Source organism: Terrapene carolina, unplaced genomic scaffold, assembly GCF_002925995.2.
Source record: "Terrapene carolina triunguis isolate 2854851 unplaced genomic scaffold, T_m_triunguis-2.0 Scaffold66, whole genome shotgun sequence".
Lineage (NCBI taxonomy): Eukaryota > Metazoa > Chordata > Testudines > Emydidae > Terrapene > Terrapene triunguis.
The window spans coordinates 33942318-33994637 of record NW_020664417.1 but is presented as its reverse complement, the minus strand read 5'-3'; the positions used below and the strand labels follow the sequence as shown (position 1 = coordinate 33994637).

Here is a 52320-nt window from a genome sequence, read left to right as displayed (position 1 = left end):
GTGGCAGCAGCGCGCATCAGGGCCAGGGCAGGCTTCCTGCATGCCTGCCCTGGCCCCACGCCGCACTGCTCCAGGAAGCGCTGCGGCCCCTGGGGGAGGGGGGACGGAGGGCTCCACGTGCTCTTCCCTTGCCATGCCTCCAGGTACCTCCCCCGAAGCTCCCATTGGCTGCAGTTCCCAGTTCCCGGCCAATGGGAGCTGCGGGGGGCAGTGCCTGGACGCAAGGGCAACGCACGGAGCCCTCTGCCCCCACCCCACCCCAGGGCCACAGGGAAGTGGTGCCGGCCGCTTCTGAGAGCGGCGCAGGGCCCGCGGTGCCACGGGGGGTAATCCCGGGGGCTGGATCCAAAGCCCTGAGGGGCCGGATCCAGCCCGCGGGCTGCAGTTTAGCCACCCTTGCTTTAGACTGTAAGCTCTTTGGGGCAGGAGCTGTCATTCACTACATGTTTTAATTGTGCCTACTGCAATGCGGCCCAACCTGGTTGTGCCCTTTAGGTGCTACTACAATATAAATATTTATTATTAATAATAGAGTGAAATGTGAGGTTTTTACTCTATTTCTTTTCTCAACCACATATATTAAGGTGAAAGGCTATTCTTAGAACATTATGAAATGAGTTTTTTGTTAGCTTCCAAAGGGCAAATATTTGAAATCTCAAAGCACACATGAAATTTGGAAAACATAGTATATGGTGGAATGAGATGACATACCTAGTTAATTTAAATAAATGAGTTTTATTTAACAAGGAAATAAACGTCAATGACATTTTAAACTGATTTTTCTGGATGAATTGCTTCCTTTTTTAAACAGAATTAGAGTAAAAATGTTTGACCAAAAGTGCCAAGTATTAGTCAATTTTTTATCAGCAAGATTTTGCAGAGAAGTAAGGCACATATGTATTCATTTTGCAGAATGCAAGCAAAATGCAGTTCCATTTGCTGCCTGCCTGACTATTTTTTTTTAATAATAGTCAATTTAATATGAAGAGAATTTTTGTTTTCTGACTGTGATGAAACATCTAAAATGATGCTAACATCCTGACGAATGCAAAGCTGCTTGAATGAACAATGACAATCAGGTTATCTGTGTGCTTATTGTCTCACTGAGCTTCTCAAAGCATGAGTCCTCATCTTCTGGGATAGAACATTCAAGAGAATTAACGGTTCCTGGATGAAATCAGCTGGAGACGGGGGTAAAATATCAAGCAACAGCTACAGGCAGATGAACTAATAAGGCAAATGGGATTTGGATATGAGTCGGGATATCGTTTCTCAGTATTTAAATAGCTGGGGAGTTTTAAAGAAAAAAATCACTACTCTGCAGCGCTGGATTTCAACAGTTGGAGGAATTTAGCACACCCCAGTTGGTGGGGGAGCTCTGTTTCCCCATCCCCCACCTTGGCCCCACCTTTGCTTGGGATAGCAGTGGCAAGCCCCTCCAGCAGCACCACAATGGGTCCCTCCACAGCAACTGATCTGCACTGGTGGTAGTGTAAGGTCCTCTTGCTGGATGCTAGCCGTAGGCTCAGGCAGATATCATTCCATTGGTTACACTCAGGTTACGATTTCAGTTTCAGGTTAACTTATTTTCTAAAGACAGCTTAGACTCTAGCCTCATATTGTGACACCAGGAGCTCAGGCCCTATGCCCAGGCCTGCATTGTTTGTGCCTTAATCCAGCCCTGCTGCCTTTTCCAGTTATACAGGTTTCATTTGCATGGTATCTCTGCTGACGTATAACTAGTTCTCCAATTGTCTTCAACAGGAAAAAGAATTAAAACTGTACAAAAAACCCCCATGTATTTCTGATGTAAAAGGACCTTTTAAAAATGCTTTAAAACCTTCACTGGATCCACATAAAAACTTTATACTGGAATTGCTATATTTTGTAAGGAATGCGATGCTGCCTCACATTGCAATGGGCCAACACATATAATAACCCTTTCCAAATCCCTGGCACAGAGGCAGTTCAACTCACTAAACAAGTCTTCTCAACAAGAACCAGGACACCCCCCAATGATTTTCTGGCTGCAATAAGAGAAAATTAAAAACTTATTTTTTGCACGCAGCCAATAAATCTTATAGTAGCCTAACTTTTACAGGAAAGATGCTTTGGGCAAGTTGCCTATGACTCAGAAAGGAAAAAATACAAAATTTTCCTCATTCTCTAATCCTATTTGTCTGATGCCTAAATTGCTAGCCTCTCTGAGCCTGAAAGAATCAAAGCCCCATTGGGTCCTTGATTTTGAGTTATCTGTTCTGGCCCTACTGTGTGACCTATGGGATCAACTGCAACAACAAAGGCCAAATAGTGAGTTTTGAATACTCACAGCAAACTATTTAATCAACTATCTTGGGATTTAAAAATAAAAGTTTGTTTTTTTTAAATGAAGTAAATTAGAATACCAAATACATTTAAGGAACTGGTGATCAGCGTTTAGCCATTCTGCAAGCAGATAAAGAGACTAAATTTGCCGAATAAATTATTTACACAACTCTATTAATATCCATTAAGCATAATACATTCCATATAGGCATTGATTTTTTTCACAAATACTCTCCTGTTCCTTGGCTCCACCATTAGCTAGCCGACCATTCCATCCCTCTTAAGTTAATAGCTCCTTGATTTTAAAACCAGAATCCCACCAGCATACAGTTAAGATTAATGCATAAATCATTTATTGTGTAAAAACACTGTGCTGATAAAGTTTGAGACCACAAAGGAGATTAGGGGACAGTGTGTGTGTTTAAAGGTACAGTATGATTGTCCTCTAATAAACTGTGAGGCAAAAGGTGGGTGGGGAAGATTGTGCTGGATAATTATGGTGTGTTAGATAATTCCTGATCATCATCCCAATGAGTTTCTCCTGAAGACTCATTTAGTTTTGTCTTTTTTCCTTGGGTAAATTCTAGTCTGTTTTATTTCAAAACTATTCTAAAAATTAACTTTAATACTCGTTCATCTCATCTATGTGGTTTAAAAGTTTTCATATGTAATTTTCTACATATATAGTAGCTGCAGATATCTTCAGTTACACCTTTAAAATGTGGATACAAATAAACCAGAATACATATTAAGAGCACTGATTTATCTGACTTTGAACTACTTGACTTTGTTTCCTAACTTGTTTTGTTTTCTGTTTCTGATTGAACTGTTTTTGAACAGCCCACTGGAGGAAGTATTTCAGGAGAGGATGGAGTTATTCTTGTGTATGGTTTGGGATGTTTCAGTTCATATCATTCTGGATGAAAAGTGCTCTGTAAATGTTAGTTAATATTGCTACTATTTTGTAGTTATTCTAAAATTACTACTTGGAACGCTAAGACCTCCTGTTTCCCATGATGGCTAGTCCAAAGTTCGTATATTTTCTATATGAAGATGGCTAAAGGTCTTATAGATGCTACTTCTAAAGAGTATTCCTGAACTGCACTGACATGATTAGTGATTAAAGATTTGTTGCTTATTGTGCAATGTTTGGACATTATTTCTTTTTCAAATCTTATACACTTGTACAGAACCAGACCTGCATTAATATTACATATTAACAGGCTCTGTTATGGTCTGGGAAATTTTAACTTTAAACAGCTGTTTAGTATCTTAGCTTATAAACAACTTTGGACTATAAATTTGGGTACATATGGAAAAAAAGAAATGATCTTTGACCTCAGGTTTGGCAAAGGGATTTCTTCCACCTTCCTTGAAAACTTCTGGTACTGGGCACTGACAGAGGTGGGATACTGGACTACATGGAGCATGGTCTGATTCAGTCTAGTAGTTCCTATGTATATTCCGGAAGAGTTTCGTATTCCATAACTTCTGAGTTTACTGGTTAGACCATAGATCCTCCTGGTAATGCCCAGAATGCTTCAGTGGAAGGCAAAAATGTCACAATAACTAAAAATAATACATCTAGGGAAAATTTTTCAAACCACCTAAGTGAGTTAGTTGGCTAACTCCCATTTTCCAAAATGACTTGGGCAGGTAGGGCCATATTTTCAAAGATATTGAGGTACCTAAAGCTGAAAGTAGGCACCTAATGGGATTTTCAAAAGCACATAAATCCCACCAGTTACCTGTCTGCATCCTTTTGTGCCTCATTGTCTTTGAAAATCTGGCCCTAAGTGCTTAAGTCATTTTGGAAAATGGGATTTAGCCACCTAACTCACTTAGGTGGTTTGAAATTATTTCCCTAGTTGTATTATACATTTTTTGTTATTGTCACATTTTTTGCTTTCTGCCGAGACATTCTGGACCCTACAGGCTCTTAGGATCCCATGTCTCATTGAAAGGTCAATGGTGCCTTAGGATCCTAAGTGCCTAAGTTAATTTTGAAAATGGGACTTGGGCTCCTAAGTCACATGGGTGCTTTTAAAAATTGTATCCCTTGTGCATATGGACACTAAGGAAAAAGATGCCCAACTTCTGCAGGAAAGTGAAGTGTTTTCTGTTTCTCTTCTTTAGCCCACTGCATTATTTTAAAGAAAGAATCTGATTACCTATTTGCTGAATCAACATGAATTTCCGCCAGTTGAGCTTTATAAAAAGTACATGAAGAATACCTGGTCCAATCAGGCTTCTTAGTGAGTATGCAATGTCCTCCATTACCTAATATCCTACACATGGTGTCACCTGCTCCTCTGTGTGCGGCAGGTACAACCTAGCTGGATGCTGAAAAAGTTCCTGCAGTGGACCTGGTGGCAGATGCTGAACTTGGCAAAAATGCATGCAGCTAACTCTAAATAGTTTATATTACTTTTATAGAGCAATATTTTTAGACTATAGTGGTATTTTTTGCCTTCATATCTCTAAGTTAGTCCTCATTGCACTGAATGAAAAACAATACAACTGAAAGAAAGCTAACAGAAAAGGAGACTGGGCCAAATTCATCCCTGCTGTAAATCAGTTGAAGTTTATGGAGTTACACCAATGCTGAATTTGTCTTTCCCAGCATAGTTCTACTGACTTATTTCAGGAAAGATTTGTGCAATTACCTCTCGATTTGTGGCTGCCAATGGGATTTTGCTGGTAAAAAGTAAATGTTCTATATGTTCAGAGGTGCTGCTAACACTGAATGATTTAATTCCTTTTTCAGTTAGGTACTCCACATGGTTACAACCCACACAGTCTCCCCACTCCCTGTTACCAGATTTGCCCGTTACTTTGGGGTACACTCATTTATTAGGGTTACTCTTCTGGGGGGAGTCTGTAATTTTATCAATGTACTGCTTGTGCTGAGGGGCTGATGATCATATCCTCCCCTAACTTCACCAGCTCCATCCAAATCATGTTCCTAAGGGTCTCCCAGGGTCGGTGCTGCCCAGGGTTGTGGGAGGTAGGGGGATTATAATTGGGAGGGTGACTGGCAGAGTGAGGACCATTATTCGCAAATGTGATCGCCTGTACTGGCTCTCAGGTAGTCTTTTTGCTGATTTGTCTTTTTAATACACCAGTCTCTTGCAGCAAATCCCCTGCCTGTTAGATTTTTGCCACTAGTTCATTCCAGGTTAGGTGTTCTATATCCACAGCCCCCAGGGTCATTTTTGTCTGAGAATTTAATCCTGCATAAGTGCTCTGTACTAATTCAGGTCCCTGTTAATGGGAAATGATAATCCCATTCTCTTCTGTCTGGGATAATGAATCAGCGAGAGCTGCCAGCATCTTTTTTCAAATTAGGTAAGCTTCGGGGGGCTCTCCTGTTTCTGCTCTTCCATTATATATAGTTGGTTTTCTCGTGTCTCAAGCGAGCAACCAAGGAATTTTTTTCAGCCATCTCTACTTCCCTTATCTCACTAATGATAAAAGCCCTTTCACACAGTGACAGTATTGCTCTAAAATCTTTACTTTTAAGGCACAACTCTAACTCCTTATTGCACAGTCCTACCGTTATTCTAAGCACGATTCTTAACTTAAAAGTTACAGGACATTACCAAATATTCTATGAGAGAGGGACCTCGCAAACGGAGTTTAGTCTGAAAAAGGAAAACAGTTTACTCCGGTCTGTGCCTCAGTTTCCCCTCTCCGCAGCAAGTACTCAACAAGTACCACATGATTAGGGTCACATGTTGCCCATGTTCCTCCATCAATTTGTTGCCAGATTTGCCCATTACTTTGGGGTATGCTCATTTATTAGGGTTACTCTTCTGGGGGGAGGTGTTTCTGTAATTCTATCAATGTACTGCTTGTGTCACTTGTGTTCTCATATGGAGTTCTACTTCTCCCTTCTGCAAGTTCCCTCCCAATGGAGCTATCCTACAGGACCTAGGTTCCCCAGGGCTGGGTTCTTCCAGCCCCAGAATCAGACGACCGGGTTAATCAGCACTCCCAATTTGACCCCTTATGTATCTCTGGACTCAGTAGGGTGGGTTGAACAGCACCGCCAAGCTGTCACCCTCATATGCCCCAGGTTCAGCATGTCCCTATCCCCACTTTCATGTTACAATAGTTCTGGTACTAACCCACTTGATGAACAAACCCCACAGGATTCATCATGTCACCTGATAATGAACTCCAACTTAAATCTGGTACTTTTCCATTTAGAAGGAGAGGTGGGGACCCAGATAGACAAAAGATTCCTGCCTTGTGCCAAAGCTATAAAAGAGGGTGGAGCAGGATAAAGAGGCGGCCAGTCATGAGAAAACCCCTGCTTACCACCTGAGATGTCTGCTGGAACTAACAAGGAGTATGCCAGGGGAAAGGATTGGGCCCAGACTAGGAAGGAGTCTAGTCTGTGAAAGAAGCTTATTGGAACATCTCTGAGGGTGAAATATTACCTGTAATCAGTTTCTTAATGTATTAGGCTTAGACTTGTGTGTTTTTGCTTTATTTTACTTGGTGACTTACTTTGTTCTGGCTGTTATTACTTGAAACCACTTAAATCCTACTTTTTATACTTAATAAAATCACTTTTGTTTATTAACAAACCCAGAGTAAGTGATTAATATCTGGGGGAGCAAATTGCTGTGCATATCTCTCTATCAGTGCTATAGAGGGCGAACAATTTACGAATTAACCCTGTATAAGCTTTATACAGAGTAAAACGGATTTATTTGGAGTTTGGATCCCATTGAGAACTGGGTGTCTGGGTGCTGGAGAGGTAACCTGCTGAGCTGTTTTTGGTTAAAGTCTGCAGCTTTGGGGGCGTGGCCCAGACCCTGGGTCTGTGTTGCAGTAGGCTAGTATGTCTGGCTCAACAAGACAGGGTTCTGGAGTCCCAAGCTGGCAGGGAAAATGGGCTCAGGGGTAATTTCAGCACATCAGGTGACAGTCCCAAGGGGATCTCTGTGACCGAACCGTCACAATGGCCCCTAAATTTGAAATCAATCCAGTGTTACAGCACATGTCTAAATGATCAGGTATGAAAAAATCATTCACTATGTCTGATTGAGTTTTGTATCTTGTATGTTTTCTTTCTTCAGCAGCTAAGACTATTGTGTGGTAATATTGTCAGTGTCCTCTGGGACCTGTGGGGTATTATTCCAGAAGCCCTGAAAAATTTCTTTACAGGTGCAAATCAGGTGGTGTTTCGTTTCTGCTCAATTTGAAATACAAGGGGTAAAAATAAAGTGCTTTGACAAATGAATAATAACTGTGCTAAATACTGACAGTCACGTAGAATCTTTTATCTAAAGATTAGACATTTTAAAAGCTGACTTACTCACAGGATGCAGAGCTATAGAACGTTATACAGCCCATCTATCTCTCTGTAGTGTATTGACATTCATGGTGTATAATGTTAAATTTGCTAATCTATCAAACACCTGATAAACAAATATTATCTGGCTTATTTTTCAGCCACTATCCAATTAAAAATCATTGATAGGGGCTTGTCACTCACTTTCCTTTGTAAGATCTCTTCCAGTGACAGGCTTTTGGCATTCTGTAGAAGTGATCATTGTCATTTAGTATTTGTTGTTTCTTCAGCTGATGAAAGTAGACTAGTGATGTTTTGTTGGTACCAAATTGACACATTGCTAAATTACTCTCTACTTTTTAATCCATTGGCACCAATATTTCTTTCCCTGGATGTTGATGGGCAAGTCCATGTCTAATATTCTCTCCTGGGTAAAGTCAGCTTAAGAATTCTGTATAAGGAACACTGTAGCATGCAAAGCTGTACCTGCTGTGGAGTTCCGTATATTCTCCTCTCCATTGGTGCAAGTAAATCTTATTAGCACTAGGTCAATACACACTTGTGAACAGACACTAAAAAACAGATATCCTGGCAATTAAGAGTCCCTGTTGCGGTGCTTTAACTCTCTGGAAACTAATTCCCAAATGGATGTCAGTTAGGAACTGGCTGATTTCCAAGATTAAGAGGTGGTTACTATGCCAGGGAGATCTTAGGGTTTCTGGTCACTGAGAGATGAGACTGGGCTGGATTCCTGATTGAAGTTTATTGTCTGGTCTGTTTGGGGGGGCTGTGTGCTAAGCAGCCTGCTATGCAAGGCTGAGAGCTTCCTAACAAGGCTCTAGCCTGCCATCCTTTGATCCCTAATCCCTTGACGAGGGGACAGGGCTAACTCAGAGAGGCAGTAGCTGGGTCGACAGAAGAATCCCTCCATTGACTAGCGCTGTCTACACCAAAGGTTAGGATGGCTTAACTATGTCTCTCAGTGGTGTGGATTTTTCACACCCCTGAGAATTGTAGTTATGCCAATGTAACTTTCTTTTATATCAATATACTGTGATACACACAGTCCCTTTAAATCAGGGGTTCTCAAACTTTTTCGCAGGGTGGCTGGCCCATAACAGAAAGATTGTCTCTTTGCCTTCACACCTTCTACACAATTGTTCAGCCTGTCTTCCCTCCCATTTGCTATTACATCAAATCCCTAGAGCAGCTTTATATATTGTTTACATGAAAAAGTAATAGTGCAAAGGTATTTCCTGTATTTCTAGCTGTCTCATATATAATTTAGCAGCTGGAATCAAGGAAGAGAGCCAGCAGCACTATGACTTGACTTAGACCACTGATTTTCAGTGAAATATTTGAAGTGCTTTGCTGGATTGGCCCAGAGTGCTCAGCATCTTCCAAGTTTGAGCCACATACAACCAGAGATTGGTCCACACACCACCAGAAGCCCACAGACCACAGTTGGGAACCTCAGCTTTAGATAACTAAAGATTTGCAGTTAGATAAGAAATAACCTCACTGTCTGCCAAGATATCATGAAGTGTAAAGTAGTACAGGGAAAATTTAAGGTACTAAAATAAGATAATCTATTTATTTTAGATAAAATTGACACCCCTTTACTTTAAAAATTATACATGTAGGAAGCTGGGCAGTGTCCGCTAAGCTTATCAGAAGGTGGTGGTTATGAAAAGTAATGTTTAGGGTATCTTTGGGAGTGGTTGTCAGTGGGGCCTCAAGGAGAGGTTGCTGAGTTTGTCATGTTATATTAGACAAAAAACAGTTTTGTTTTGTTTTGAAAAAGCATCTTCCTGATTTCTATTGGCAGCTCCAGCAGAATTCTGTGGTTAATGTGCTATCACCTTCATGGTCCGTGCGTAGGTATCCCAGAGAAGGATTAAGTGATCAAAGTTATACCTCAAAAGAAACAAAAAAAGTACTAATATTCTGAATTGCCTCTTGTTGGAATTATTATTTATTATGCCGGATATTACCAGGATGATAATTTAACCATAAAGTCCTTTGTTAAATCCAAAGGCCAAATGGTATTTATGCAATTGCTCTAAACATGCCTGAAAAGCCTAAATAATTAAGCAGTTTACTACATCCAAATAGTAACAAAACATTTATAAGCATTTGATCAAGATACTTACAAATGGGCTAAAGCCAAGGGTACTTAGACCCCAGCTCCAACTTGTTCAGACAGGTATAAGCAATGACCCTTTAAGAGATTACTTTTTTATACCCTTTAACAAACAAGTGATGTCATTGCGAATTATTGGACCTTAGCTAAGGCCAGATGATGGAGTTTCTTATGCAGACAATTATTTACTGCACCTGGTACCCAATTAACTGTTTTATTTCTATCACTTTAGGCCAAACCTTTCTCCAGATGTAAAAGATAAACCAAGAGAGCCTTTTAGCCCTTCTTAGCGACAAACTTTCAAAACCTGAGCTCCAAATTGCACGTGCAAAAGATATTCCATTTGAAAAGCATGTATTTGTGTGCACAAATACAGTGTCTGTTTATGAATATTTACCCAATTTGAAAATGTAAATGGTTGTTTCATTAATACAAATTCTAGTCTGCATGTCCACTCACTTTTGAGAGAGAGGCCTGAATTTTTAAAGTTTGGCCCTAAAGATCGAATGTCTCTTAGTCAGCTAGCCCAAAGTTAATGTAGATTCCAGATGAGCTTCCAAAGATGTAGATTCCTTCAGAGTGTCGGTATAATTCAAGATAACCTGCAGTCATTTTTTAAAAAATAATTCTCTCAACTGTGGCAATGTGCATCAACTGGCTCATAGTTAGGTGAAGAGCGGTGTAGGAGCATAGACCCACATTAGATTTGGGTGAACTATGATTTTAAATTGAGTTGGGATATTAGCATGAGCAATAGGCTCAAAACATGGAACCAAAAATAAATAGTGAAATCATGAGAAAGAAGAGTTGTGTTAAACTTGTAGTGACCTTTCAAAATACCAGTATTATCTTTTTTCTAGATGCTGCTGTTCTCTGAGCAAGTATATAACACTAGTAGCTCAGATCCCAGTTTGTGTGTGAGAGCTTCTTTCTCTCCCTTCTCAAGAGCAGACAGATCAGGTGAGTGCAGTTTACCCTGCTTAGCAGCCCCAAGATGAACGGATTAATCTGATTTTGTTGTTCATATGAAGGTGTTCACATTCAGACAGCATTCTGGCTTGCAGCCCTCTTTTTCTCTCATTTTTTTCTGCCAAGGTAAAATTTGCAACTATTTATTGCACAGCATTATGCCTGAGGAATTTTTTCTCATAGGTTTAAAATCTCAATGTTAAACAGGTCCATTGGTGCAATCGTTACAAGTTAGAGTTGATTTTTGGGATGTGCATGTCATTCCCCTTTGTATTAACAGAAGTTACATGCACATGTTGACAGAAACTGCTGCAGAGTTTCGCTTTTACTTGATTGACATAACTTTCCTCCTGATGATTTGTGTCCAACTCTCATCTGGGAAGGTTAATTCACAGTATGTATCTGGTGAATGTACAAATCAGTAGCAATTCTCGCGTTCCCATCTTCAACTCCGGTTAGTCCCTGAGCACAGGCAAGTATCACATTGTAACATCTAGCATAGGGTTACCATATTTCAGCAAGCAAAAAAGGGGATGGGAGGAGCCCCGCCCTAGCCCCGCCCCTGCCACTCCCTCCCACTTCCCACCCCCGTCAGAACCCCCAACCCTCCCCCCGCTCCTTGTCCCCTGACTGCCCCCTCCTGGGATCCCTGCCCCTAACTGCCCCCCAGGACTCCACCCCCTACCTAAGCCTCCCTGCCTCTTGATCATCTGCCGCCTGCCTCTGGGCAGCTCCATCAAGGTGAGGGCTCCCTGTCCCTCCCTCCCCACCCAGCCTGGCAGCCAGCACTTCCCTCCTGCCTACCCCCAGCCCTGCAGCCTGCCCCCAGCACCGTTCAAAAAATATGTAATTTCATTTTAAAGCAGCCCTCACTAGAACGCGGGACTTGGCATGGATTCCAAGTCCTGCGTTCTAGCGAGGGTCCGATGTATTATGCAATAAGTGCCGAATTGTGTAATATAGCTGTTGCAGAAATGTATGGAAAGCCCGCGTTCGCTCACAGCATGCGTCCCCACTACTGCGGCGCCGCGTTACCATTGGTCCTCCCCTCCCCCTCCGACTACTATTCTAGAAATTCTGCGTGCCCAGCGCAGTGTCTACAGTGTTTGTAATCTTTGTCGCGTGTACTCTACTGAAATAGCATAATAAACCCGTAGCTTTACATTTTAATTCAATTGTCTGATATCCCCTTTTAAATTTTAAAATATGGATCGGTTAGTTGTTAAGAAAAGGAGCAGACAAACTGAATTATAATGAATGTGCTGATAGTAGTGCAAACACCTCGGACTCCTTGGTTAAGAACTTACATGAAGATAATGCCGCCACCAGTTCCAGTGCGTGCAATAAACTGAGTAATGACCAACAGAAACAGACTTTGTCTCTTAGTTCAGGTCAGTGTAGTTCCTATTCAAAGCCATTAAACATTCCATCTGATGACCCAGTCTGTGATATTCCAAAAAATAGATTAGAACGCCAGTCTCGATTATCTAGAGGTCCTTATCAGCCTAGATTGAGCATGTTTCCCGGAAGTAAAATAGGGAATAAACAAAGAAGTTTTCAGTCCGATTGATATGAAAAGTATAGATGGTTAGAATATAGCCCATCAAAAAATGCAGCATTTTGCTTTTACTGCCATTTCTTCTTCTCTAATGATGCAGCAAACAAAGGTCACACTGATCCAGCATTTAGTGATAAGGGATTCAGAAACTGGAATAGGGCTAACAAATGTTTTAAAAACCACCAACTGTCAAAATCTCATGTGTTGAGCTGTTCTTCATGGTAAAGTTTTAATGAAGGGAAACCTATTGATGTATTGTTGGATGAGGGCAAGCAGGCTTATCTGTCTAAACGAGAAGAACGGTGCCATAACTAAAGTGTAATGGAGCGACTGATTGACATTGTTCTGTGTTTGGTGAAAGGTGGGAGACCATTCAGGGGTCACAATGAAAAAGCTGACAGTTTTGAGAAAGGTTTATTTCTAAATCTTGTCAACATGCATCAAAAATATGATCCCGTAATGGCAAAGCATGTGCAACAATCTCCTCGAAACGCTACCTGAGTAATTGCATCCAAAATTATTTAATTGTGGCCTTGCACAACATTGTGCAACAAAAGATTGAGTCTTCACTAAATGGAAAAATGGTCTCAATAACTGCCAACGACACTACTGACTATGGACACCATGAACAGATGTCCATTGTGGTGCGGTATTTTGACAATGAAAAACATAGTCCAGTTGAACATTTTGTGTCTGTTCAGAGACTATTAACAGTTGATGCTCAGTCTATTTTTGACCAGTTAACTGACGTCATTGGCATTCTTAAAATTGACTGGTCATCAGTAATGTCTGTCGGTTTTGATGGCGCAGCTACTATGTCTGGATGTACTGCGGGAGTTCAAATGAAATGTAAAGAAAGAAACAGTGAAATACTCTATGTACACTGCTATGCGCATTGTTTGAACCTCATCCTAGTAGATGCATGCACTTCAAGTAAACAAAACAGAACTGTCTTTGATTTTTTTGGTGTTATTCAGACTCTTTATGCCTTCATGGAGGGGAGTCCTGTGCGACATGCAGTAATGGAGAAGATTTCACAAGAAGTAGGATCCCAGTTGAAGACTTTGAAGTCACTGTCAAACACAAGATGGGCATGCAGAGCAGAAGCAGTGGCTGCTGTAAAACAAAACTACTCCATCATTTTACAAGCTTTACAAGAGATTATCGAAACAACTCGCCTTGCTGATCCTAACATAAAAGCCAGGGGCCTTATCCATGAACTAAATTCATTCAAGTTCATCTTTGCTCTTCACATGATGCACCCTATTCTCCAGATGGTGGTAAAAGTGAGTAAGGCTCTTCAAGCTCCAGGTCTCAACTTACTTACTGCAATGACAGGAGTGAAAAGCTTGCGTAACTCTTTGGCTGTGATGAGAAGTGGCCCAGAATATTTTCAATCTATTTTCAATGACAGTGTGAAAGTGTGTGTAGAGAATATATCAATTCCCCCAGTTAAGAGGAGAAAAATGTCCACTCATATTGATGACACATTTGAGTCCCAGCATCACTTTGATACAAAAGAGGAGCAGGAGAGAATAACTTCATTTTACCCACTCCTAGACTCAGTGATTACCGGCATTGACCAGCGATTTGAACAGAAGACTTGTAAAATTGTGACTGCAATGGGAAAACTGCTGAGCTTAGACATTGGCAGGGACGATATGAGAATCATTGCCAACAAATTTAAAGTGTCCTTGGATGAGTTGGAAGCTGAAGTCGGATTGCTTCAGGTTTATGATGGCTCTGTTCCTAAAGGTAGCACTACGAACACCACCAGGGAGTGGCTTGATTGGCTAAAGGAATCGGATCGGACTTCCATGTTCCAGGCCTTTTACAAATCTATTCAATGCTTTGCTGCAGTCTTACCTGTTACAAGCTGTTCATGTGAAAGAGCCTTTTCGAAACTAGCACATGTAAAAAACAAACTAAGAAGTACAATGTCCCAACAGCGCCTCGACTCACTCATGATTTTGTACATTGAACAAGAATTGGCTTTGTCAGTTAATTACAATGATGTGATTGAGGAATTTAAGTCCATAACACCTGGTGAGTGACATCTCATTCTCTAGGACAGGAAGATGAAGAAACGTTAATCTGTTTTGGTCAATTTGGGTTAGCTCAGTATCTGGTTAAAGATAAAGATCATGAAAATTGACTGTATCTTTGTATACACCTGGTTATCACTACAGCAAAAATTTGGTATAGTGTGTCTCATTTTTTAAGTTTGTATTTTTTAATTAAAGTTTAGTTGTTAATTTTAAAAAAATTAAGTTTAGTTAAGTTTTAGTTTCTTTAGTTTGTTTGATGAATAAAAATAATGTCCTTTATGATTGATTCAATAAATGTTCGCCTTTAAAAAAAAATTCCCTGGGTGCACACCCTAATGAAATGCGCTGCGCACGCCTATGAGCTGGGGTGACTCTTCTTTGTGCTATTGATAGCCTTGATCCACTGTAACACCTGCTGTGCAGAATCGGTTTAATAGGAGCCCCAGAAATTTATATCTACAACATAGGAAAAATGCTCATTCTTCTCACTTTTTTTTTTTTCTTAACTGAAGTAATCATACATGCCTGTAGATCTTGGTACAATATAAACTAAGGAATCACTTTGTACTTTATTAATTTTATATTCTCTTTTATATGTTTTAAATCATATATTTACAACACTTCAACATAACTGTATTATGAATACAGAACAACATCCTTTCTCATCCCATTACATTTTCTTTACCTAATCATTTGGTTGTAAACCTATGTTTAAAAATGCTTTTGGTTATATTAGGAGTTTCAAAGTCAGGGCTCCTTTTTCTGAGAAGGGCTTATTTTCGGGACTACTTTCCTTGGAAGATCATTCGACAATAAAGCAAGGACTGGAGGCGTTGGATTCATTGTCAAGAAAGAAAGAGTTCCAAGGATAGTCAGCTGTGACATCATATCACCCTGGATAGCAGTTCTCACGCTTCAGACAAAACAAAGGAAAACTATTAAAATTATTCAGGTGTATGCTCCCATGCAGCAAGTGGAAGATGAAGAAATGGAACATTTCTATGAAGAGCTGGAGGAGGTAATGCAGAAAAGATCCACCTACACAATTATCCAAGGGGACTTCAATGCAATAGTAGGTGGAAAGGAAAGTGAGAAAGAAAAGTATGTAGGAAAATTTGGTAAAGGTGTAAGAAATGATCACAGAGCATGTCTGGTTGCATTCACAGAGGCAAACCACCTCCACACAATGAACACAATATTTCAAAAAGAACAGCATCAGCACTGGACATGGAAAAGCTTGGCTGGAGTCACACTGAATCAGATTGATTATGTAATGATGGATACTAGAAGAACCTTCAATGATGTAGCGACAATAGGAGAACAAATCATTTTCACAGGCTCAGACCATTATATATTGCGCTCAAAACTATGTATTGACAATGTCTACGAAGACTGAGTTAAGAAAAGCCAGAAACCAAAGCAAAAATGGCACTTCAATGAAGAGGTATTTGCACAGGAAGTAAGTGAAATGGACCTTGAGTATAAGGTCCATAAGAACATTGATGAGGACTATGAAGAGTTTCATCTCGCAGATAATCTCATCAGCTAAAAAGGCAAAGGCATTGACAATGCTGAAATGCAAGCAGAGGATCAGCGAGGAAACTGAATCTGATGGCGAGGAGGGCGCGCATTAAATTAGAAGGAAAAATGGGCGAAGAATACAGAACACCATGCAAAGAAATCTGTGTGAAGATGAAAGAAGACTATGAAGACTTTAGAAAGAAGAAATTGAGAGAGGCGGCCAAAAAGAACGAGAGTCTGAAGAAGGTAAAAAGAGATGTTAGGCTGAAACAGATTATCCCAGCAGCGCTGAAAGATGAAAATGGTGAAAGGACATCGGAAAGGAGCAAGATGAACGAAATATGTAAAAAAATTCTACAATGACCTCTACTCCTCGCATGTCAATGTCCAGAGTACACCGTCAAGACAGCAGGTTACAGAAGAAGTTCCTGACGTTATGTGGAAAGAAACTGAATATGCAGTTCGTAACATAACGACAGGGAAGAGTCCGGAAGTGGATGATGTTTGGCCGGAATATCTTAAAGCAGAAGAAGATACTCTCTTCAAAGCATTGGCACAACAGTTCACCATCTACATCAATAGCAAGCATGTTCCAGATGCATGGAAGAAATCAGAAACAATACTATTGATGAAGAAAGGTGATCCAGAAGAACTGAGCCACTACCATACAATCACACTCCTCTCACAAGTGTATAAAGTCTTCACCTGCATCATACTCAAATTGGATTAAGAAAGATCTTGAAATGCACGAAAGCAGAGAACAAGCTGGTTTCTGCTCAGGGAATTCAACAATTGATAACATCCACTCAGTTCGGCAGCTCATCGAAAAATGCAAGGAATATAAAGTACCATTGTGTATTGCATTTGTCGACCACAAAAAAGCATTCGACTCAGTAGAGATTAATGCTGTACTCAACACGCTCAAAGAAATCAGAATCAATCTGAGGTACATCGACCTGCTGGAAGAAATTAACTGCAATTGCTTGACAGAGATATTATTCAATGTCCCCTGCATTATTACTATACGTAGAGGAGTCAGACAAGGCGACACAATCTCAGCAAAGCTGTTTGCAGCAGTATTGGAGTTGCTGTTCAAGAAATTGAACTGGGAATAAGGAATCAGAATTGACGGAGAACAGTTAACGCATCTTCTCTTCACTGATGACTGTGTAATACTGGCAAAGGACACAGCAGAACTGGAGAACAAATTGCAGCAACTGCAAAGGCTTTCACATGATATCGGGTTGGAAGTGAACATGTCGAAGACAAAGTGGATATGGAATGAGCATTGTGCAGAAGGAATCATCACTGTAAATGGGAAAGAAATCGAGGAGGTCGACAAATATATTTACCTGCATCAGCAGCTGAGCAGAGACAACTCATTCTAAGGAGAATGCAGTAGGAGACAAAAGGCAGGGTGGGCAAGTTTCAACAAAATAAATATGTCTCTAACAGATGATGAGCTGCCCATGAAGAAAGGAAAGAACAGTTTAACTTCACTGTTCTGCCAGCAATGATATACGGAGCAGAATGCTGGTCAATGACAAAAGCGGAGGAAGAAAAATTCGCTGTCACCCAGAAAGCAATGGAAAGGTGAATGTGTAAGATATCGCTCTGTGATCGTATACCAAATTAGGAGATCAGAAGACGTACAGAGGTGACCGATGTAATGCAGGCAATGTATGACGCAAAGCGAAGATGGGCACGTCATGTAATCCGCAGGCAAGACAATAGATGGACAACCTGCATCAGTGACTGGATTCCCAGAGATCTTAAGTGACCGCTGGGCAGACGAAAAACACGCTGGGCTGATCCCATGACAAAACTCTTTGGACAGAAATGGAAAGAACGTGCTTGCAACAAAATAGAATGGTGTGGCGTCGACTTTCGTTCGTGGAGGGACAGATGAGGACAAGACGGACAAAAGTGACAAAGGTGACTTTCTTTGGTAAATAATTTACAGTATTTTCAAAATAACTGTTCGGGTAAAGTCTGAAGCACACTGATGATGTGGAAGAGTGTGAGTATGAGGAACTATGAGATTATTGTATATTTTCTTGTCACTGTATTAGGAGTAAATCTCATTGGGTTATTATTATAATTCATTGATTACTACTTCGGGGGAGGGATAGCTCAGTGGTTTAAGCATTGGCCTGCAAAACCCAGGGTTGTGAGTTCAATCCTTGAGGGGGCCACTTGGGGATCTGGGGCAAAATCAGTACTTGGTCCTGCTAGTGAAGGCAGGGGGCTGGACTCAATGACCTTTCAGGGTCCCTTCCAGTTCTAGGAGATGGGATATCTCCATTAATTATTATTATTATTTGAGTTTGGTTGCTGAAGGGATGCCTCTTCTGAAGACCCTACTGTTTCTCTGGTCTTTTTTCCTACTCCACATCCATGTTGGTAAGTTTTATTTCTAAATCATTAAAACTTTGTTTTTAAAATTGTAATTTCTTTCATTTTTGTTACATGTCACATTTTTAAGTGTTGTAGTTACCTAAAATAAGTAGTGCCCAGGTTTGTTTGTTTTTTAAATCAGGACTCTCAACAAATTCCCAAGATAGCCCACTTGAGAAAATTGACCCTATGAGGAAAATTTCCATTAGTAATGTTGTCTTGAAGTTGCGTCTCATTTACCCTCCTTCGTAACAATTTTCTAAAAAACAGCATACTGTGTACTGGCTACAGACTTTACTTTAATTTTCCTCAACTTCTACTAGCAGATCCTCAGATTTCATACATTGAAATTTTCACCAGCTGAGGATGTGTTCCTTAGTGTTTTCTTCATTTCTACCTCTATTTCTCCAGTCTATTTCCAACTTGCTATTTAGGTCTGTCTATCTTGCCACAAACTATTTTCCAATCATTTTTACTACCTTCCTGTCTCAGTGACTGAATTTTTCCAGCACAGCTCTTTAGCGGGTTCTTCTTTTCCATGGAGGTATTATAAGGGAGGTGCTTCAGTGTCTATGTATGGCCTGCAGGAACAAGCCTATAAAGGAAATTCTAGTTTGCACTGTGTGTCTTCTTCACCAGAAGAAGATGACAAAAGTATTGCAAAGCCTCCTAGGGATTATCTTGGATAGAAGGCCTCCCCAGGAACTCTAGGCCAGCTCATGCTGGAGCCCCAACACAACACAGAGGTGTGACTGGGACATTCCAAGGCATGCTGAGGGCATGGCCAGCATCAGGGCCCAATTTTGGGACAAGCGACCCAGGCTTGGGGTGCTGTAAAGTAGGCAAAAGTTTAACAAATGGAGGGGAGGCACCGAAGCACGTTACTATACCTAGTTATTCTGCAGTGACAATAGCTCATAGGGATCGCTGCAGCTGGGGCCCAGGTTAGGGCTGTTCTAATCTGGACTGTGCCCCTTCTCCCTCATTGGGGGTAGCACTAGCGCATAGACCATAACACTTAGCTATGCGACTGCTATTGCAATGTTCATGGTAGTAGTAACAGGTAGAAAACACGTTTTGATTTATAGAACATATAATCCAAGCAAAAGATATTGTTGCTAAATATTGAAATAAGTCCTGTAATGTTTTATAAAAGTAGAAAGTGAAGTGAAAAATAACTATGTTACTTCCTTCTGGGCATAGATATAAAGTTGTTAGGACCTCTCATTTCTCTCCAAAGTGACCATTCAATAAAATAAAATACAAATATTAGACAATAGGAAAGGCTGGGAAGCAGAGAGAGGATCAGGCCTTGGAAGATGGTTCCAATTTTCTTTTGCCATCTAGAACAGAACGAAAATGAGCTCCTTTTGAAGCTCTGGCAGGAAACTGATGGTTGTGGTCCTTGGTAAGACACAGTGGTGAAAGACAAATGCACTTCTAGTCTCCCTTATGAAGTACAAGCTGCCTTAAATGGTACCATTTCAGAAGTGCCTCCACATTTTCCCAGATATGCACACAAACATTAAACACACTCTAATGGGCTAACTGTAACACAACCACAAAGAGTAATCCCAGCTTCTGAACAACAGACTCTCACTAGCCATTCTAAATCCAGCAAGGTCCCTTTATTACCCTGCCCCTAACATTATGGAACCTGAACCTCCTTAGTTGCACTCAAAGAGGCACAAACAGCACACACACACACACCCCGCCACCTCCAGCTGTAGGGAATCAGTCCCAGATATGCGGGACCGAATCCCCCTTTAGGGGAAACCCAAGATCCAGTCTAAAATCTTCCCCAAACCTCTTCATGAAGTAAAAAACCTGCCAAAGAAACAATGTTTATCAAAAGCTGAGTAATGAGGCTAAAGCATCCAGTCATTTCTTTGTTTAACATTTGTGTATAGCCCCTAGAACTAATGACCCCTCTGTAAAAGTATTCTGCAAGGGGCATTTTTTCTTTTGTTTTCAAAGTTAGCATAAATAGTGGAACAACCAAGAAGGCAGAAGCTAAACATTGCATGATAATCAGGGCTGGCTCTAGGTTTTTTGCCACCCCAAGCAAAAAAAAATTTTGGCTGCCCCCCGTCCCAGCCCTGGGCTCCTCGCCGCACCCCCCTGCTGCCCCAGCCCTGGGCTCTCCCTACCCACCCACCCACACCCTCTGCCGCCCCAGCTCTGGGCTCCCTCATTCCCCCCCACCATTGCCCCCCACACACACCTCCTGCCGCCCCAGCCCTGGGCTCTCTCCCCCCCTCCCCCACCTGCACCCTCCTTCCACCGCAGCCCTGGGTCACTGGTAACTCGCTCCCACGGCAGGTCATTCAGCATGAATTTTAGATGTGCACAGAACACAGACCACAGACAGGATTTGTTCCCATATGGTTACAGAACTGCAGTAAAGTGGAACAATTTTCAGCTTGTGTGACTGGAGGATATCTGGATGCATATTATAAGACTGTCCTACATAAATGAGGAAAAGTTGAGGTGCCTTTATTATTCTTTTCTTCCACTCTTTCTTTCTATGGGGAATTTGCCAATGCAATATCACTGTCTTCCTTTTAAACAAAAGGAAAAACAAAAAGGCAATGGCTGTTGAAAATAGCAATTCCACTCCTAGTAACCACTGGGAAGCATTTCTTGCTCAATTTTATCCTACTTTTTCTACAGCAAGCTACAGTGGATCAGTATATTTGATTTGGGAGAAATGAAGTAACAGCTGTCCAAACTGAGCTTGAGCACTCCTGAATTTTGAGGTGTTCAAATCTGGAAGGCAGGTGCTGGGGGTGGGGGGGGAGAAGGGGGCTGTGGCTCCGCGGGGGAGCACGGCAGCAGGTATGCAGCAGTGTGTCTGGCACTGCGTGGAGCCAGACATGCTGGTCTGAGTGCCACGGTAAGGGGGCTGGGGGGTTGGATGGGGTGGAGGTTCAGGGGGGCAGTCAGGGGCAGGGAGAAGGGGGGGTTAGATGGGTCAGGGGTTGGGGGGGCAGTCAGGGGACAGGCAGTGGTTGGATAGGCATGGGAGTCCCTGGGATTTGTCAGGGGACAGGTAGGTGTGGGGTCCTAGGGGGGAAGTTGGGGCGGTCTCAGGAGGGGGCAGTTGGGGACAAGGAGAAGGGAGGCTTAGATGGGGATGGGATCCTGGGGGGCAGTTAGGGGCAGGGGTCCCGGGAGGGGGTGATCAGGGGACAGGGTGCAGGGGGGTTGGATGGGTTGGGGTTTCTGTGGGGGGGCAGTCGGAGGGGGTGCATGGTGGCAGGGTGAGGCTACCCTCCCTCCCTGTGGAGTGTCCTATTTTTTGAATGTTAAAATATGGTATCCCTACCCTTCAGAGTGCAGCTCTCCATTCATAGCAGGCTGCAGCATGAGGTCTCAGCTACCTCACTCCCTCCCCCTCTTTCCTGTTGGTAGTGGCCAAGGGAATGCTGGGAAATGTAGTTCTTTCCCTGCTCTAGGGCTGGCTCTATAGGCAGGGAGCTAACCAAGGAACTACAGCTCCCAGGGCCCCCTGTTGGTTCTCAGCTCCCATGCTGGATCCCTGCCGCCCCTGCAAATGGGCTGCCCCAAGCACGTGCTTGCTTTGCTGGTGCCTAGAGCCGCCCCTGATGATTATTCATTGCATTTAGAAAACAAATCAGACATGTACTGAAGAGTAAAATGCTTTCCCTTTGTTTCCTTTTCTATACCAATTGCCTGATAGACCCAGAGAACTAGGTTGCTTTTTGTATCACCAGCATGGACTACTCCCAATTTCTATCAGTAGTAAGTGCAGCAAGAGAGGAAAATCTTATAAAAGTTACAGGTGAGTACAAAATATTTCCCCTAACCTAACTGATGTCTTCCATGTATTATTGGCTTCTTTTCTGTGATCAACAAGGATAACTCAGCTGAACATTGGAAGTTATATCCAAAAGATTTGAGGGTAGTGACTAGGATGCTACTTGGGGTATTTTTAAAGTCTTTGTAGAGTGCTATTATCAGGCAAGTGAAATTTTCATCTCAACCTTTAAATCAGTTCTCATTCCACCCAATGGAAGTCAGTGTGACTCAAAGCAGAGAAACTGAAACATTCATTCATTCTACAGTTCTAGGACTATATATTAATAGTAAGAGACATCCGCAGTTACCTCTGGAATTGGGTTTTTGTGGGTGAAGAACTCTTTAAATTTAGCAGAATTTGGAGCACCAAATAAACTGAACTAATAGGAAGCTATTTCTTTTTTACTGGAAAAGTACTGAAATGTAATAAAGTTAAATTCTTCTTTTACAGTATACACATAGAAATTCTCATTACTAAAGTGATACTTACTTAACAAAATTGTGGTGGTGTATTAGATCCTTCATTTTCCATGCTTGAAACCTGGAGAGCATCATGAAGCATGTAATCCAAAGAGATGCCTACAGTTTATTTCAAAAAGTTTGTGCTAAACTACCTGGACAAACAGTAGCTCCTGACAGCAGTTAGTAAATGAAAATGTTCCATCCCCAAGTCAGCCTTTACACAGAGTTGTTCTTTGTAACTTTAAAAGAGTAAGATCATCTATCTAGAAATTAGTAGAGAAGGGACTAAACCAAACCCCAGACAGGAGATGCTTCCAGATTTCAGAGAAGTTCAAACCTAGATCCAAATTTAGCAACTCAGTCCATCTCTAATATTTTATAGCTAATATTTCATGTATGTCCAAGTCATAGCTGACAATTTGTAAAAAACTATGATGATATTGGCATTTCTACAACTCTTCACAAAAACATGACATTTTTATTTACTGGCAGCAAGCAAAAACCTTTAGAAGATAAATATTGAGCAAGAGAGAACAAATGAGAAGTATTGTTCTCACAGGAAAACAATGTATGACACTGTGAATCAAGAACACCACATATTTACTTTAACATTTGACTATAATGTACTAAATAGAGTTGAACACCCTGTAAGAGTGCATTCTCTATTCCTTGCAGTGTGCAATCTCCAATAGATGATTTCTTCCTTATGTTCACTACAGGTAGTTTGGCACAGAAGAAACCCTCAGTAATCATGATGTCTGGAGGCATGCCAAATCCTAACTATTTCCCATTTAAAACAGCAAGTTTCACTCTTGAAGATGGAACCACTATTGAAATTGGGGAGGCATTGATGAAGAGAGCCCTCCAGCATTCCTCCACAGAAGGGTAGTTTTCAAAAGCGACGTGACATTTCTTAATCAATTTAGTATCAAGTCCAAGATTAATAAAAAGAGCTGATCTTTTTAATACAATACCCATTTACTTGGAGAGATTGAAGATTAAAATACAATCACTTAAACTCAATGTAAACTGGTTCATTGTTCAAATAACTTTTCAATAATCCATTATTCAATAAGGAAAACTGAATTGTTTCATTGTGTCCATCAACCTGTTTTTTTATTGTAAGGACTGAGCCAATCAAAATATAGAATTTCTGCTCCATCGAGAATTCTGATATTTCAATCTTTTAATTACAAATTGGGCAAAAAATTCAAAATATTTAACCTTTTCACAGAATGAAACATTCAGAATTTTTTCCTGTTTGGATTCAGCCACAGGGCGAGATTGTGATGAATCCTGAAAGATGGACTCTGGCAAGGAAGCCTGTCCTATTAGGGAGAATAGGGGCATAAGGGGCCTGAAAATACAGCTCCCATCAGGTACCATGGTGACATAGGCGGACACAGAAATTAATGTTCACCTGACCTGAGACAAAATACTTCATTTCAATTTTGCTGACAGATAATTCTTAAGAAAGTTTTCTTTTCCTGTGGAAAATTTCAACAACCCCCTCTTTCAATAGGAAAATGTTTCATTCCAAGCATGACCTACTTTGGTTTTCATTTCTGAACACTCCTCTGTCAGATGAAACAACAACAGGTTCATTTAAATCCATGAGCGTTTTCCTTAGTGAAAACTGATCCTGCAATCTCTAGCTAATGCACAGTCTCATTTAAGTCAGTGATGGAACTACTTATAAGAGTAAAACTAATCATGATAGTAAGGATATGCAGGATCCGTCTCTAAAGTAAGCACTTCAGGATTCGATCCATAATCCTTTATATTTAACAACAGCTACACACAGGTTGTTCAGAAATCATGCTGCATCAGGGCTGCAAAGGGACGCTACCGAGTAAATGTCTCTGTACTTTATAAAGTGTTATGGATACAAATGAAGAATAAAGGAATGAAACTTGTGTTTCAGAATTCCAGAGTTCTTGTCCTGGCTAAAGGATTTACAGATGAGTCTCCACAATCCTCCCACTGCCAAGTACAGTCCTGATCAGGGCCAAATGGAGATATGTGTCACCCCTGGCAGCCAGGAAGGCTTGTCTAAAGTAAGACTGAAAAGAGAATCAGTACTGGCATGGCAATGCTACATAAACTATATAGTTTATTAATTATATCTACAAAGTTTAGTTCACAGGGAACATAACCCTTCGTTGATTCCCTTCACTCCATTTCAAGTAATATAACCTTCCCCTAACACTGAAATATTAATAAACACAGATCTGCTACTTGTATGAAGAAGTGTGTTTAATTTGTTAGATTTTTTGTTCAATGGCACAAAAGCTTTAAACATGTTTTCACTTAAGCAACTAATTTTGAATTGAAAAAAGTGCTAGTTTATTATACATCTTTTATACAAGGGAAAAATTATCCAGCATGGGTGAAATCCTGTCCCTATTGAAGTCAATTGCAAAATTTCCATTGGCTTCCATGGGGCCAGGATTTCACACTCTGATTCTGTTTGTACTTGCCTTATTCACAGCAGTAGCCTGATTAAAATCGTAGGATAACTTGTGTGAGTGAAGGCTATATGCATGGGTAAGATAAGCAGGCCTTGGTTTCTTTTTCTTGGTTTCTATTTATATTCCAATTGTCTTATTTTATAATTATACGGTAAAAATGAGAGAGTAAGCAATTTTTTAGTGATAGTGTGCTGTGACATTTTTGTATTTTTATGTCTGATTTTGAAAGAAAGTCATTTTTAAGTGAGGTGAAACTTGGGGGTATGCTGGACAAATCAGACTCCTGAATGGTGTACAGTAGTCTGGAAAGGTTGAGAGCCACTGATGTAATCAATACAGATAATCCAACCAGAGTATATAGCAATGTGTATAATATTCAGGAGGAAAGGTCAGACTGTTGTAAAATAAATTATTCTTATTGGGCAGGTGTTTGATATGCTTGTCAATCCTGGAGATAATGTCCTTTTAGAAGACCCCAGCTACTCAGGGACTCTGTCAGCGGTGAGTATTGGTTAGGTCTGCAAAGCTCGTCCTAAAGTCAAGATGAAGAGGGAAAGTTTGCAATATGTGATTTCTCTCACTGATTTAAGTATGCATCACATGTGGGCCACATCTATGGATATCTGGCAAGTTATATATTGCAGCAGAGACAGATCTGTATTTCAATAGTCATGGGTACATTTTGAATAGGATCTCTTTCAGGCCTCCACCTGTGCACATACAAAATTAGGCACATGTAACATATGCATTCACTTGACTTTCAAGGCCAATGGATTTTGAAGGTGTAAGTTTAACATGTATAAACAGGTTTTTGACTCTTGAAAGCAGGGTGGATTGATTAAAAAATCACCCAATGGAAAGCCTCAATTTAAATAACTGATTTTAATCAACTTTTCCATTTGAACTTCAGTTATTTTCTAAAGAAAGGTTAATTCTCAGGGGTTGATATAACCATTAAAACATGTTAATTTACAGCTAGATTTGGTACATATTTTTGCTACATAGTACATTGTAAGTTTTCAGATTCTTTACTCTACATTTTAAATATATTAGAAAACAGTGACTTATTTGCTTATTTACCAGATAATTAACTTCTGCTCATGATTTATGTCAAGCTGCATTAGGGTGGTAACTGGGATTTAATTAACACACACAAAACAGCATATAACATTTAGGTTTATTATACAAAACCACCTTTACATTCTGGGTAAATAAACTGCTCTTCTCAAAACATGTTTCCTATTTACAGCTAAATTATAACAAGTTCAAGCCTCAACATATTTTGTATTAAATTCAGATTTCATTTTAAACATGTTTATTTTAAAACAGAAAAACCATTTAAAAACAGCAACATCAAACATTTCCAATTTAAATAACAAAGTTTTCCCCAAAAATCATTTTATCTACCCTGACTGAAAGTGTGGACACAGGTGTTTCCAGCTACCAAGTGTGGACACATACTTATGTGCACCTGCAAAAGCATGATGCATGCACAAATGAAGCTTGGCCTTTGGAAAATGACTTTGCAATCTTGGATGTTCTTTTATATGACTATCTGAGCCTTGAGTTTTCCATGAACTGTAGGGATACGTCAGGCTGCACTGAGGCGAAGAATGACCACCGCACTGCAAGGTACTCTTCATTATATGATAGCTAGGGATCCTAGTGCCTTGAGGAAGCATAACAAAACACTGTGACGAGTGTATTGAGGAGTTCAGGGATCCTTGTAGAGAGCAGGGCCAGCTCCAGGCACCAGCTTGCCAAGCAGGTGCTTGGGGCGGCCACTCTGGAGGGGGGCGGCATGTCCAGCTATTCGGCGGACGGTCCCTCACTCCCGCTCGGAGTGAAGGACCTCCCACCGAATTGCTGCCGCAGATCGCGATCGTGGCTTTTTTGTTTTGTTTTGTTTTGGCACCGCTTGGGGCGGCAAAAACCCTGGAGCCGGCCCTGCTAGAGAGCTGCAGAAACAGCTACACAGCTAATGCTCCTACATCAGATATACATTTATTTGACAGCCCAGCAGAACCAGCAACTTGTTATCCAAGTAAGATATCCCATGCAAAAAAACTAACCAAATGCAAAAATCAGGTTCCTACTGTAACTTACTTGAATTTCGTGTGTGCGTTGTCATATTATCTATATGTGCATGTTTGCATATACACAAGTAATGCAAATAAGTTATAGTAGGAACCTCACTTTTGGAATTTTTCAGACTTATGCATGTCAATTCCCTACCTTAATTGTTGCATTCAGTTAGCTTGTTGCATGGAATAGCTGTGTAATATCTTTTTTATGGGGAAAGTGTTGGTTCTATTAAGCAATCAAATAAATATATAGCTGAGTGTGGGACCATTAATTGGGACTATATATAAAATATGGACTATGTTGTGAGAAAGATTTTCGGACATAAACTTGAGATTTCCACATTTCTTATGAGTAACCACATCAGTGGTTTTGTAATGTGCATTTAAGATTGTTTGAAGTCAGTTAATCTAGTTCCCCAATTTCTCATTTCAGATCAAATTTAAGGTAAAGAATTTTTAATTATTTTGATGAAGCATGCACAGAAGTTCTATGGCTTCACTGACTATTTCTGAACTGCTGATTGGGCTACCAGATTGTGTGTCATGTCTGTCTTCTTTCTATTAACAGCTGAAACCGCTGGGCTGTAACATTATCAAAGTCCCTACTGACAAGCACGGTATTATTCCAAAAGCTCTGAAAGAAATTCTTTCCAGGTGGAGACCAGAAGACGCAAAAAAGCTGAACAACAATCTCCCCAAGTTCCTCTACACCGTTCCAAATGGTAGTAATCCATCTGGAACCTCATTAACTGCTGACTGCAAGAAGAAGATATACCAGGTATTCAGTAGGAACCTGACATCAGAGTTTTCATAAAGAGAGAACGTTTTGTTTGCTATTAACCAATTTATAATACAGAACTAGAATATTTTCCCCATGATATGTTGATTCTGGACCTACTGAAAATATAAAAGACCCCAGCTGCAAATATGTCTATTTCTGTTCCTTGTCATCCTACGTGATCATTTTCATGGCCTATACCTGGTGGCATGGATAATGATAGCCCCAGCGAGCCACTCAGTTGTTTACCCTGTTGTCAATGATCACACTACTGTCTTCTTCTGTATAGTAAAATATCACATAATAATTGCAGCAAATAATTGACAGTTTCAAGACCTGTTCCTCTTTTTTTAATTTGACCTCTCTTTAGCTTGCAAGATGTTATGATTTCCTTATAATAGAAGATGATCCATATTATTTTCTTCAGTTTGAAAAGGTAAATATTCACTTGTGCTTATTTGTATTCCTGTCACACATGCTGTCACTTTGACAAGGAGAAATACATTTTCAGCTGTCCAAGTTTAAATAAAAATGTTTAGGTGACCACTGTACCCAACAATCAAACATCTTGCATTTTACATATGTTTTGGCAGACAGAGAATCTCAGGTTTGAACTGGACTACTGTAATGTTTTCCTACACAGAAACAGTTGCAGATCAGTTGTTCAGTAGTTAAAGACATTTATTAAAATGTACACTGTCAAAGGTTAGAGGCCCAAAATATGACTTACCTTAAACTTTCTTTAGTACGATGGGAAAGTTGGGGCAAATGCATGCATACACATTTGAAATAGTCTAATACCCAAGTGCTTGCTAATGATAGAATGTGCATCCTTGAAACCAACTTGTCCTTACGTGGGTGCAAAAATCCAACCTTGCTCACATGTAGGCGTAAGAACTGCTTCAGTGTGTACATGGGTGTTTGCACCCATATAGAATGGGTGTAAACGTGTGTGTACATACAGATGGATACAATGCTAGCTCATGGTGCCATACCAAGTCTATGGTTAAGAGAGGTTCAGTCCATAGCACTCATTCCAGAGGAGCACACCCTACAGTGGGAGCACACCCACACTTTAACAAGGTACAAAATGCACCACTCCACCCACCACTGGACCCAGCCACAACTGTTGGCTAAAGTAGTGTGGAGGAGAATGGTTAACACAGATTCATCCCAGGCCCTGCTCTTATCCTGCTGCTCCCTAGCCCTTTGTGGAGACTTTATGCCACTACTTGCACTAGCTTAATACAGTGCCCCTCTTATCACTTGTACTGGCCCCTGCACAGGGATGGACACAAGGAGAAAGAAGTTGCTTGCTGTGCTCATTGCCACAAAGCCAGTCACAATATAGTCCAGAGTATTTTGTTTTCTTGTTGACAAGAGTGAGTCATATTCTAGTATCACAATACTATATTATACGTGTGTGTATATGTATATATATATATACACACACACACACACTCTAGTATCACAATAAAATAAGGGCCATAATAAGCTACTTTTTTATATTTAAAGACTAAGGCACCATCATTTCTGTCAATGGATGTTGATGGTCGAGTGATCAGATGTGACACTTTTTCTAAAATTATCTCTGCTGGGTAAGTCCAATTTCAAAATGCTGTGTGATATGCGCCATTCTACCAAAACATTATCATTCCCTCTATACAGCTCTGATTAAAAAGAGTCTCACATCTTTTACTTTTATGGCTGCAAAAATATTTTGAAGCTAGAATGTCACATGCTGTAAAGCAAACTTTGGCTATGCCATAAAGCTCAGTTAAGGACGAGCAGCTCATTAGAGTGCCCTTACGTACAAAGAATTGCCGTGTGGTCCCTACTGCCCCACACGCACCTTTTTTTTTTTTTCCTTTTCTTTACAAACCCTGTGAAGCACTCTTTAGGGTGCAGTGTCTTCTCCATTTGTCCTAAACATCAAAGCTGCTTTTGACATTTTTTCCCCCCTCTCTAAATTCCTTGGGATATTAGGGGCTGTCCTTTCTTGGCTGAGTTTTGAATGTCCAGCAACGAGTACCCTTTCATTGCTTTAACTCTGCAAATAAGTCTGTTGTTTTAGGAATCCTCTGCTCTCAATCAGCCGCTTTTTATCATTTAACCTGTGCACGTGCTCCCATGAAGCACTGTCCCTCAGCCTATCAACAGAGTCTTAAATTCTATCCCTATGTATGTGCTAATTTATTTTGTTTTGTATTTTATTTTATTTTGTGTTGTGCTCTTTATAAATATATCAAACCAAGGCAGAGCTATTTTACACAATGCATAATAGAACTGAACAATTGGATTTGGTCAAGATTCACTCACCACAAATTTAGTGATCTAGCAGTCATACTAACAAAGGGATAATGCTGAATTCATGTAACAAACATTAGTGGACTGTACATCTTTGTATTAATGGTTTTTTTGTTTCTTAGGTTGAGATTAGGCTTTTTAACAGGCCCCAAACCTCTTATTGACAGAGTTATTCTACATATGCAGAGTTCAACGACAGCCAGCACTTTCACACAAGTAAGTGCCATTGCACAGTTACACAATTATTTGACCAGACTGTTTTTAAAAACTAAGTGCTTGATCCTGCTTTGCATACAGCACAGCAGAAGAAATAGCAGAAAAGCACCCATATGTATTGTGACAAAGTTCTTCCTCTATCTTGGTGGGTCCTGCACTTATTGGCAGATTTTCTTGCCTCAGAGATTCACCATGTGGGTTGGGGAACAGCCCAGAGACCTTCCCCTCTGGGAGAACCCACAGTCCAGGTCAATTGGGAGGTTTGGGGGGAACCCGGGCCCACCCTCTACTCCAGGTTCCAGCCCAGGGCCCTGTGGACTGCAGCTGTCTATAGTGCCTCCTGTAACAGCTGCATGACAGCTACAACTCCCTGGGCTACTTCCCCATGGCCTCCTCCAAACACCTTCCTTATTCTCACTACAGAACCTTCCTCCTGGTGTCTGATAACGCTTGTGCTCCTCAGTCCTCCAGCAGCACACCCTCTCAACTCCTTGCGCCTCTTGCTCCCTGCTCCTCACACTCCCACCACAAACTGAAGTGAGCTCCTTTTTTAAAACCCAGGTGCCCTGATTAGCCTGCCTTAATTGATTCTAGAAGCTTCTTCTTAATTGGCTCCAGGTGTCCTAATTAGCCTGCCTGCCTTAACTGGTTCTAGCAGGTTTCTGATTACTCTAGTGCAGCCCCTGCTCTGGTCACTCAGGGTCGCATAAGACATGTGGTATAGGTGAGATTAGAACCCAGATCACCTCACCTTCAGCCCTCTGCTTTAGACACAGGACCTGCTCACCATGTGACTGGTGTTATACATCATGGACTAAAGTCCACCCTCCATTCCACCCGTACAATGCATGTCACTGAGGGCAGAATTTGACACTGTCATGTCATTCAGGTAGTAGTAGTGGAAAAGAGGACAATTTTGAAAAGTGAATGGCTATAAGCCCAGTACATCTGTGGAATCCTTACAGGGACTCTCACTGAAGTCAATGGGCTTTACAGAACTGGCTCTATGGCATTTAGGTTATGACATTAACTTGGATATTTTCCTCTCTCTCACATAGATCCTAATGTCAGAACTTCTTCACAAATGGGGGCAAAAGGGTTTGCTGGAGCATGTAGACAGGTATTATAGTAATATAGTTTGTGATTGTTTTTATTTCATACCTGGGTTCTAGTCCCAGCTCTACTGCTGCTCAGGGAAGTCACTTAAACATTCTGTGCCTGAGTCTTCTTATCTATAAATGGGGATATTATTCCTACTCTTGCAAAGTTGCCTGAGATCTGTGGATAAAAAAAATGCTACATAAGTGCTATGTATTATTATTACTATTAATAAAGTCTATATTAAACCTCCCCCTAACCACATTAAATCTCCCTTTATGATCAAGTCATGAATCCACAAAAGGAATGAAATTCTGAGCTTTATTTGTTGAAAGCAACCATCCACTGACCCTTTGTACCATTTTCTGATATATTGAACCTTTCATGAGACTTTTAAAAAAAAGTTTTTCTAGATAAAGATAATCCTATGTTATATAGGTCTGCTCCAGGGCCCACTAAAGTCAATGGGAAAAAAAACACATTGTCTTCAGTGCACATTGGATAAGGCCTTAGATTGGACACAGAAGGCTGTTTCTTACCCCAAAGTTATGCTGCTACAGACTGTACAATGTATCTGCCATAGTTATTTTTTCCATTTTAGAAAATCCACTTTTCAGTATGTCTCAATTTTTCACATTACCTGCTCACTGCTCCATTGTTCACCAGTATTTTTCCACTGGGTTTTTACTATCTGCTCCTTGTTTTCATGGTCTGTCTTAAGTATAATGGGTAACAAATAATATCCAAGTCAAACTTTCAAACCCATGATGTTTGAGATAGTTCAGAGTCAGAGGTTGAGAGGTTTACAAGTCCTCCTTCCTGAGTTGTCTTTGTTAGGTTATTTATTTACTTACTTACATAAAAAATTGAAATGCATGTAGAAAACCATATTGATAAGGAGAGTGATCCAGAGTAGCACTTAGCACCAATTTCCAATGAAATTGTTGCTGAGTTACATAGGAGGTAGTATTTAATAGTTGTATGACTGACTCATATCCCCACTGTTCTTTAAAATAACTTACTTATTTGCTTCCAGGATAATGGAATTCTACAGGACCCAGAGAGATGCAATGCTTGCAGCAGCAGACAAGTGGTTAAAAGGTCAGTGAATGCAACACACACTCATGAACACCTCTTTATTGGTGTTAATGTATATGCAGATAGGATATGGAACAGCACAGATTGATAGATGGTAGGGCAGAAACTCTAAGACCAGGGTAATGTTTAACTTAGAGCTTGTGAACATGCCAAAGTTTCACCATTTTAACTAAAGGTGCAATATTGCACTTATTTAGTTAAGCCAAGCAACTTTGCATGTGGACACTTTACATTGGTTTGAATCTGGTTTACATCAGATAAGTTACCCCCCACTAAACAACAATGGGGATAACAGGGAGCAGTTGGTTTATAAAAAAAAATATATAGAGCAGAGTAAAGGGGCACGCATTGATTGGTATTATCTAGCCTCTATGTTCTGCTATTCATTGACTCACCTTTCAACTCCTACCGGTATTTATCAGCTGGACTACTTAAAGGCCATAATGTACACTCTTATGGAAAAGCTCAGGAACTTGGCAAGGTTGATTTAATGAAGTTTCTGAGGAATGCTTCACTCAACGTGGGAGTGGGGGGCAGCAGGGAATAGAGAAGAAACTGGGTACAGACTCCGAGTTCAGGGGGGTGGCCACTCCACAAAGATACAGTGAGACTGTCTTTGCTATCTGAGATGGAGCAGCCTTCTTCCTGTTCACCACCCCTTCCTCTGGCCAGTTTTCCCTTTTAACCGCCCCCCACTTCAGAACAAACCTTGCAGATGCACCTCATTGGCGTTGAACAGGCCCAGAGGAGCTCGTTAGTCTCCTCTTTGTCAGTGTGAGGGCATGCCTCTTCACAGGGGCGAGTAAGATGAATCACTCAGGTGTAAATAGCTCCAGAGAGGTACCAACCCCTGTGGAGGTTTGCATGTACTGGTTCAAACTGGTTCCAGGGACAACAGACAAGGAAAGTTTTTTTGACATAAAATAGCTGGGTTTAAACTGACTGAGGACCATCTTTCTGATCCTGCAAACAATTTCCACAGCAAAGGTGACTTTACATAATCCCTTTTTGGGGCAGAGTTTATAGTCCCAGCTCTGGACTGAATCCTGGCACCTTTACTCCACTCTGGAGCAATCAGTGGGCCAGAAACCATCTGGATCTCCCAACCAAGGCATATCCCCAGTGGAAAGGGGATTCCCTGGTGATTGAGGACCAGTGAAATGGCACACACAGACACACATACAGCCTGTGGCACAGCAGCATGCCAGCATGTGCACCTTAGGAAAAAAGGGGCATGTTGGGATTGGGGATATGGCTGGGAGAGTTCTGGCTATTTTGGACTGCCAGACCAGTGCAGCCAGCATGTAAGTAAAAGGAGCCCCTCAGAAGCAGGACCAGCTGCAGGGAAAATGGCACCCTGGGCAAACTTGTATTTTGGCTCCCCTGACCCCCCGCTGCCTCCCTGGCCTCCCATCACCCCTGGCCCCTTCTGCCTCCCCATACTCCCCATTCATCCCATGTGGCCCCCACTGAATCCCCAGGCTCCCCACTCCCCCTACCAGGCCTCGCTGCCTCTTCCCTGCATTGCCCCGAGCTCCTTTCCTTGGCCTCACACCCCAGGCCCACCCTGCTCCTTGCCTCTTGACCACGGTGCTCCGGTTACCACGGCACCCTGAGCGGTTGCCCATGTCATCCACCTATAAGGCCAGCCTTGAATAAAAGCATTAACTATAGGGGTCAATACCAGTTCCACGTATAATAAAAAAAAACCACTTGGCAGAATACAGTTTTTGCTGTACCTGCTATGTGAAGTAAAACAATTTTCAGATCTTATACTTCATAGTGGCTTTTATATTCACTCTTTCTCAGTTTAGTCTTGAAGTGGAAGGGGAAATTTTTTGAAACTGAAAATTCATGTGATAGGAAAACCATTCCCCATAATGCCCTGGTACTAGCAGCTCCATTACCCTGGATCTCTAGACACTTCCACTTATGCTGTAAGATCAGAGCATATTCTAGACTTCATTCTGGGAAAAGAACCGGAAAGGCTACATAAGGTAAAAGTTAGGTAATGTTTATGGTCTAGTAATCTCAATATCATTTGGTTGTCATGCCTGTTTGTTTAGTACCTGAGCTCCAGCAAGACTTTAAAAAGTGAAGCTAAACTGTAACTGAGAAGAGCTAAAATTAAAACTGACTAAAACTAGTCAGTTGTAGACATTGACCATATAATCAAGAAGAATGGTGGAAAGAGGTGAATATGGAAACTGCCTATTTTTTGTTTGTTTGTTTTGAATAAAGATAATCAGCAATTAATTCCACAAACACATAGCATGGAAAAGATTACATTTTAAATTCTGGCAAAGTCAAATTAGCATAAAAATTATTATTAAATGTATATACAAGGCACCACCATAGAAGTATCTGGGTGCACTTTACATAGTTTAGACCAGCAAAGAACCATTTCTCCAATGGGAGCATAAACTCAGTGCCCCTCATAGCTATCAAACCATGAAACAGGAGGATACCAGCAGGGAGACTGTAAAAGTAAATTCCAATTAGTAGAAAGCCTGAATAAAGATGCCTTTTTCTGATTCTTTCCAAATGTTGCCAGGTTTGGTCAGCTGGATTTCCAGTGGGTGCAAATTGCAGAGGTGGGAGCCTGCCAGTGAGTACATCACTGCTCCCAGCTCCTGTGAGCTTCTCCTGTAGATCAAACAGTGGAAGTGTTCTCACCAATGCAAAGGCAAGATTTAGAGGGAGAGGTGATCTGTAAAATAACTAGGGCTTAGATCTCTCACAGCTTCAAAGATTGTAATAAATACCTCCTCAAAATGTTTTGCCCCTGCCAACAGAGCATCGCTTCCATCTTATCCAGGCAGAGTAGAACATACGTAAACCAGATCGATTTCATCATCCAGAGCCACTTCTCTGACATGCACTTGATGAATAGGGACACACTTCCATTTAGGCCTAATGAAAATAAGACACAGACCTGAGTGTCACCAGTAGAACACTGATGGCCAGAAGCCTATGGCACCTCATTGTCTGCCTTAGTGGCTACTCATATACATTGAACATGAGGGGGAAAAGATTGTGTTTGTCCAGTTGTCACTATGTTACTTCATCCTGCCTGCCAGGCATTTGGCATGTGTGACCCATATGTTTGTAGAAGCATCTGAACCATGGTGCTGCTGGAGGCTAGTGTCCTTGGGCTGAAGTACTGCAATGTAGATTTTCAGGCTGTGAGCTTGTGCACATATGACTTACAGTTGCGGTTGCTCTCTCGCTATACAAAGCACTGTGGATTTGACTGATCACTGTACTGTCATAATTGCACCACTCCGTGGATCCAGCATCACATGCAGACGGCTAATGAGGCTAGGCTCCCACAACCAAATCCATACGTTCCTGTATGTATCTGAATCTTCTGTTATGTCAGGTGTATTGTGTATGATTCCTTCCCTTCAGAGCGTGATTTTCTAGTCAGTGGCTTACTCTACAGTACAGGATTTAGACCTGTATAAACCAGTCTACAGACATTGTCATTCACTTTCCTTTGGGTAAATAAGCTCCCTGGGACACATCTCAAGTATCATAGAATCATAGACTTTAAGGTCAGAAGGGACCATTATGATCATCTAGTCTGACCTTCTGCAGAACGCAGGCCACAGAATCTCACCCACTCACTCCTGTATCAAACCTGTGACTAGTGGTGACGCTGCTCTAGATTTGATTCTGACAAATAAGGAGGGACTTGTTTGAGAATTTGAAGGTGGACGACAGCTTGGGTGAAAGTGATCATGAAATGACAGCATTCATGATTCTAAGGACCGGTCTGAAGGAAAAACAGCAGAATAAACACAGTGGACTTTAGAAAAGGCAGACATTAGCCAACTCAGAGAATTAGTAGGTAAGATTGCATGGGAAGCAAGTCTAAGGGGGGAAAAAAGCACCAGGACAAATAACTTGGGGAGGCTGTGGAATCTCTGTCACTGAGGGGTTTTTAAAACAGGTTAAACAAACACCTGACAGGGATGGTCCAAATAATAATTAGTCCTGCCTCAGTGCAGGGGACTGGACGAGCTGACCTATTGAAGTCTGTTCCAGTCCTACATTTCTATGATTCTATGTATGCTGGTAAGGAAGACCTTACCTAACATAAGCTAACATCAGAACTGAATGTTCTTTGCCTCACTGTTAATGAGTTTACAGCCTACCATTAAATTAACTATACTGCTGACAGGCAAATGTCAACAAATGAAGCTGGGGCGACCTATTGCAAAAAGTGGGAGGTTACATACAAACACACTCTCTGTGAGGACTATTCCTTCTGGAGCGGCATGTAATTCTAGAGACAGCACTTTCAGTGTGAGAGACTATGCAAACTGCTACTGTGCTGTAAGTCCAGATAACTTTGGCACTAAATGGTTACAAAACACAGCAATCTGCTGACATTCTGCAACATATTCATCAGTCATGTGTTTGTGTTTAACTAACCTTTGCTTTATTTTATGGTTTTCTATTATTGTTAAGTTGCCAATAGATCTTACTTTAGTTAAGGTAAACTGAACTGAGTATCTGACTTATCTGGAGCATTTACTGATTAGAAAAATATAGCTTTGACCCCAAGGAAAGGCAAGGTAACTGCTTGGATATTTGTGTAAAGGGCCAAGAAGGCCAAGGTCTTCATGCAAATCAGTGCCACAAAAATGCTGATGGAGTAAACTCTATATAATACTATGGGTGAAATCCTGTCCCTATTGATATCAATGGCAATATTCCCATGTTGGTGTTTTCATTACAGATGCAAGATGTACTTTTATTCAGTGTCCATATTTTATTTACAGGTTTGGCAGAGTGGAACATCCCTACTGCTGGAATGTTTTTATGGATTAAGATTAAGGGAATTTCCAATTCATACCAGATGATCATGGAAAATGCTTTGGAGAGAGGGGTAGGGAAAGACCTAACGATGGGGAAACAGCTTTAAAATAATGTAAACTTTATTTGGAATGGAACCATGTCTGTTATTCTGACTATTTGTTACTGAATTAGTTATGACTCAGGTGACGTTTTCTTAACAGGTCATTAAAGAATAAAATTTTAGTAGCTGAAATGATGGGATCACATTATAACAAATGGGAGCTGGGTTTGACCTGTTGTTCATAATACTAACATTTTACTTTCCTTTTGAAAGTTGTTTCTAATACAATAAAACGGCACTACATGATGTGAGAACAGAGACTGGCCACAAAGAATAGTCACACTTCAAACTAAAGTATGCACAGAAAAATGCCTTAGGCCCCAGTCCTGCAGCGAGCACTGCCCACACCCATGAGATTCCCAATTACTTCAGTGCAGCTCTGCACAAGCACCGGGGTCGAAATGCCCTGTTCTCAGGGCTGAATTGGGGTTTTAATCTTTAGCCATATTACAATTGTTACATTAAAATTCCACATATAAGATGTACAGTATGTTAGATATGCCATCATGATGATAGTAACAGCGACGCAGCACCTAGAATCACTGTAGCCATTTCCATGTACTTTACTTGCATAATTTGCATAGTGATCTGAACACCAGAGATTAAATCCTGTCCCCATTGAAGTCAATGGGGAGTCTTGCTATTCAACGTCAAAGAAGCCAGGATTTCATTTTAAATGTATGTGTATATAAAGACCAAGTTACAAGAAACTGGTAATCATTTGAGCCTATTGACAATTAGAAAACAAAACAGAACACACTAATAAATGCTTTTTCCTTTTTAAACATCAGATAATTTGAAATGGGTTGCAGAAATTCTACAAAGAGAGAAAACTAGCAAAAAAATTGTAAAATGTGAAAATGTGCTCTGAAGTCCAAAAAGCTTAGCTGCAACTACTCTTATCTGTACTAGTTATTTGACTAGCTTATAGTTTGTACAGGAGCCCATCATTCTTGTAATCAAGCTGTTGTCTTAATTTTCTTCCAATGCAAAACTGTACACTGTTTTACTCATGATCAATATGGATCACTTTACAATCACAAGGATGAAACCTACAGTTTTTTTAAAAACAACAAGGAGTCCTTGTGGCACTTTAGAGACTAACAAATTTATTTGGGCATAAGCTTTCGTGGGCTAAAACCCACTTCATTAGATGCATGGAATGGAACATACAGTAGGGAGGTATAAATATACAGCAACTCCCATCTTTTCATATGCTGTGTATTTATACCTCCCTACTGTATGTTCCACTCCATGCATCCGATGAAGTGGGTTTTAGCCCACGAAAGCTTATGCCCAAATAAATTTGTTAGTCTCTAAAGTGCCACAAGGACTCCTCATTGTTTTTGCTGATACAGACTAACACAGCTACCACTCTGAAGTCTTTTTAAAGGCCAACATCCATTCGGCTCTACTATTATATTGTCACATAGCCCTCCATTTTATGCAGACCCCTACTTTCCCCACTTCCTCCCCCTAACAGACCACAAATGCCACCTCCTTAAAACACCAGACTAAATTCACCAGTGTTGTAAACGGTGCTATACTGTTGTAAATGATCTCATGTCAGAAGCTAGTCAAAAATGGGTGATATTTCTAATTTCAAATTCTGTAGGGGCCAAGTTCAACTTCTGGCACAAAAGGATATAATCTTCATTGACGTCAATGAGAGTTATAGCCAATTACACCTAAGCTAAATTTGACGACAGGAATTTTGAGAATGTTGTGGACATAGCTAAATTTCATGGCTGATCAGCTTTTTCTCACACCTTGCTGTATTTGCTCTGCCTGTTATTCCCTTTCCCCCACCCCCTGCTTTCTTGATCCTAGATGTGTATGTTATTCAGTTTGCTGCACACCTGCTGAATACTCAATTAGTACAAGTCCAAGTTTAGCACAGCTTGAAGTTCACCACTTACATCCATTTTCTGACTAACTCGCACCTGACACGTAATTTACACCATTGTTTACCATCCCACTACATTTGGCCTGTAGACTCCCAGGGGAGCTATATTCATTCAGTGCAGGCTGAATAGGGCCCTTAGATTTTACTAGATACTGAAGCAAAGAGTTCCCCAGTTTGATACTAGTTGTGGGTCTTTTCTGCCTATTAGCTATGTCTAAAATGAGATAAACTTGGTATAACTATAAACAGTTTCTGATATGGGATAGTGTAATGATCCTATTTTACATGCCATCCTCTCAAACTTCCTTGCATTCAAAACATTAAAGTCAGTAACATCTTTCTTAGGTGTCTTTGGTTCCTGGACAATCGTTTAGCATTGATAGCTCAGCTCCTACTCCCTATGTCAGAGCTTCCTATTCTTTTGCTTCTCCAGACCAGATGGACCAGGTGAGTGTAACTGGTGGTGCTGTGCATCACTGGGGCGACTTACATGATCAGATTCTATTATTCATGTAAATTTGTTGTTTGCATGCAGACTAATATTGGACTTGAAGACCCTTTTTCTTGCATTTCTACCAAAGTAAAACTAGCATTTATTTTATAGAAAGTCATTAGTTCAAGTCTCATTTTAAAAGTTTGATTATTTACTAGACCCACTGGGACCAAGATTCTAATTTAAGTGTAAGTTGTCCTCTTGATGTGTGTGCATAAAATTCCCATTCATGTATCAACCACAGATCCATACACAGACAGTTGTAGGTGAGTATAAATCAGTCTTCTTCCTAACTGCTGCAGAAAATTGATTTTCTTTTTCCTCTGTTAAGATGGTTATTGGTTTTCTGATACTGAGTCTGTCTCATCTAAGCTTTTAAATTTATAATACATTCTGGTGGATGTACAGATGAGTAGCAAGTTCGACATTCTTGTCCCCCTTTTCCTGCCCACTGTGAACCACTGCCTAACATTATAATATCCAGTGTTGTTTACCGCATAATCACATTTAAAATTCTCTCCAAATTATGCACCATAATCAACTCTGTTTATTTTGAATGGTGGAATGAATCATGCAAAATTGAAGAGAGATGATGGGGAGAAAGGCAGGCAACAAGGATACCTTAAAGTTCAAAGTAATTTACTGAATGGTTAACAGCCCAGTATATGAGCGAGTATGTAAGTCATTGCTTGATGATTAGTTAGAATCCTAAGTACTAATATGGCCCCCATTATTGTCGTGCCAAAGCATTTCACAATCTATAACATATTTATCCTCACAATACCTCTGTCAGGTGGGCATTATCCCCATTGTAAAGAAGGGGAGCTGACTCACAGAGAGACTAAGCGACTTGCCCAAGGTCACACAGGATGTCTGTGATGCAGCAGGGAAATGAACCCACTTCTTCCAAATCCCAGACTAGCACCTGAACCACTGCCCCATCCTTCCTTCTATCTGTCTCCAACAGTGACCAGTTCCAGATGATTCAAAAGACAATGCAAGAGCCCCTATGGTGGAAAATTACAGAATAGTCAGCCCACAGGGGAAGTTTGTTCCTAGCTACAGTCATCTAGAGGTTGGCTTATGCCCTGATGTGTGAGTGTTAATATCCCATCTATGTCTTTTGGTATCTAACTACGATGGTTCTTATTAACCATAGAAATATCCGATCCTTTTTTTAAAGCCTCTTAAGTTTGTGATCACTAATGCCTAGTGGCTGTGAGTTCCATGGGTTATTTATCCATTGTGTATTATAAAGCACTCTCTGGGTATCTTGCTGTAATAGATACAAAATATGATTTAGAAAAGCAGCATAGAGAGAATCTGCACCATGTTTTCACAGTTTTAGATGAATGAGCAAGATTAGTGGCTGCTAATACAATTTTAGGGTAAAGAAAGCAAAATCAACCCTCAACTTTTTTTTACATACTTCAGTACTTCCATGTGTATTTCTCAAGAAGGCAATCTTATTCTGCTTTCTAACACATTTATTGTGCTACCCAAGACACAATTGCAAATATGATCATACTTCTCCCCGCCGACTACAGCAGTTTGAGACTGACCCAGTCTGCTGGAGTAGTGGCATATTTCTCCCTCTCTCTCGCTCTTCACTGGTTGGTGCTTTGTTTACTGCAGAACAATGTCACTATATTATCACTAAGCAGATGCTTGACACGCTATGAAAAAATATTTTCTGATACTGACAATTGCCTTAATGCTTAAATTCTGAAGCATAAGACAGCAACCATGGGGCAAAAGTACCAGCTCATCAAGCCATTGCAAACTGGTCAAATCCAGCTATGCCTTGAAGGTCAAATTCTCAAAGCAGTGTGCAGTGGTGAGGAAAGGGTGTTGTGTTGGGGTGTGTGTGTATATATATATATATACACACATACAAGTATATATATATATATATATATATATACACACACACACACACACACACACATATACTTGGTGAGATATTGCTGAAATGCCTTGCAGACATAGTGTTCTGAACAACATGTACAAGGAAAAGCTGTAGAATAGTGATTATTAACAGTTTGATATCAGTGGTCACTGTGTTAGTGACTGCTATCAGTATTATGTCAACTCAACCTTTTTCTCTTTTTATTTTTTCATTGCAGGCTTTCCAGAAGCTGGCTGAGCTTATAAAAGAAACTGTCTGAAAGGATCAGAACAAACTGGTATTTTTAGAAACCTGTGTTCATTGACATTTACAAATTGTGTGCCTAATTTCACTGACAAGTCTAAAGGAGTGATTTTATTTCTACTTGCTGTAATTGCACATAACTTTTAATTTTATTCTTACTGGGCAAATTTGCCATGATGCCATCAAGTACCATGATACCTGACAATAACCAGCACATAGACATATAGTAGAACATTACATTTTCAAAGCACTGTACAATTATTAACCATTTAGTTCTGATTTCTGTGAGTTAGGTAAGTAACTGTTATCCCCCTATTACTGAGGCATGAAAATGAGGCACAGCGTTTAAGAGACTTGCTCAGGAACACACATCAGGTCAGTAGTAAAGTTAGAAATTGAGAGCTCCTGACAGCCACATCCAATCCCCAGGATCTGACCACTAGACCATCGCTTCCTTTCTTCCCAGACACCGCACATACATAATGAATTTGATTTTATTTTTAATAGGTGGGTTTCTGCCTGTCACCACGAGAGCTATGTACCCACTGACTGAAAGCAAGTATTTCCCACCTGTAACCCTTCTGCCAGGTGGGGTCAGCAGCAACAAGGTCTGGGTTCAGTATCTAGGGGTTCCTCTTAAAATTACAACATTATACCAACTCAAACTCCCACACAGAGATCTGAGAAAACTAGATACCTCCTATGGCCACCTCTAATGGGCAATACTTCCCCACTCGCAAGCACTGAGTCTATGTAAACAAAAATGTTTATTAAAGAGAGAGAATACAGCATTAATTTCGGAAAACACAGCAATGAGGATTCAAAAGTACACCAACACCCATCCCTCAGCATCTTGGCTGGTGTCCTTTGCCTCAGTTTCCCACCTTGCAGTGTGAAAGTCCAATGGACAAATATCCCTTCAATACACCCTTCCTCCTTTCCCTGTTCTACACTCTACTCATGGTTTGTTGTCCAAGGTCAGCGAAGATCCCAAGTCTAGAGGTTCCCCTGGAGAGGACTGACACCTTCATTGAGGACTGCTGCTCTTTCTGCCATTGCTGCCTGCAGCTGTCACTGCCACCTCTACTGCTGCTCTACTGTGTCCTTGGTCCAGTCCGGCTCTACCGCACCATGACCAACTGACCCAGCTATTAGCAATCACAGGGCACCTTTGATGCCATTGCTGCATCTCTCACCATGCTGCCTTTAGCCACAGTGCCACATTTTTGGATTCCACCACCTCGCCTGTCTCTTAGTGATCACAGCTGTATTGATCTCACTGGATAGCGGGGAAATTCACTGCTGCTCCCTTCTCTGTGTTGCCTTTTATCACAACACTGTTTCCACACCAGGTCTAAGACTCAGTCCCTTTGACCAGCTTACCAGTAACTTCAGCTTTAGTGATCACTGAAAAGAAACAAGGACTTGTAATTGAGTCTAAGCAGCTCTGTCTGAAGGAAGAAGATCATCTAGAACTGTTAAACACACTCCTCACCACCAAATAGAAACACCTGTTCCCCTCTGATTTTCACTTGGATTTTAATCACTACCCCCACACTGAGCAAGTGAGGTTACTGTTATAACGAGCCCCTGAATTAAGACATATTAAGTATGATTCTGCTGTCCTTTAGTCATGCAGTAAGGATAACAATATTTCATTACTCATGCATCCAAGGTTTAAGTGAATTTTAACCTAAAACAGCAAAGTTGATCACCCTGGCAAAGTAGGTGTGTTTAGACACCTAAGGTCTGATCTTGATTTTTTTCCTCTAGTTCATCAATAGGTAGCAAGAGAGATCACTCAGACCACTGACTTACATACCCCAGCAACACCATTACTAAAATAGCCAGCAGGCTTGTTAAAGAGCTAAACCCCCCACTGCCAAGAAGCTACATGCACTTTCTACAGCAATCTTTGACCCTGCTGACATGAGGTATGTCTATGATGCAACAGAAGGTCTGATTTCAGCCTGGATAGACATACCCACACTAGCTTTAATCTAGCTAGCACAGCTAAAAATAGCAGTGAAGACACAATAGCACAGGCTGTGGAAGCCTGCCCAGAACCCTGGGTGCGAATGTGCATTCCTAGCCTGGGCTGGGGTCCACGTTACCACGTCTTTGCTACTATTTTTAGCCATGATAGCTAGATTAAAGCTAGTGCACATATACCTAGCCAAGCTGCATACACAATGAAAGGGTGATCCCCATTCCACCAACATAAAGCATGAGTATCTGAGACCCTTAGCATAGCATTTAGGGATGGGTACAGGCCACTCCTCTAGCCACTCAGTAAAGCCCCCATACAACCTCTGTGTAGCAGCTAAGCACTGTGGTGCAGAGGGTCTCATGCTAGTTCTCCATACCACAGGAGAACTTTACACTAAGGAAACTAGCGTTTCTTGCAGAGTAGGGTCTCTCACTAGGCTAGGCCCTAAATAGTTTAAAATTAAATCCAGAAGTGATAAGTCTATGAAGTGATAAGTCATAACCACATTTCAGTACACCACAATGTGTTTTGCTTCAACTGATTTCAATAGAGCTATGCTGGTTTATATCAGCTGGGGATCTGACTCACTATTTCTTGTCCTGATGAGACAGAAGCATCTTGGCAGGAGTGGGAAGCCCTCAGGCAATGGAAGGCATTCTCAGAAGAGAAGGAAATTATTAGTCTGCTCGAAAACTTAGCTTCAACAAGCAAATAAACCAGTGGTTCTTCTTTAACTGGAAACAAATTTTAAGAATCTTGTGTGATTAACATTCTCTTTGTAAAAAGTGAAATGCATCAATCTGTTCCAACGTAACCTCTTAAAATTACAGCACACAATAGAAACTCAATCACAGCAAACAGCGAAGAGCACTTCCTTCTATAAACCACAACTCCAAAACAGATAATACAAATGTATCTAAGCATTTTATGTTTATATGTTGCTAATGTAGTATCCATCCACATACATCCTCCATAATCTTTTCTTTGCATATCTGAGTGTTAAGTAGAAATGTAGAACATCATACAGAAGTGCATTGTGGTCACTTTGCACTGGCTAAGCCATCATAAAAAAGCCTTTATTCTCCCCATCTTGAGAGAATACCCACTGGCACAGTCTCTCTTTACTATAGGAAGGCCTGACACTTCCTATTATAGGACCCTGTTTTCAGTTGATTATAACTTTGCCAAACTGTAACTGTTTAGCCTGAAATTTTCCATACCAGGTGCCTGCACAGACAACCTTAATTCTGACATTGCCTAACTTGGAATGCTTGACTTTGCAACCTTAACGACGTGTTTTAATGTAGATTGGTTTGTTTTGGGGAGCTTAGGCAGAGGAGTTGTATATTTTAGTATAATATATGAATATATACATACACAAGAGAGGGAGTGTGAACTGTTTTTTGCCTTGTCTTAAGAATTGCCTAATCTTTGTAAGAATAAATCAACAGTTAAGTAATCATTTAAATTCTACATTCTATTTTTTGAATTTTAGAATGCTTTTTGATTGACCTCTTGATTGGTAGCAAGCTTAAATGACATTTAATATGGATCTGTATTAAAGGTTCCATACTGGCACCAAGATCACCTGTCCAGAATAGAATAATATAGAATAGAATTAGAGAAGCTGACGCTTTCTGATACGACTAGTTTACTGTAATGTGATCTCTTACACCCTGGTGATTTTCTATGTTAAATTGATTTATTAAAACTTGTACACATTGTCATATCATCATTTTATAATTTATTCATCTTTAAATTGTATTCTACTTAATGAAATCCATATTAAACATATACAGAGAGACATTGTGAACTGTTATGAGTGTTTTTCCACCTGTCTCAGAAGATAAATCAGACTTCTAAAGTGATGATTAAATTATCCTACAGAGTCCAGACTTCAGAAACTAAACAAAAGAATGCATTTTACATCTAACAATAATATATGTTACTATCAACTTCCCCTTTCTTCCATTTGTTTTATATATTTATTAATTTATTATTAATAATTATTATTATTATTTATTATTATTTTATAGCTGCATTTAGTTCCCCTCTAAGCCCAGGTAACTTTTTTAACCATTGTGGCCTTTTTTTTTTTATTATGGGATTGTGGCTTTCTGCTCATCTGGTCAAATATTATTAAACAATTCCCAATTGCCATTAACATTTGTCTGTTTTAATTCTCTCTCTCTACTCATTCAGCTCATAATTGTTTTCAGCTTTGTGAAATTGGCCCTTCTAAAGCACTAAGTATATATTTTAATGGTTTCAACTTTTTTCTGTTTGCACACACAGATATGTTCAATAAACCTGTCTTCGGTGCAAGAAGTTTCAAGTTACACAGACATAACACTATGTGCCTGATTCTGATACAATACAGTCTCTTTGTGTCACTCCAACTACACAGATATAGGGGGACAGTGGGCATAGTCTATGTCCTCTGGCTATTCCCAACTGCTAGAACAGCCCCTTCATTGCACAAAGCAATCTAATTAATGTCTGAGGCCAAATCATCCCCTGATCAGCCTCCACATTGGGGTCTAACGCTATACAGCCTCAGTGGGTCAGATCTCCTCTTTCCATAACCAAACCTACAGGAGTGCACTTTGTAAGTGCAAAAGCATTAGGTTTCCCTAGCACAGATTTCTCATGTTGTCCTGTCAAGAAGGCTTCTCCCTGCCCCCTACCCATCCCCCCCACTAAAGGAGTCATGTGCAGCTTGAGGTATCAATTCGAAACAAAGGTCATTTACATGGAGCTCTGTACCTCCATACTAGCTATCTGTCCCCAACTATGTGCACATGTGCTCCCTGGAAGCGAGGATATAACAGAGGTAGGCCACAGAAAAAATCACCTCTGCTGGGACAGAAGGGGAGAGGACAATGTGCAGCTTTTAAGCACTACCTTCGATCCCTTCTCCAGCTTGCTGCCAGGGCCAGCTCTAGGTTTTTTGCCGCCCCAAGCAAAAAAAATTTTGGCTGCCCCCCGGCCCAGCCCTGGGCTCCTCGCCCCACCCCCCTGCTGCCCCAGCCCTGGGCTCTCCCTATCCACCCACCCACACCCTCTGCCGCCCCAGCTCTGGGCTCCCTCATTCCCCCCCACCATTGCCCCACACACACACCTCCTGCCGCCCCAGCCCTGGGCTCTCTCCCCCCCTCCCCCACCTGCACCCTCCTTCCGCCGCAGCCCTGGGTCACTGGTAACTCGCTCCCACGGCAGGTCATTCAGCATGAATTTTAGATGTGCACAGACCACAGACAGGATTCGTTCCCATATGGTTACAGAACTGCAGTAAAGTGGAACAATTTTCAGCTTGTGTGATTGGAGGATATCTGGATGCATATTATAAGACTGTCCTACATAAATGAGGAAAAGTTGAGGTGCCTTTATTATTCTTTTCTTCCACTCTTTCTTTCTATGGGGAATTTGCCAATGCAATATCACTGTCTTCCTCTTAAACAAACAAACAAACAAACAAACAAAAATGCAATGGCTGTTGAAAATAGCAATTCCAGTCCTAATAACCACTGGGAAGCATTTCTTGCTCAATTTTATCCTACTTTTTCTACAGCAAGCTACGGTGGATCAGTATATTTGATTTGGGAGAAATGAAGTAACAGCTGCCCAAACTGAGCTTGAGCACTCCTGAATTTTGAGGAGTTCAAATCTGGAAGGCAGGTGCTGGGGGGGTGGAGGGGGCTGTGGCTCCGCAGGGGAGCACGGCAGCAGGTATGCAGCAGTGTGTCTGGCATTGCGTAGAGCCAGACATGCTGGTCTGAGTGGCACGGTAAGGTGGCTGGGGGGTTGGATGGGGCGGAGGTTCAGGGGGGCAGTCAGGGGCAGGGAGAAGGGGGGGTTAGATGGGGCAGGGAGAAGGGGGGGCAGTCAGGGGACAGACAGCAGTTGGATAGGCATGGGAGTCCCGGGGATTTGTCAGGGGACAGGTAGGTGTGGGGTCCTAGGGGGGGAAGTTGGGGTGGTCTCAGGAGGGGGCAGTTGGGGACAAGGAGAAGGGAGGCTTAGATAGGGGGTGAGGTCCTGGGGGGCAGTTAGGGGCAGGGGTCCCGGGAGGGGGTGATCAGGGGACAGGGTGCAGGGGGGTTGGATAGGTTGGGGTTTCTGTGGGGGGGCAGTCGGAGGGGGTGCATGGTGGCAGGGTGGGGCTACCCTCCCTCCCTGTGGAGTGTCCTATTTTTTGAATGTTAAAATATGGTATCCCTACCCTTCAGAGTGCAGCTCTCCATTCATAGCAGGCTGCAGCATGAGGTCTCAGCTACCTCACTCCCTCCCCCTTTTTCCTGTTTGTCGTGGCCAAGGGAATGCTGGGAAATGTAGTTCTTTCCCTGCTCTAGGGCTGGCTCTATAGGCAGGGAGCTAACCAAGGAACTACAGCTCCCAGGGCCCCCTGTTGGTTCTCAGCTCCCATGCTGGATCCCTGCCACCCCTGCAAATGGGCTGCCCCAAGCACGTGCTTGCTTTGCTGGTGCCTAGAGCCGCCCCTGCCTGCTGCCTCCCACACCTTTCACTTATGCAGATCCCCAGATCAGCAGGAAAGCTGCCTGGCAGGGTCCAGTGGATGGACACCACTCTGCCAGGTTGGAGAAAGGAAGATCATATGCACAGATCTGCAGGCACAATCCTCCCAATGATACAACATTCATTACTGAAGCACCTCCAGCAGGTGGCAGGCTTACTTCATGACAAAAATAGGTCTTTAGCAGAAAGGACTGCTGAACCAAATTCTACAATTATAGTTTAAATGTAAATGACTGTAAATGCAGAGTGCTGTATCATCTAAGAAGGGCGCATGCATTCTAGCTGACCTGAACTAACTTACAAAAATGTAAAATGCGGATACCACTTGATTTTAAACTCCTTTTATGAAATATTGAATCTCAATACAGCATAAAATAGATGCTCCTCAGATTACTGCCAGAAGAAAAACAGAACTGAAGCACAGTTTTCTTTTTTTTAAATGCAGAAGAAGATTATACAGGGAGATTCATTTAGCTAGTCATTTATATTACATGACTGACTAGATGGAACATTAAATCCAGGGGTCTTTCTTTTCAGCCTATTACAAAATAATCATAATATATTAGACCGTAATTTTCTTCTTCTATTTGTGTTGGGTGCAGATTTTTTAATTTGCGTTTTCTACAAACTATACATGGGGCCAAAGTGAAATCCTAGATGGCTACTGTAGGTCAAAAATGATTATGTTTTAGTCTGCCATGAAAATTAAACCCTGTTAAAATCTGAGTTTTCAGCAGAAAACACTCTCTTTAAGGCTACATCTACACTATGAGCTAGAGTTGTGATTCCCAGCTCACTACACATCCTCACACTAGCTCGATGAGAGCTAGTGCGAGTGTGAGTTACGTAGCCCTGGTAGCATGGACAGCAGCAGCATGGTTTAGCTGTGCCACCTCCACCGCTGCTGCCCATGCTACCACAGGTACACTTGTACAGTCAGAGCTAGCACGAGTATGTGTACGCAAACTGGGAACCACACCCCAGCTCATAGTCTAAACATAGACTAAAAGAGAAGAAAGCAAATGGGAGGTGCAGAGATCTAATTTTCTCTCTCTCTCTCTCTCACACACACACACACACACACACACATGCTTGCAGAACAAACAAACAAGCTATTTGGTGAGGATTATAATGAAAAGTATTCTTTGCAAGGAGTAATACAAAACTACAGAAGTATAATTTATGCTAATTCATTGAGGCTAATTCTCTTTCAGATTAAGAAACATGCTAAATTCCATCACCAAAGTAGTTTTCCGCAGTAAAATTCTTAGATAAGTGTATTGATCCTGAGTAATGCATCTTTTTACCGTATAGATTTTTGTTAATACTGTGAGCCAGGTCCTGCAAGATGCTGCCCATTCTGCAGGAGGCACCCAGCACCTGGCTGGATGGAGCCGTATAACTTTATCCTGATCATTTACAAATTATTTTCTAAGAAAAGTTGTTGATAAAATTATGTTTAATATCATCACAAACATATGTCACTCCCTCTCAGAAGTAAATTATTCAACACACTTATTAAACTCATCAGGAAATGCATTTCAGCAGAGCATTTCCATTGGGGAGTATAGTTCCTTGTGTAAGCAAGGTCACTTCATTGAAAATAAACCACAAAAAGTCTGCTCATTTTTCACCCAAATGTCTAATATAGGCTGATAGATGAGAAATATATTTAATCCCCCTCCCCCATGGAGCACAAAGGCTGATGTACAAACAATTCAAAATATCATTATGAAAACATAATGAATTACAACATCATGTTTACAATTGATCCCCATATCTAGGTATTGATTTGGGAAAATGAGCTTAGGCATTTGTGTCGTACAAGGAGACCAGAAGGATGGACTGCACCTCTAATCTTTAGCCCCATGGTAAAGATACTCACCTGGGATGTGGAAGACCCCCTTGTTCAAGACTCCCATCTGCCTCAGGAGAAGAAGGGAATTGAGTGGGGATCTGTTACCTCTCAGGGGAGTGCCCTACATACTGGACTACAGAGGGATCTTCACACTTTCACTGGCCCAAATAATATTTAATTATTCCAATAGTTAATTCAAGTGATACAACCGCAGTAGGAGAAATGGAGAAAGACTCACACCAGAATGTCCCATAGTCCAGTGACTGGGGCACTCATCCAGCAGGTGGCAGTGCCCTGTTCAACTCCCATTCCTGTCTTGTCAGGCAGACTGGAAGCTGAACTTGGAGTCTCCTGAATCCCAGCTGATTGCCCTAACCACTGGGCTAAAAGATTATGAAGTAGATTCCTCCTTCCCCCACCCTCCCAGCTGTTTTGGAGTTCAGTAGCCTCTGAGCACACCTACCAGACTGGGCCCTGCAGGCAACAGGAGTGCCTGTCTTCTCCTGCTTTGCAGATCACACTGGGATTTAGGTGGGAGACAGGAGTACAGACACCTAGATTGAGGCAGAAGTGCACATGCCCAGAGGCAGAAACATAGGCACCCAGCAAGCTTTTACTGAAATAAACAGATGCTGAATGAATTTAGGCACCTACAGGGTTAGGTGGCAGCTTAGTAGGGGGTGTGTGGATCACAGTGGTGCCTAAAAATGGGATTTAGGAGCCTAAGTACCTTTGTGGATCTGGACCCAAAGGACTTGCTTAAAATTAATCTATCACTTAACTGGCTAGAAACCCCAGAATACAGAATGCTGCAGACCTAGTTATGCACATTATGGAAGGGAAGATCCAATTTTATTTCATATTTTTTCTGGATAATGTCATGCAGATACAACTGACACAAACTTCTTCTATCTAAGAAATATCCTCAGGGTATTTATTAGAAATAACAACCTGTAAAAGAGTAAATGTTTTTGATTATTTTTTGCACTAAAGACTTAGTGCTTGAAAAAAAGTTATATAAAAACAGATAATTGCTCTGTTACCAAACAAATTAATCCTTTCCTAATATCAATTTGACTACAAAAGTATAATCTGTAAAAGCCAGAATTCCTTGCTACTGAAGCCCACCTGGGATCAGTACCTGAGCCTTTTGAGGAGAATTATCCCCAGATTTTCAAAATTAAAATGCCATCCACAAGAAAGACATAATTACAATATGTGTCATGTCAAATTTTCTCTGATTATAAACATTTTATTTGCAGCAGTAAGTCATATATTTACAAATCAGCAGGTATTTTAAATATGCTTTGGTGCTGAGGCATAAAAGCTGTACCAAGTCTTCCTAAGTGTTCAGCTTCCTTTATAAATCCCGCCCTCTCATTTACAGGAAAAAAAGAAGAATTCAGTTTGCTCATTTATCTCTGCATCATATTGCACAAGTTCAGACAAATTCTGTTGGAAACGTGACCCAACTCCTGCTAAAATTACTGATATTTAGACACTGCTGTAAATTGATCCCATACAGTCTGTAAGACACATGAACCATACAAAGCCTTTTTTGAGAGTTTTTTCCCCTCAAAGTCCTTGTCTACTGTATATAGTATTCTGTTTTATATAGACACATAACAGCAATTGATATGATCAGTTCTGGAAAGAGAACAGCTGGGAAGTGCTCTATACCTCATGGGAGATCACTGTTGTGAAGCTAAAAGGTAATATTCAGAACTTCTCCATTACTAAAACACAGCTTTCTGTGGGTGAGATAATGTTTCTGAACAGCTAGGAATTTGCCAGTTGTAAGATTAGCAGTGAATTCAACCATACCTTTTTACAGTTGTACTCAGACATAACTACAT

The 52320-nt window shown here is 41.1% G+C and overlaps 1 protein-coding gene and 1 pseudogene across 2 annotated transcripts; both read left to right on the top strand.

Moving 5' to 3' along the window:
- Positions 1–12881: 12881 nt before the first annotated feature.
- Positions 12882–17778, top strand: LOC112102799 (annotated as a pseudogene).
- Positions 17779–22004: 4226 nt separating this feature from the next.
- Positions 22005–42131, top strand: LOC112102729 (kynurenine/alpha-aminoadipate aminotransferase, mitochondrial-like). Of its 2 annotated transcripts, none has more exons than XM_024194156.1 (13): positions 22005–22071; positions 23270–23435; positions 24475–24607; positions 25448–25522; positions 27674–27883; positions 28254–28319; positions 29399–29481; positions 30313–30406; positions 31465–31526; positions 32541–32605; positions 37393–37499; positions 39781–39882; positions 42055–42131. In XM_024194156.1, exons 1-13 carry the CDS (start codon positions 22005–22007, stop codon positions 42094–42096), a joined length of 1272 nt encoding a protein of 423 aa, XP_024049924.1. In that variant the 3' UTR covers positions 42097–42131. The 2 variants fall into 2 exon arrangements, with proteins under 2 accessions (XP_024049924.1, XP_024049917.1); XM_024194149.1 differs by having other exon boundaries at positions 22005–22075; positions 23274–23435.
- Positions 42132–52320: the final 10189 nt, after the last annotated feature.

Bases quoted from the DNA above. Each gene is read 5' to 3' on its own strand.
- LOC112102729 (XM_024194156.1), top strand. From the start codon at position 22,005: ATGGACTACTCCCAATTTCTATCAGTAGTAAGTGCAGCAAGAGAGGAA. The intron at 24,608-25,447 runs GTAAGACTGAAA...CTTATTGGGCAG, and splicing joins GCCAGGAAGGCTTGTCTAAA to GTGTTTGATATGCTTGTCAA. The intron at 32,606-37,392 runs GTCAGTGAATGC...TTTTATTTACAG, and splicing joins AGCAGACAAGTGGTTAAAAG to GTTTGGCAGAGTGGAACATC.